This window comes from Rhododendron vialii, chromosome 4a, assembly GCF_030253575.1.
Source record: "Rhododendron vialii isolate Sample 1 chromosome 4a, ASM3025357v1".
Lineage (NCBI taxonomy): Eukaryota > Viridiplantae > Streptophyta > Magnoliopsida > Ericales > Ericaceae > Rhododendron > Rhododendron vialii.
This window is the reverse complement of record NC_080560.1, coordinates 7,627,968-7,700,056: the sequence shown is the minus strand read 5'-3', so window position 1 is coordinate 7,700,056 and position 72,089 is coordinate 7,627,968. Positions and strand designations below refer to the sequence as shown.

Sequence of the window (72,089 nt, the reverse complement as noted above, 5' to 3'; positions counted from 1 at the left end):
ACTCGGAGTCTGTAAAAGCATGCACTGTGGGAATCTAAGAATCTTACGAGTTAAGAGAGAAAACGGATTGCAAAACTACTCATCAAATCCCTAGACATGTTCACTCTAGTCCATTGAATGCCACTCTAAGTGAGGAACGAGTAATACTCACCAAAACACTTGGAATGATGCGTAAACAAACTCATAAGAGTCAAAGAAAAGCTTCGACATACGAGTTGAAGGATATAGGGAAGCAGCTGAAAGATACTGCAGCAGCTCAAATAAGCAGGTGAAAGCAGGTGAAACTTCTAGTCTCCTACCGGTAGGCAAGCAAGTCCTACCGGTAGAACTTGAAAACAGAAAGGCTAACATTCCGGTAAAACCTAGACCTACCGGTAGGTGAACAAGTCCTACCGGTAGAAACTCCAATTCACGTAACCTACCGGTAGGCAAGCAAGTCCTACCGGTAGAACTTGGGAACAGAAAGGCCAACGTTCAAATTTGTGCTTGACCTACCGGTAGGTAAGGAATCCCTACCGGTAGAAGTTCGATACGTTGAGCAGCTTTTGAGCTGCTGCTGTACGTTTGAGCTGGTTACGAAGGAATTTCTCAATCGTTCTACCGGTAGGTGAAGAGTTCCTACCGGTAGGGAATCGATTTTCTGGTAAAGTAACAACGTTCTACCGGTAGAAGGGACGGGCCTACCGGTAGGAAACCAGGAAAAACAGACAATTCTGACAGCAACTACGAATTTTCAATCCAAACTCAAACACAACATTACAAGCACGATTTATGCACTAAATCACTCATAAAACATATAAAGAGAGGTAGAATTCCCTACCTCAAGTGATTCGATCGAAACCCAAGCGATTGATCAAGCCCTAGACTCCGAAAACTTCAAAATCAACCGAATCTCCTCCTCCGAGCGAAACCCACGAAATTTCAAGCTCAACAACGTGAATGGATGAAGGTTTGGAGGTTATTTACCATGGGTTTTGAGTCCGGGTTGGAGAGGGAAAAAGAGAGTGTGTGTGTCGAGAGAGAGGGAGAGCCGAGAGAGAGACAGCCGAGAGAAAGAAGAAGAAAAAAAAAAAAATGAAAAGGGGAAAGATGTTCCCTGGGAATAATAGAGGTGAGGGAAATAATCCCATGCCCTCACACCACACACTCACACATGCAACTCTCATCTATTTACCTTTATATCCTTCCACAAATACGCCATTCCATATATCCACACCGTTTATCTCGACAAGCCGTACAATTATATAAAAAAAAAAAATATAGGCCTAAAATACGGGTCTTTACACCCTACCCTCCTTAAAGAAATTTCGTCCTCGAAATTAGATAAGGCAAGCCTAATCATGCCAAGCATCACATCAACATACTCCAACTGTAACACTATCCATTATACAACAATTCAATAACCATCGAAGTCTACGTCTAGATTCATATCAAGCAGACCACAACAAACACACGTATATCTTTCGAACTTCGTACCCCCATTTCCACGTAACCATGCACTAACAACATCAGCTTACCTTTCAACAATGGACTACGCGAGTCTAAGGTACGCATCGGTTTCTCATCATAGGACACTTGAACTTCTAATTCAATTTCGGACCTTTCTAACACATGCAATGGATTTATTTCATACCTCCTCAATCTCCGTATACAGAATGCGTCATATATTTTGAAAAAGTTAGGCGGCAACGTCAAACGGTTCACAGTTTCTAAACTTTTCTTTATTATACAAATCCTATACACAATTATCTATCTCACTATAGAGATCTTACCTCCTAAGTATAACCGGATAATCCAATTGACTTCCCGAGACTTCCATCTAGAATGGGCGGTGATCAAGCGCCTCTTCCAAGTGGATTTCACCGGTTGTCGCCTGGGTATCCCAAAACATGCACATAGTGTCCGACACTTAAACTATCTTTCTTACGGTGAACGCTTCCTTTCTGCCCAAAACGAGACAAACCCCAACGCAACTATGCTTTACGAAGTTCATGATTTCCCTTCTTCAAATAACATTGGGTGACGTTGACAGTCAACACAATCCTTTGGTCGGCCCTCCGCAGTTAGCAATCTTTGACGATCTTTACCTTTCTCTTTTCGGTCATTCTCCCTCGAGCTTCCAAATATCGTTGGCGAATCGAATTAATTGTTTTAGCGGGTCCATAACACAAGCCAGTTCTTCTAAAAGTCGCACAAAATTTTCATTCTAGGTTGGGTGATTCTATATCATGAGAAGGATTCGATTTGTCATCTCAAACGAAACGAATAAGCTACAAAACTCAAGTAGTGTCAATCAAGAATTGGAAGAATGGTAACGAGGCATCCGAAATTCAAAGAACACGTGGAATCTTCAGGACGGTTTGGCAACAATTCAAAATACCTTTTTATGACAACCCAAGAAATTTGAAATGACTGATCATAACTTTCTTATTGCTTTTCGAGTCAACAGAGTCAGTGAATAACCTTTAGCAACTGAACGATGTCGATATTAAGGATAAATACAAGAAGTGAAACAAATCTCTAGTAAGTTAACTGATACAAGATCAAAAATTTGTCCAATACCGGGAAGGGTAAGACCTTCCAACAAGTTAAGGCTGAGTGTTACAGAATGAGTCATGTGCCTCCAAAGTCAAGGAACCACGACAGAGTAAAATAACACTTAAAGTAATTTCCACAATTGAATTTGTATTGAACGGTGTCAATGAATAGACATCAATAGGTATGTCACCACAAGATTGACTCCAACCATGGAAATTCGAACCAACCGAATAGGCAAGGGCAAACAAATAGATACAAAGCGGATGTGAGTTCAAATCATATGACTTCTTAGTCATGGGACCAAAATGGATGATGGCCTAAGCAGGCAATAATGGGAACAAGGTCTAAATTTTGATAATGCTAACAAATTTGTATTTCATACGGTACATAGCCAAAGGTTGGGTTCAATAGATTGATGTTGCAAATTAAATACTTATATGGAATAACGGTTACAAGCAAACGACGAAAATGGTAATTGCATCAAGGAAATCCAAACTGACCAATGAAAATTTATCTCAAGCAGGGTAATGTCAAAATAAGACCTTGAATAGGGAACGAGGAACATTTGTCAAATTTGATAGCAACAGTGTCATAAGATACTTCGCTACAAGAATTTAAATATGCCCAAGAAAAGCTAGGAAGGGATCGCATGATAATTGACTCAAATACTAAGAATTATAACAGGTCATCTACACGCTGGACTACACGGAAGAATAAATTACGATACAATTCTAACAATATTCAGCTTGGCCAATGAAAGATGGTAATAAAAGAAACAACTCTTCTAAAATCACATTTGAGATGTCACCACTCATTATGGATACGAACAATCCCTGTCCAAATCAAACCAAATCTCGATATAAGCAATTTAAAGAGGTCAAGGACAACACTTCAATATGGAATGATTAACCTCTAATCTCGGCAAATATGATCTATCGAGATTTCTCAACACGCGTGGACCAAGATTTCTTATTTCTATCCCAAACATGGATAAGAATAGGATTCTCAATGAGTGAAATGCTTCCAAATCAAAAGTATTGTAGAGAACGAGTAGAACAACTAGGAATAAATGATACCTCAAACAAGTGACGCTTCTAAGAGTTAGAGAATAGGGGGGGGGGGGGGTGGTAGTTTAGCGGCGGAACTGCATCTGTTGTTGTTTCGACGTATGTGTTTCCTGCTGCATTGAGCTCGACTCACCATGTACTCCCAATCCCCGAGGACAATTCCTTGCCATGTGGCCACGTTCATCGCAAGTATAACAAGATCCCCCACGCCGTGGACATTGAGAACGAATATGGCCAAACTGACGACATCGATAACACATAGTCTGACACTTGAGAAGAGCTCTTGGAGTCCCGATATAAAGAGGTGGCTTAAAGCCCTGCTGGTCCTGAGTAAAGTGATTTGATACTCTAGGTTTCTTCCTTTTTGAACCCTCAACACTCTCTGAAGATGATCTGGTGCTAACGACTCGATGCCTAGTTTCTCCCACATTCACACCACCTTGCGCACCTTCCAGAATGTCAACACTCTTCGCACACTCAACGATCTCAGGAAACATCGCTTCATCCCTGGTACATTGGCTCGCTTCATTCTCCCCGTTGCACTACAGCCCTGGTGCTCACGATCCCCGGTCTCACCACACCTATCTCCACGTCTCGAAGACATCCTACTATGGAAGCATAACAAATGAAATCATCAACATTAGCCACCTAATTATGTGCTACAACTCTCCAACCTTTCCAACCGAAGTCAACAACTTTGCGCCACTCTATTGTGATATATATATATATGCAATGTCACATCGACATACCGACTCTTCATGCAAGCACACATGTGATTTTGTAAAAAGATGCAGCAATGTTTGAACCCATGAGACTAAAAGTCTCCCCACGGTCTCGAGGTATTCTAAACTTATGCTCTGATACCAAGTTGTCACGCCCTCGATTTTCAACATAATAAAGTAATACATTTCAATAAAAGAGAAACCTCGCATATCATATACGTTACCCAAATGAGTTTCCCACCTGTTTAATTTACAAACAAGTCCTTAAGTTTAGATAATTACAACTTTAGTCAAAAGAAAATTCAGTAATAATTAGTTACAAAACCACCTTTAACAAAATGAGATCTTCACAAAGATGACGAAATAACCAGTGAAGTCAGCTTCCAAAAGTCTTTTACTGTCAAGCACACAATGCATGCAATAATTTGCCCGGCATCAGAACCTGAAAAGAAAGATTTGGTTGAGCTACACTAGCCCAGTAGAAAATTCTAAACTCAAGCTATATGTAATTTGAATGAACCATGCACCGAGAATGGATGAGTACTGACAGATACTCCTATACCACAAATGACTACCAACAAGCTGCGTATTATCGCCTAAGAGTCCTAGACTTCAGATCAATGTCACTATCCGTTTACTTCTTTAACTAGTTACGTTATTAAACTCACGTCATCCCACATTTGTCTATAATCAAATCAAAATATCTTATTATTCTTCGTATGGTAGTACAATCTTTCTCGTGTCCACATTGATCTTCATTAAATCCCTTAATTGCAACACCTTTCTTTTCCTTTAATCCGGTATTTCCCATCAAATAATCACTAGGGTCACCTCGGGTCTAGTTCCCTCGAGCGCAGGGTCACCCCGAGTCTTTTCCCTCAATAACAATAATCAGGTGGGGTCACCTTGGGTCTAGTTCCCTCGAGCGCAGGGTCACCCCAAGTCTTTTCCTCCAATAATATGAATCAGTTGGGTCACCTCGGGTCTAGTTCCCTCGAGCGCAGGGTCACCCCGAGTCTTTTCCCTCAATAACGACCACTTGGGTCACCTTTCACACTTTTCACAATCGACATCATTTCATAATCAATTTCATCATCCCTTTAACGGTTATACCACTGAATTTTAATTAGTCATTATGTGACTCCACAAATATACATGTTCATGCCTCCTCTTTTGTTTACATACCCGCATCTTACATGACGTACTAAGCCCATACATAAATTCCTACAATACTCTGTCCATTAGTTATTCACTTTCATTCCGCTTCCCATTTCACAAACATCCATTCATTCAATTAAATCCAAAGACCATTTAATCAATCGCATGGTATTATAAGACCAACAATCTACCATATCGCATATACTCAAATACACACGTCCTCACCGTACCCCTAAGTACACCCCCGTACCTTCGCATACCACATATCAACCCACGACTAGACTCTACGATGCCCGATTATCTAGTTTCTATACTCGGAGTCTGTAAAAGCATGCACTGTGGGAATCTAAGAATCTTACGAGTTAAGAGAGAAAACGGATTGCAAAACTACTCATCAAATCCCTAGACATGTTCACTCTAGTCCATTGAATGCCACTCTAAGTGAGGAACGAGTAATACTCACCAAAACACTTGGAATGATGCGTAAACAAACTCATAAGAGTCAAAGAAAAGCTTCGACATACGAGTTGAAGGATATAGGGAAGCAGCTGAAAGATACTGCAGCAGCTCAAATAAGCAGGTGAAAGCAGGTGAAACTTCTAGTCTCCTACCGGTAGGCAAGCAAGTCCTACCGGTAGAACTTGAAAACAGAAAGGCTAACATTCCGGTAAAACCTAGACCTACCGGTAGGTGAACAAGTCCTACCGGTAGAAACTCCAATTCACGTAACCTACCGGTAGGCAAGCAAGTCCTACCGGTAGAACTTGGGAACAGAAAGGCCAACGTTCAAATTTGTGCTTGACCTACCGGTAGGTAAGGAATCCCTACCGGTAGAAGTTCGATACGTTGAGCAGCTTTTGAGCTGCTGCTGTACGTTTGAGCTGGTTACGAAGGAATTTCTCAATCGTTCTACCGGTAGGTGAAGAGTTCCTACCGGTAGGGAATCGATTTTCTGGTAAAGTAACAACGTTCTACCGGTAGAAGGGACGGGCCTACCGGTAGGAAACCAGGAAAAACAGACAATTCTGACAGCAACTACGAATTTTCAATCCAAACTCAAACACAACATTACAAGCACGATTTATGCACTAAATCACTCATAAAACATATAAAGAGAGGTAGAATTCCCTACCTCAAGTGATTCGATCGAAACCCAAGCGATTGATCAAGCCCTAGACTCCGAAAACTTCAAAATCAACCGAATCTCCTCCTCCGAGCGAAACCCACGAAATTTCAAGCTCAACAACGTGAATGGATGAAGGTTTGGAGGTTATTTACCATGGGTTTTGAGTCCGGGTTGGAGAGGGAAAAAGAGAGTGTGTGTGTCGAGAGAGAGGGAGAGCCGAGAGAGAGACAGCCGAGAGAAAGAAGAAGAAAAAAAAAAAAATGAAAAGGGGAAAGATGTTCCCTGGGAATAATAGAGGTGAGGGAAATAATCCCATGCCCTCACACCACACACTCACACATGCAACTCTCATCTATTTACCTTTATATCCTTCCACAAATACGCCATTCCATATATCCACACCGTTTATCTCGACAAGCCGTACAATTATATAAAAAAAAAAAATATAGGCCTAAAATACGGGTCTTTACAATTGGTGACATCTCAAATGTGATTTTAGAAGAGTTGTTTCTTTTATTACCATCTTTCATTGGCCAAGCTGAATATTGTCAGAATTGTATCATAATTTATTCTTCCGTGAAATCCAGTGGGTGGATGACCTGGTATAATTCTCAATATTTGAGTCAATTGTTATGCGATCCCTTCCTAGCTTTTCTTGGGCATATTTAAATTCTTGTAGCGAAGTATCTTATGACACTGTTGCTATCAAAGTTGACAAGTGTTTCTCGTTCCCTATTCAAGGTCTTATTTGACATCATCCTGCTTGAGATAAATTTTCATTGGTCAGTTTAGATTTCCTTGATGCGATTATCATTTTCGTCATTTGTTTGTAACCGTTTTTCCATATGAGTATTTAATTTGCAACATCAATCTATTGAACCCAACCTTGGGCTATGTACCGTATGAAATACAAATTCGTTAGCACTATCAAAATTTAGACCTTGTTCCCATTATTGTTTGCTTGGGCCATCATCCATTTTGATCCCATGACTAAGAAGTCATATGATTTGAACTCATATCCGCTTTGTATCAATTTGTTTGCCCTTGCCTATTCGGTTGGTTCGAATTTCCATTGTTGGAGTCAATCTTGTGGTGACATATCTATTGATGTCTATTCATTGACACCGTTCAATACAAATTCAATTATGGAAATTACTTTCAGTGGTATTTTACTCTGTCGTGGTACCTCGATTCGGGAGGCACATGATTCATCTTGTAATCCTTAGTCTCAAATTGTTGAAAGTTCTACTCATTTCTAGTATGGGAAATTTCCTATTTTGGATCAATTGGTTTGCGAGAGATCAGTCTCATTACCTGGTACTTATTCTTAATATCGAAATCTTTCGTTTGAAAAACATTATCCGTTGACTCCTCTGACTTGTAGAGCAATAAGAGAGTTATGATCTGTCATTTCAAATTTCTTGGGTTATCATAAAAAGGTATTTTGAATTGTTGCCAAACCGCCCTGAAGATTCCACGTGTTCTTTGAATTTCGGATGCCTCGTTACCATTCTTCCAATTCTTGGTTAACACTGCTTGAGTTTTGTAGCTTATTCGTTTCATTTCAGATGACAAATCGAATCCTTCTCGTAATATAGAATGACCCAACCTAGAGTGAAAATTTGGTGTGGCTTTTAGAAGAATTGGCTTGTGTTATGGACCCGCTAAAATAATTAATTTGGTTCGCCAACGATATTTGGAAGCTCGAGGGAGAATGACCGAAAAGAGAAAGGTAAAGATCGTCAAAGATTGCTAACTGCGGAGGGCCGACCAAAGGATTGTGTTGACCGTCGACGTCACCCAATGTTATTTGAAGAAGGAAAATCATGAATTTCGTAAAACATAGCTGCGTTGGAGTTTGTCTCGTCTTGGGTGGAGAATGAGGCTCTTACCGATAGAAAGATAGGTTAAGTGTTGGATACGATGGGTGTTTTGGATAGCCAGGAGACTACCGATGAAATCCACCTGGAAGAAGTGCTTGATCACCGCCTATTCTAGATGGAAGTCTCAGGAAGTCAATTGGGTTGTTGGGTATTAGTGATGCGTTCTAAGTATAGATTATAGACGTTGATGACGAATGAACCGAATCCATCATACGTGTTAGGAAGTTCCGGACTTGAGTTAGAAGCCAGCGTGTCCCAGGGTGAGAATCTGATACGTACCCTAGACTTGCGTAGTCCGTTGTTGAAAGGTAAGCCGATGTTGTTAGTGCATGGTTACGTGGAAATGGGGGTACGAAGTTTGAAAGATATATGCATGTTTGTTGTGGTTTGCTTGATATGAATCTAGATGTAGACTTTAATGATTATTGAATTGTTGTGTGATGGATAGTGCTACGGTTCGAGTATGTTGATATGTTATTTGGCATGGCTAGATTAGTTTTAGTAAATTTCAAGGACGAAATTTCTTTAAGGAGGGTAGGGTGTAGAGACCTGTATTTTAGGCCTATTTTTTATTTTTTTATATAATTGTACGGCTTGTTGAGATAAACGGTGTGGATATATGGAATGACGTATTTGTGGAAGGATATGAAAGTAAATAGATGAGAGGTGCATGTGTGAGTGTGTGGTGTGAAGGCATGAGATCATTTCCCCCACCTTTATTATTTCCAGGGAACACTTTCCCCTTCTCATTTTTCTCTCGGCTGTCTCTCTCTCTAATTCTCTCATCTCTCTCCGGCTCTCATCTCTCTCTCCCGACCTCTCCACCAAAGCCCACCAAATTGGTGCAAAACCTATACAAACCCACCTTTATTTTGGCTTCTATACGCGACTCCAACCTTGAATCTCGTGGGTCTTGCTCGGAAGAGGAGTATTCAGTTTATTTCGAAGTTTGGAGAGCTAGGGCTTATTTAGCTTGCATGGGTTTCGCTTCTCGATTTGAGGTAGGGAATTCTACTTCTCTTGATATGTTATTTGAATGTTTCTAGGTCTTGTTCGAGTTTGTATTGGTTGTATTTGAGATTGGATTGAAACCTGAAATTTTCTATCGAAATCTTCTGTAAGTTGCTCTCCCTACCGGTAGGAACTTTTCACCTACCGGTAGGACGATTGAGAAATTCCTTCGTAACCAGTTCAAACGTACAGCAGTAGCTCAAAAGCTGTTCAATGTATTCAAGTTCTACCAGTAGGAAAGTTCCACCTACCAGTAGGTCAAGTGCAAAAATTATTTCGTTCAACTGTTGGCCTTTATGTTCCCAATTTCTACCGGTAGGAACTTCTCACCTACCGGTAGGTCAAGTGCTTCTACCGGTAGGAACTTTTCACCTACCGGTAGGTCAAGTGGTTTTGTTCAGATGTTGGCCTGTCTGTTTCTAGTTTCTACCGGTAGGACTCGTTCACCTACCGGTAGGAGATTGTGCTGCATCCTTTTCAGCTGCTTCTTTGAGCAGTATCTTTCAGCTGCTGCAGTATCTTTCAGCTGCTTCTTTATATTTTTCAACTCACATGTCGAAGCTTTTCATTGACTCTAATGAGTTTGTTTACACATCTTTCCAAGTGTTTTGGTGAGTATTACTCGTTTCTCACTTAGAGTGGCATCCAATGGACTAGAGTGAACATGTCTAGGGATTCGACGAGTAGTATTGGAATCTGTTCTCTCTCTCGACTCGTAAAATTGTTAGATTCCTTTAGTACATGCTTTTACGGACTCTGAGTATAGAAACTAGATAATCGGGCATCGTTGAGTCTGTTCGTGGGTGGCTTGTGAATGTATGGGAAATGTACTTAGAGGTACGGTGAGGACGTGTGGGATTATGGTGTACTTAAAGGAAAAGGCGTGTATTAATTAATTAGTTAGAGTCTTGACATGGATGACAGTTAGGAACGGTTTGAAATATAATCAACGTGGTGGATTGGTAGATTGTTTAGAATGCTTGAAGCGAAAATCGATGTGAGAAAGAATTGTTTGAGATGATAAAATAACTTGTGTCCTCATGACTCGTCAAGTCTTTTAATCCTTTTGACACTCTCTCTATGAGGTTTAAATGTAGAAACTAACGAATAAAGTATGGCAGGATTATATGTACGGGCTTGATATGCTATGTTAGATGCGAATGGGTAAACTAATGAAAAGGCATGAACATGTACATTTGTGGAGTCACGTAATGATTAATTAAAATTCAGTGGTATAACCGTCGAAGGGACGATGAAATTGATTATGAAATGATGTCGATTGAGAAAAGTGTGAAAGGTGACCCAACTGGTCGTTATTGAGGGAAAAGACTCGGGGTGACCCTGCGCTCGAGGGAACTAGACCCGAGGTGACCCAACTGATTCATATTATTGGAGGAAAAGACTCGGGGTGACCCTGCGCTTGAGGGAACTAGACCCGAGGTGACCCCAACTGATTATTATTATCAAGGGAAAAGACTCGGGGTGACCCTGCGCTCAAGGGAACTAGACCCGAGGTGACCCTCGTGATTATTGATGGGAAATACCGTATTAAAGGAAAAGAAAGGTTTTGTAATAAAGGGATTTAATGAAGATCAATGTGGACACGAGAAAGATTGTACTACCGTACGAAGAGTAATAAGATGTTTTGATTTGATTATAGACAAATGTGGAATGACGTGAGTTTAATAATATAACTAGTTAAAGAAGTAAATGACTAGTGACATTGATGTGAAGTCTAGGACTCTTAGGCGATAATTCGCAACTTGTTGGTAGTCATTTGTAGTATAGGCATATCTGTCAGTACTCATTCATTCTCGGTATATGATTCATTCAAATTACATATAGCTTGAGCTTAGAATTCTCTACTGGGCTAGTGTAGCTTAACCAAATCTTTCTCTTCAGGTTCAGACACTGGGCAAAAGATTGCATGCATTGTGTGCTTGACAGTAAAAGACTTTTGGAAGCTGACATCACTGGTTATTTCGTCATCTTTGTGAAGATCTCAATTCGTTAAAGATGGTTTTGTAAATAATTACTATTGAATTTTCTTTTGACTAAAGTTGGAATTATCTAAACTTAAGGACTTGTTTGTAAATTAAACAGGTGGGAAACTCCTTTAGGTAACGTATATGATATGCGAGGTTTCTCTTTTATTGAAATGTATTACTTAATTATGTTGAAAATCTAGGGCGTGACAGTGTAGCTGCAGAGCAACAGTCGAATGGTAAATGACTTATCATCGTCGAAGGTTGTCGGGCATTCGGGGTCCCGGGGCTCCGGTAAACCGTGCCGACTTGCCAAAATGATCCAACGCGGCTATCCAACATCGATGCACATGAGAATGCAAAAAAGTTGATTAATGAACAGAATCGCAAATTCGCAAATACCTTTTCAAATTTGACTCTCTTTATCTAATCAATACTTAGAAGAAATTACACAAGAGAACAATCGGAAAAACCCCGGTCAGGATGGCCGGACACGAGGTCCTATTAAATCACCAATCCTTTCTTTAGCAGCGCAAAGCTCACTATTTTGACAGACTTTTGTGGGATTGTTCTCAAGCGTATTAAATTCTAAGTATAGACTAATATTGATTCGATATCCCCAGCAGAGTCGCCACTGTGGGTAGCGTGCCCTTTTCAGGAAAGGATTCCATTCTTTCCTAAAAAGTCGGTTCAAGGGAGCGTTAAGCTGGACGACAAGCGCTCGCAAAATACAGAGTCGCCACTCGGGTTTGAAGGTCTGACACCCAAAGGAACCCTATTTCGAAGAACTTGTCGTGCTATTTGATTTGAAAAAGTGAAGGCACCGGTCCGTTATAACCATATCTGGATTCGGAAGCCAGATTACGAGAGGGGAAGGGTTTTATGGCACCCCTCTCGCCCAATCCAGAGATGGGTCTCTACTTAGGCATTTGCGAAAAATGTTTGTTTGTGATTCTATTTGATTAATCAATTCTTTAGCCAATTAGGGCGGGGAACAGTTAATCGGGGATTAAAACTGTAACATATTTGCAAGATGTGAATGATAGCATGGATGAACCGTTAGTATAGGATGAGAACAGACTGGTGTGGGAGTTCAAACAAACTAGGAGGCCCCTGTTTTGGAGTGACGTGCGCAGGAAGAAACCAGCATGCACTGAACAAGTCACTGCATGCTGTTCACTCCTGCGTGCACAACTCCAAGACACGCGCACGCCGGTGAGTTCAAACCCACAACTCTTATTCTCAAACCCTCTGGGCTCTGGAAGGACCAGTGCACATCCAGGACAAACCAAGCAATTATAAGCAGCATAATATACAACTTAAAGGCTGTAAATCCCTACAAATTAATAAAACACCCCATAAACAGTGTGGGGACAAAATAATGGCCTAAGGCCGAGCTACCCGTGCAAGGCCACTCACTAGTAAGAGGCAGACTGTTGTGCGAGGGTACGCCCTGGCGCGTGATGCTCCCGCCCTAGCGCGCGATGCTTTGAGCCATTTGACCAGTGTCTGGTTTACATATTTCTAGGTTCTGGGTCAGGTCCAGAATGATCTTAAGGGTATTCCTTAACAGCAGAAATGCAAATTAACTACAAGCTAGCAGTTTCTAACAAAGGAAAGCAGTAAACTGGTTTTTAATATGCTTAACAGTGATCTATATGTAAATAAATACACAAAAATAGCAAGACACCAATCCCCACGAGGACCATCGCGCGATGACTGGGACAATCGCGAGCGTAACTGGGTCCATCGCTCGCTGGTTCTTGCCTCGACGGTTTTTGAAACCTTGCCAGCTTTAGGACCAGAACTGGTATTGATTACCAGCCATGGCCCTGCCAACTCTCCTCAGGGATCATAACAGAAAACAATAGGTATGCTATACCTTTGATTTTGGGTTTGAAAGGTGAATTTGAGCTTTGATGTTTGATTGAGGTGTTTGAATGGTGGAATAACAAGCTATGTTCTTGGGAGATTAGGGTTTGTATCATTTGGAATTTGATACTTAGTAACCCTTTGAAAAACTTGAACCTTTTTTATGAATGAACCATGGGGGTATAAATAGGGAGAAAGGGAGGTAGGTATGGGTTGTGAACAGAGGACTTCAGCCAGTCAACGAGGCCTGACTGAGGTTGCATTGATGGCCAACTGTCCTCTTAAGAAAGGTTGGTGGCAGTTTGGTCCGTCGCGCTACGGAGTCAATTTGTCGCGCGAGGGTCAACGGTCAAACTTTGACTGTTGACCATCACCTGGTAGGTTGACCATCGCACGACGGAGTCAGTCAATCGCGCGAGGATGAGCGATGGTTGCGCCCTGGCGCGCGTGGGTCAACGGTTAAACTTTGACTGTTGACCACCACCTAACAGTTTGACCATCGCGCGAGGGTCTGGGAGCAGCGCGTGACAGTAGGATTTTTGGCCTTTAGAAGTGGCTTAGGATTGGGTTAGGTTCAAAGGTTTTTCAAACACTCAAAGCTCAAACACTTGTCATTCCTAGGGTGTTCTTGATCCGTTTCATTATCGGGGAATCAGAAACTGTAAGTAAACTAATCTGGAAGCCCAGATTGGGGTGTCTACAGAGAGGACTATGGAAAGATGAAAAAGAAAGAACTGAACAAACCCAAATAAACAGTATATATATATTATATTTGCCTTCTAGTCCAAATTGAAAAGGTAGAGTAAATGCGCAGATAGAATTCGAAAAAAAAAGCAAATATAAACGAGGCGAACCGAACAAGATAATAGAAGTCGAAGACATACATTGAAATTTACGAAATATTGGTCCTAACATATAATTCTACAACTTTAAGATGAAAGCATTATTGGTCACACCATTAATCAAATTGAGGCTTGTTTAGTATACCCATTCTGTGGGGTCATGGTGAACATTGCCAAGGTAATTGGATTCTTGCTTGCTTCCAACATTGTCTGATGGAAGTGGGATTGGTCCCTTGATATTAATCAAGGTGTGCGTATGTTGACTTAGACACCTCGAGTTATCAACATTGTCTAGCTATCCATGTCAGTCTAGCAAGGTAAAACCATAGAGGATTAAAGCCAATGGCAGAGAAAAAGTGAAGATTTAAGAGAAGGATGAATTTAAAAAATATTGAGTAAGATTTTCAATTGCTTACCTTCAAAATATTGTTCTTGACCAGATGAAGCTCACGGAGTACAACATCGATGCTCATTCGGTCTTTTGGGAATTCGGTGGAGCATGCCAGTCCTATTTCTATAACCGAGATAAGATACTCCATCATTTTGCTGCCATTTCTCTCCTCGGTTAAGAGCATAGGATCTACAATCTCCATTACACGTTGAGGCAAGGCAATCCTTGTAAAGTTGTGAAGGTTAAGGTCTCCTTCAAACATTATGTCAGTAGGTCTCTTCCTTGATATCATCTCTAACAACAAGATCCCGTAACTATAAATATCTCCACTAATCGACATCTCGCTTCCCAGTCCATACTCTGTACGTAACTCGTAAAGTTCAAACATCAACACAAAAGGATCACTATTCGGATAACAGAAGTGATACGAAAAGAAAGAGAAAACTTGCTTTCAGTACGTACACAATGATGGGTTTTCCAAGATAAAACTACTCTCTCCATCCCATAAAGTTTGGCACTTTCATTATTCTAGCTTTATGAAAAAATTAACTATATCTTTTAATTCATAATATTTTTTATAAATAATATGGATCTTGTTTGATAGAATTTAATTTGTTCTATTAAACAAAGTTTAAAAAATCACCTAAAACATTATGGATTGAAAGATATATGCAATTTAAAAATGTCACGCATTCCTGAAAATGCCAAATATTATGGGACGGAGGGAGTAGTACATTTACACTAACATGCAATGGGTGGTCCCCTCTTTTTTTCTCTTTTATTGGTCGAAAGTCCCCTCTCTTTTAATTTCATGTCTACGTAACACTGGCTCTTTTCTATGTCAAAGTTATACTTCAACCTCTTATTTTACCATTGTCATTCGAATATGAAAATTTTGAATGTGATTTGTTTCAAAATAACAATGAAAAATTAATTCCACATCTCAAATGGCATGGACAGATCAAAACCCAATGTCAATTCAATCCTTTCGTCGTGTCTAAAATGTCTAGTCTAGATATTAGAAGAGGAAGATTTAAAGTACCTGGAGCTGCATATCCAATGGTTCCCCTTATTGCAGTTGAACTACTTGTACTTGGAGTGGTGAACTCTGCACGAAATCTAGCTAGACCGAAATCTCCAACATGAGCAACCATGTCACCGTCAAGAAGGATATTACCCGGCTTTAAATCGCAGTGAATAATTGGCCTTCCGCAGTGATGGTGAAGATAATCAAGAGCACAAGCTACATCAATCGCAATGTCTATTCTTTGCAGAAGATTGAGACCCACAAACTCACGTCCCGCATGACAATTTGAACTCGGAATTGGATGCAACCAATTATCTAGACTTCCATTCGGCATGAACTCGTAAACTAGAGCTTTAAACTCGTTCCCTTGAAAATCCGTGCTAGAACAAGAGGTTATGATCGAAACGAGGTTTCGGTGTCGAATATTCCTTAAGGCTTCACACTCTGCCATGAAACTCTTGGTAGCACCACGAGTTTGAAGGTCAAGTACTTTGACCGCAACAACTAACTCCCTGTTTTGTTCAATAATACCTTTATACACATGACCGAAACTACCAAAACCAAGCAGATTTGCCGAAGAGAAACCTTCAGTTGCTTTGAGAAGTTCTCCATAAGAGACTTTCAAAAATGGATCTTTCAACAATGAAACTGTAGGTTTGGTCTTTCTTTTCTTCTTGAATGAACGTATGACGAAAGATGAAACTACGGTTACACCAACGAGTATCGTTGCTACCGCGATCCCTAACGTCCATGAAAGAAACTTCGTGTTTCTTGATTTTTTCGTGATGCACTGAGGGAGTCGTAGTGCAGAAATGCCACCACAAAGCCTATAGTTTCCGGCAACTGATATTGCACTTGCATTTGTAAAAACACCCTTCATTGGTAACTCTCCTTCGAAATTATTGAAAGACAAATTGAGACTCTTCAGGGTAAATGTCCCTAAAAATATCGGAATTTGACCAGACAAGTTGTTGCCGGAAAGGTCCAAATTTTGAATACCTCTCAAGGATTCCATTGAGGAAGGAATAGATCCTTGAAAGAAATTGTGTTGCATATATAGGTTTTCAAGGCTACTACAACTACCAAGACTCTGAGGAATTTCACCAGACAAACCATTCTCGGAGATATCGATTAATACTAAATTTTTGAGATTTCCAACCTCGAGTGGCAAGGATCCAGACAAACGGTTGCGATTTAGGTACAATCCAATTGAGAGGGAAGAGACCATCAAAAGTTGTCTTGGTATAGTACCACTAAGGTTGTTATCAGTTAGTGCCACCGTCAATAAATTCCGACAGTTGCCAAGACTCGCAGGTATGGCTCCCTCTAGTCTGTTTTCCCACAAGTAAAGTTGATTCAGGAATGACAAATTTCCAATAGAGTCTGGAATTTTACCGGATATAGTGTTGGTACTAAATATCAACCTTCGCAACTTGTGGAGATAACCTACGCTATCGGGAATTGGACCGGTGAATAGGTTTTCATTTAGACCTAAGTGTTCCAGATTCACAAGGTTTCCTATCGTTGATGGAATAGATCCATGCAATTTATTTCCACCTAGTAGTAACCAAAAGAGAGAGAGTGATAGATTACCCACAGAGTCCGGTAATACCCCTCCAAATTGACATTTCCCCATACTTACCACTCTCAAATTGCTACAGTTGGTTAAAGAACTAAGAAAGGCTAGTCCATTAGATCCCTTAGCTTCAAAATTGTTCATATCTAGAGTTATCTCGCGGAGGTTTGTTAGGCTTCCGAAATCATTTGTTACTTTTCCGTTGAAATTATTAAAACCCAACATGAGTTGTAACAACTTGGAGGAGTTGGATATTGAAAGTGGAAGTGGACCATTAAATTGGTTGCGATTTAGCTGAAGGATCTGCATATGAGGGAACATGAAACCGAATGTCTGTGGAAGACTACCCTGAAGTCGATTATACGACACAGATAATGACTCCAGCAACGATAGGTTGTATAAGGAAGGAGGGATAGTACCTGAAATTTCAGTGTGACCCAACCACAAGTGCCTTAAATTTTTCAATCGACCCAAATCATTTGGAATACTTCCTCCCAACGGATTGAAAGAGGCACTCAAGTTTAGCAGAGAAGTAAGATTCCCAAATGACGGAGGAATCCCTCCAGTCAAATTATTTTTACTAAAATAGAGTGTAACGAGTCTCGGCATTGAAGAACCAAGTTCTTTTGGGAACTCTCCAACTAGCTTATTTTCAGTTAAAGAAAGGTACTTGAGATTGGAGCAACGTGATAGGCTTGTTGGAATTTTGCCTTCGAAACCGTTAAAGGTCAGACTCAGTTTCTCTAGTCTGAAAAGACTACCGAGTTCAGTTGGAATTGCACCTGTAAAAGTGTTGTTTCCGATATAAGGAGACAAGAGCCCACTAGTCCTCTGGACGTTAGGTCTATAGCGGTGACTCGTTCGTGTCGACGACTACATTGGACACCATCCCAGTGACAGAAATGGAGAGACTCATTCCACGAGCTCAAGGCCTGTTGATAATCTCGGAAAATATTCAACCTGAAGGCCAATAATGCATGCAAATCGGTCTCATTGCTAGCAACATTAATGGAGTTAACAAGACTACGGGATGGGGTTGTGTCAAGGGCAAGGGCTTTGATGTGAAGCAATGGGATGAGAGAGAGAAATAAGGGTAGGAGAGAAATAGAGAGAGATTTGGTTAGGAGACTCATGTTGGTGTGTGGTTTGAGTTCTCAATCGGAGTATGTTCGAACATATATAAGGAAAACATAATTCTAGTCGTCTCATTAATTTGGTGCAACTTGTATGCAAGTCTTTGTTTGGACGTGTAGAATTTGAATACTAGTACATGCGGTTTTAATTGGGTATGTGGAATCCAAGGAAAATTAGGTTGAATTTCCAGAAATAAGTCGGGCTAAATTTTATTGACATTAACCACTTTGTTTCTAAAAAAAAGCCCATTTAGCCCCAAAAGTTGATGTATATGAGGAGAATTCGATTAAATTGATTTTCACACCTAAATTTTCTTTTCATAGGCATCTACGAGAAATTTTTCAGTGCCAAGCGGGTACCACGTGGTGCGCACTCGGTGCATCCGGGCCGTCCATTTCGATTTTGGACGGCTCGGATTTAGAGAGAGAAAAAGGAGAGAGAGTGTTTCAATTTGGACTGTCTGGCTAATACACTTTTTGATGGCTCGAATGTGCACGCTCGGGCACCACGCGCGTCAGCCGGGTGACTTGGTACCCACCCGGCAATGAAAAATTTCTCCACGTCTACATAATAAACCGTCGCAAATGGAAATTCCAGTAGTCAAACACGCTTTCGGATTAGCAAGAGTTTCCACAAATCTTGAGCAAAGGAAGTCCTTATAGCCGAGACCCCAGATTTGGGACAAAAGGAAGTCTTTATTGCCGTGACCCCATATTTGTAAAGCTTGAATTTTATGCATAAGAAATCACACACACACACACCCCCCTCCTTGATTAACACTGTGTTGATGTTAAATTACCAACGTCCTCTTCTCTAAATAAATCCAGTTTTTAAGATAAATATGATTTTGTTTTGCTAAGCAAAAAGATACAAAGATTAAACAAAACAAGGGCACACCGGCATAAAGCACCCAAGACCACCGAAAAAGGATTGTGAAATGATAAATATGATTGTGAAATAATAGTGAATAATATTGTATGACTAAAATTGAGGGCATGATTGATGTTATTCACGAGCTTTAAATAATGAACAAGTTTGATCATTGAATTGAACTAAAAATGGCTCAAAAAAGACCTCAATAGGATCGTTTGAGAATGCGGTCTCTTATGGTTAGGACTTTGGAGGTGCCAAGCTTATAACTTCCTACCCACCCATCTCCAGATGCCAAATTTCTGTTCTCTCCTAATTAAGCATAATTAAGCAACCATTCTAATTGCCTTACAAAATCGAAATACAAGTTAATTTACAGTTGGATACTTGACACACAAAAACAAAGTAACAATATGGCGAGAAAGAGACCTAAAAACAAAAAGAAAGAAAGGGAAAACACCTAAAAACAAAAAGAAGAAATTTCCACATTTGTGGTCGCCGGTGGGGCCGTTCTATTAATGGCCTTAGAATTTTCAACCGCTTTGCAAATCTTTCCAGCAATTTTTCTAAGAGAAGAATTACCACATGCAAAGTTCTCGTAGCCATGGCCCCATATATATTTTTTCAATCGATAGGATTCATCGATAACAAAGGACTAACAATGAAATGGTAGCCATCCAAAAAGAAGAAATATAACAACCACAATGGAGGCCTAAACACTACGTAGAATATTCAGGACCTCACACAACCTAATGCGCAAAACACATGGAGAACATCTCCGATCAGCGCAACACTAGTGAAGCAACCAACAATAAACCCACATAGGGATTAGGAAAGCTCCCTCAATGGGAGAGAAAATAGAAAGAACCGAAAAGACATCAACAAAACAGAAAACCTGCAGATCATCACATCTAAATCCAGTCGCCCATAAACACCGACAAAACGGAACCACAATTACCACAGTAGCCACACCCCATCGTACAGCACCACCAACTGCTATCTCCGTCCCAAGAAACTATGCCCCTGTAAGGGCTCGAACCAATGCGATGCCCATAACGACAAGAACGGGCCAGTCTGATAACTTCAATGGAAGCGTAGAACGATTGAAAAGAAAAGCACATGGTGAGAAAGATAGGACGAAAGAGGACATAGACGAACTGCTCTGGTGACACAATTCGATCTGTCAACATCGGAACTCTCAGAAATCAAGGGGATAGATTTCAAGTAGAGAGAGAGAGAGGGGAAGAGGAAGTCCCTTTCCCCGGTCACCCTATTTAGGGAGAGGGAGGGGAGGAGAGTAGTGAAGCGGCAGCTAGGGTTTAGAAAGTTAGAGGAAGAGGCTCTCCTTTAGGAAGTTGAGGAATCCAATTCACTAATTGAATGAGTTATTTTGTTCACACCATGGCCCCAGATTTGGAAAGCTTGAATGCATATTTTCTCTACATCATATATTTCAAATCAATACCAGGTTTGATATTTATCTAGTTAATTTTTACAATTTTTGTCAGCTTTTTCAGGCACAAATCTACCATCTACCGATGGATCTATCTAGTAGAACGACTTTGTGTCCAAATCAAGTACTAGAAGGACCATGTTCGATATATACAAGATGTAGGGGTTTGATTTGTAGGGATCTGTGATGTAGGTGGGCTCTGGTTCCTTCCTTGGTTGCTCCGCTCCCTTCCGCCATACTTGCAATAAGTTACTAGGGCTAGTGTAGCCCAGTAACCCTCCAATAGTCAAGTCAGTACATAGGAGAAGGAGGGTAGGTTAAGGTCGAGAAGGACGGTGTACCTCTCTAGGTTGATATCTCTTCCCTTTTGTAGACTACACCTTACTTGGTCCCCAAGTAAGCGAGTGTAAGATACGCTTGGGTAATCACCTTGGGTGACGAGCACATGGCCAGGTCAGCCCTCAATGGTGTAGAGGTGGCTCCATGTGTGTCCTTTCATAGTCAACTAACCACCCAAAAAAAAAAATTTTCTTAGAATACATGTAAAATTTTTGGACTAGTCTTACTTTGAACACCCAATCCAATTGTCAATGAACACTCAATCCAATTGTTCACCCAATCCAAATGTTAATGAACACGTACCCACCACAAAAATAGCCCACAAATTAATCCACTTAAAATTAAAAGCAATCTGCGCAATTGAATGGGAGATCAATGGATGAATGATTACTTAATTACTTAAATAGAGAGTGATATATTTTATATTGTTGATAACGAGGATATCATGCAACGGTTTCAAACTATGAAAACTCGCCAAACACAATTGTAATAACTTATATACTTTGCTATTTTTGGGTCGCATTTTAGATATTATGTATAGCTTCACCTAAGGGTGTCCGCACTCAGCAAAGTGCAGACATCCCCTTTTTCCGATCAGATTTCGATGATCTGAGCCGTTCAATGTGATCAGAACGTGATTTTAAGGGATCTCGCGAAAAATCAACAAAAAAAAAAGACCGAGAAGAGCTTCATCCAAAAGTTTTTATTGAACGGTTAATAAAAAACTGCTCGAATGGAGCCCTTTCCGGTCATTTTTTTTGCTGATTTTTCGCGAGTACCTTTAAAATCACGTTCTGAACTCATTGAGCAGCTCGAATTATCGAAATTCAATCGGAAAATATGAAGTCCTTAGTTAAGCTAAGTAAGGACTCCCTTATAAGAAGAGGATTGATTATGTATAAACTTTTTGTTTATACATAGTTGTGGTTTCTCAAGATAGTATAGTGCAATTTCTAAACATCCTTAGAAAAATTTCTGGAGCCGCCACTGCAATGATGATTCATGAAGAGACTAGTTGCATGCTAATCTAAACGAGATAGAACTCGAATCCATGACCAAATCTTGATGTAAAAGATGAATTACAAGGAGGGTTCCACCCTTATTTATACTAGTAGTAGTCTTAACAATAAGGTAATTACTTAGAATGGAGACCAAGCAAAACAATACTTGGAGACCAAGACTAACAAAATTAAAAGACTGATATGAATATACCTGAACAAGTGGCATTAAAAGAGGAATTCGTAAAATGAATAATTCCTAAAATAAAGTTTTCATATATTTAAAATCTCCTAAATTCTTGTCCTACATCATCCTCCTTGGCTTAACTGTCTGGATACGCCATGATGACGTATTGGGGGTGAACACTCGGGTGGAGGATGAATCCCGCCCTTTGAGTCATTCGGGCGCACTGGCTCGCGCGGTTGTACCGAGTGATATTCCGGCGGGAAGCCCGAAGGCTTAGACGCCATGAGGGACCGGGCTCCGATAGGTTCTGGGAGCTGGTCCGGACTTGCCCAGTGGCTCGTGCTTCAGGAGCGGTCCGAGGCCCAATCTGCCGGGTCCACTACACAACACATATTTGTCGAAATGATCAAGATCGATTTCATCCCATGATATTCCTAAGACTTTAATTGGAACCTGAAAATAAAAATAAAAAGAAAGAAAAATACTTATTTTCGTTTTTGTTCTTGTTTGAAACTCAGAGAAAAAGAAGGGAGTGTTTTGTGTTGTTTTGATATATATATATATATATATTATATAAGCAAGAGAGAAAGTTACGCTTTCTGTCCCTAATTATATGTGTTCAGGCGCAGAAATTTAGGTCTTCAAAAAGATGCATTTGTTTCGTTAAATTTTTTTGAATAAATAGCAATTAATGAGTTCTATTAAATAGTGAAAAAAAAATTTAATGAAAAATATGTATCTTTTGTAAGATCTAAATTTGCGAGCCGTACTCTTACTTAGACACGGAGGGTATAAAGTAAAAATTACACCTACACTCTTTTTTACTCCTACACTCTGCATTTTCCCACGTACATAAGAGTGTAAGTTGCTAAACCTCCTAGCTGTCACTATCCTGTAATTTTTCCTTCCCCCTGCGCCAACTTTCTCCCTCTCTTCCTCCATCGTTTTCGTTCTGCTTACCTCCTACCGGCCACTACAATTTGCATCAATTGCTTCGGTCCCTCCACGGTCAATATCAGAGCTTATACACCACCAGTAAATCCTCAAAGTCAAGTCAAGTTATACACCACCAGTAAGTCCTCAAAGTCAAGTCAAGTGATAGTAGAAATAACTGAACTTAGACGCCAGAGTTTCTAGTCTCCTGGGGTTGTCATTATTGATACTCAAATTGTTTGACCAAGGGTACGTATCTACAACCTTGAGAGCCCAAATTAACAAAGCACCAGAGATACAGCGGAAAACCAAACAAACCAAAAACACAACGTAAGGTGTAATGTAGATTGCAGGAGCTTTATCTAATAATGAACATGATACGTATATCTGTGCCGATGAGAAAATGCGGAAAGAAGTAGAGATTACAGATACAGTAATTGGGTTTTTGCCATTATTAATTAAGAAGAATTTCCAGCATTATTAAGAATTTCCACAAGTCTCTGTCAAAAACGCTCAAGGCAATATCAAGAATTTCCACAAATCTGGTCACTGGTGGGCCCATCATTTAATGGCCAAAGAATTTTCAACCTCTTTGCAAATCTCTCCAATGATTTTTCGAGGCAAATGATACCCACAGGCTAAAAGTCCTTTCCAGGCTCTCTGAATTTAGGGATTTGATGGAACAGAAACAAAAAGATTAGAATTTCTTGCAAATTCAATTGTTAAGATCAAGTATTCTGAGGAGAAATTGAGAGAAAAAAACAAAGATGATATTGTTTTGATTGGCTCCTCCTCTCTCACCAAAAGTGAGAATCTAATTCGTTTCTTATCACGATGTTCCTCACAGTACGAAGGAGGCTGTCACAGCCATGCCTCCACATTTTTAAAGCTTAAATTGCATGTTTTCTGTCTCCTTCTTTTGGCATGACAATTGGCACCCAATTTGTTATGGACAGCAAAAGTTTTTCCCTTTCTCTCGCCGGTGCTACGTACCTTTCTACCTAATCCCAATGCAACGGACTCAGTAATATGGAATGGATCCCCTTCCTCTAAATATCAAACTTCTCATACTTGGACTGCTCCAATGATTCACCATCCTTCTTTTTTACCGGGCATAACATTGTTTGATTCTCTCGATATATCCCCTAGACACGGTTTTATTCTTTCGATCGAGCTAGAGATAGACTTCATAGCTGGGGTACTGTCATAGAACTCCAATTTGCTCTCTCTGTAACCTGCATGTGGTATCTTTGGGTCATCTTCTTTTTGAGTGGTAAGCAATTCTAGAACATTGTTGCTAATCTGAGTTGTATCACTGCTGGTCTTACACTACTACTCTTTAAAATTGTTTTTTCAAAAAGTTGAGGAAAACTTATGGGGTGGAGATTCGAACTCAGTTCCTGTTCGATCCTAAAGCATCCAAAGAACCTAAATTGCCATACCACCAAGAAAATGTTACTTGAAGGCAATTGGAACTCCTTATTATTTTCAAACGATAAACTGTATGTTTTGGAGCCTTCTTTTGACCAAAAAATTAGGAGCTAGAAGCGACGGCTTCTTCAGCTTCCCTTCTAAGCCGGCTCTGCTCTTTAGTTCCAGAAAGCTGCCTGGTTCTGTTCCAATTTCATAAAGAGAGGTTTACCCAATACTCTTAGAAGGCTTGCTCTAGCTGCTATGGTTTATTTTAATCTAGCAAGAGAAGAACAGAATTTTCAAGGGCATTCTGAGATGAAACTCTGCCATGGGCCAGATCGAATCTGAAGTGAGAGTTAAAGCTACCCAAAGCACATATGTCTAGTTGATTAATCTGTCTTCCTGATGTAGAATGAGAATTGAAAATAATTTAATAAATAGCATTATTTAGTTTTTCGTATGTTATGTTTTACAGTAATTTTGTTAGGGAGTTTTAATTTTAGGAATAAGTGTTATAGAATATTCAAATTTTCAATTATAGTTTATTTAGTTTCCTATTTTATGTTTTGTACAAGAATTAGGGCTCAATTAGGGTTGGGCTCAATTAGGATTTGGGTTTTCTACCTATTTAATAAGTTGTACACCTTCGGGCCAAGGGAGTTGTTGATTATTAGTATTAAAATTAAAAGAGTCTAGAGAGCGTTTCTCTAACTTCTATCGTTTTGTGGTTTTCTTGTTGCACGATTATCGATCTGTGTAGTCATACTGCGCCCTGCATCACTTCCTTACTTTGTGAGAAGTGGCATATGTCAAATTGATTTTTACTCAATAGGTTGACTTCTTCGTAGTTACATATAGGGTTCTTGCCATTGTTTTCTAATAAAATTCTTAGTTACCAAAAAAAATCAAAATGTGGCATAACTAGACCACTATCTGACTTTGCTTTTGAATTTTGAGAGCGAGTGTACGAGCTGTTTCGAATGTTATACGGAAGTCCTTTAAAGCCTCAGTGTTTAAGCTTGCTTAGTTTCTCGATCTGCCTTAGTGTATTATCTCTAGCGAGACAAATCTCCCAATTGTCAGCACAAGCACCTAGTTATGAAAAAAGATAGAGGAGGATGCGAGAGCTCGTTTGGCATCGTGGAGACAGATTGATCGATCCTTCTGCGGGAAACAAGAACCTAGGTGATATACGGGATATGTCTAATAGATGTTTTAGGGAGCCTTAATTTAATTTTGTCATCGCTATTGATTCTATGGTTGCCCAGTAGCCTTGTCCTGTTTATGCTCTAGTTGCTAGCAAGGGTATGGCTGCAGCTGATGTGACGTCTATAACCGTGACTCGTTTGTGTCGACAGCTACATTTGAGACCTTCCCAGTGACAGAAATGGAGAGATTCATTCCATGAACTCAAGGCATCTTGACATTCGGGGGAAATGTTTGACTTGAAGGCCAATAATGCATGAAAATCAGTCTCGTTGCTAGCAACGTTAATGGTTTTAATAAGACTAAGGGATACTATTGTGTCACGGGCAAGGGCTTTGATTTGAAGCAATGGTATGAGGGAGAGGAATAGGAGATGAATTGAGAGAGATTTGGTTAATAGAGTACTCACCTTCAAGAATGTGGTTTTAGGCCCCTCAATTATGTTTGAACTATATATACTACTACAATTTGTTCAGGGGTTTGTGATGAGGTTTATTGGAAGAGGGCAGGAAAAGCACAGTCCGTTAATATCTGGGGAATGAGATTGGCTTAACAATAAAATAACAGGAGTTTTGGAGCTGATTGTGGAGGGGTGTTAGTCTTTGCTTTCATTAATAAAGTTGGCTTTGCTTTTCCTTTCTTAATTCGACAATGGAGCATGACGGCATTTCTTTATTTTCTTTTTGGTAGATTTTCAATTAGGTATGTGTTACCAATTAAAGTTATATCACTGTGTTGATTATCGACAGGGATGATTAGTTTTAGTACCACAAAGAAAGAAAGAAAGAAAAAGGGCAATGCGATTTGTTTCTCAAGGTTTTGTTGTAATTCAAGACTTCAATGGATATGAAGACTGATGACGATAATAATAATAGTAGGAAACTAACGAAAGATGCTTCTATTAATCTTTGAAGATCGTTAAGAAAAGAAGATTGCTGGCGCAAGGCAACACACCAATCTTCTAGAACGAAATTGATACATACGTTTTCTGAGCTAATCTTCTCATATATACTCCTAGTTATAGCCCAAATAGCTGGGTTGATTCTACACTACTTCTAAGTACACAACATAGATCGATGTCTTGTTTGTTTAATTGATGATCTTATACGATGAAGCCTAAAGAGGCTATCTATCTATCTTAGAGCATGCGCACAAGCGTCGCTATTACCTCGTTCATAGGTAAAAAAAAAAAATTCAAATAAGACGACACTAAACACAAAAAATACACTGTTGTTTCAAACTTTTTCCGTCTTTGGTAAACTTTTGGTGGTGGATTTTTACCTTTTAGATTACTTTCATCTAGACGAATAATTAATAAAAAAACATTTGTCGGAAACCTATATAAAAAAAATTCAGAAAAAGACGAAGGAAAAATACCAAAACATTAACTTGGGAAGTGTCTTATGGACTGCTAATTTGCGAACTTCCGTCTTATTGGTGCGACTTGCAAGTCTTTATTAATTTTTTTTTTTTGCTAAATAAGTCTTTATGGAGTAATATATCACTAATACGCGTTGAAGTTGAGTGAAATATCACTACCGTTAGACTTATCCCACATCGCTCATCTAAACCACCCAAGCTTGGTTAATAAATTCTAAAGGCTACTCCACCTATTGTCAATTGGTTTAGGTTGGAACCCTCCAAGAATTCTAACATGTATCAGAGCTTGGTCTTGGGTGGTCTCACCTCTCGTGGAAAAGTCTCTGTCATCTCTGTCACCCGAGTCAGTCAGTCAGCTCCTGATCTGTCACCTCCACGTGCATACGTGAGGGGGAGTGTTAGACTTATCTCACATTACTCATCTAAACCACCCAAGCTTGGTTAATAAATTCTAGAGGCTACTCCACCTATTACCAATTGGTTTTAGGTTGGAACCCTCCAAGAAATCTAACAACTACAAAGAAAAATAAGCCACAGTCAGTGGCAAAATGAGGATTTGATCGCACTAGGGTCAAGCTGTCAAGCATATAAAATGCTTTACTTTCCTTTGGACCTCGCCCCTGTTCTTGTTCCATAACCATAAACAGTGAGTTCCAAAAAAACAACCACAAACACTGATTTTCATCTCCATATCCATTATCCATGTAGAGAGAAAAAGTACTTAGAGAGATTGAATATTTGTAGTTCAAATCCACTTTGTACAAAAGAAAATTAGAATCTAAGACTAAGCTACTTGCCTGTAAACGGGTCGGATGACTCTAGAAAAAAGCTCCAACTCATTGGCGGTGGTGTTCAAGACGAGGGTTTCAAAAAAAAATTCCTTCAAGGTGTGAGTTCTCCATTCTGCAACATTTTGCGGGGGGGGGGGGGGGGGGGGGGGGGGGGGAAGTGTCTGGAAAGGGGAAAGTGGAAAAGGGCAACACTTGTAATTTAGTTGGGGTATAAGGGCAAAATGTTTGGAAGACATATCCTATGGGGCAAATTTACAGAAATACCCCCAAAACTACATTACTACCCACAGAAATTTTCCATTGAGTGGGTCAGTAGAACCCCCTTGCCCAAGTGTAAGTCTGCCCCTTGCAACAGTGACAAAAAAGTTGTCACTGAGCCGTCACTAAAAGTGTGTTACTAAAAATATTTAGTGACAACTTTTCACCTATAGTGACAGATAACTGTCATTATAGGTGAAAAACTGTCGCTAAATATTTTTAGCAACACACTTTTTTTTTTCATGGGCAACAAAATTATTATTACTCGACAAATGATACATCGAGGAGGCCAAACTCCAATTACAAGAAGGACTTGGATCAAAGATATAGCCACAAGAAAGGAAAAAGGAAAAGAAAAGAAAAGAGATCAATGAGAAATTGAAAGAAACCACTACAGGAGTGGAGTGTACACATCCCAGCACAGCTAACACCTTAATCATTATCAACTCCTAACAACATTAAAACTCTCAGGGATGAAACCTGCTTTGGAGTAAACTTCAATCAAACAACACTTTAGCAGGAATCCTTCAGCAACACATCTGGAGCATCTATAGTACTAGCATGTGAACACGTACGCCTGCAGAACGACACCTGGAGTAGCTATATGACTAGCAATTAAGTGTTAACCTTCAGAACTCTTAGCCCTCCCGAATTGGGAGCAACACACTTTCAGTGACAGCTCAGTGACAATTACTTTGTCAGTATCGCTTTTTTTTTTTTAGGGTATATAGTGGCAGACATGTATATTACTCGTAAATCAGTAAATGGGGTAGGTGCTCACTTCTGAATCCTATTTCAATACTTGGTCCCCAGGGGAAATTTCAAAATGACACATGAATTTTTACTTCAATGTCACAGAAACATCTAGACTTTACTTTATTCCAATTAAACACTTGGACTTACAAAATCTCCAAAATGCGGCACTTGTCGTTAGCCTCCATCCATTCCGTCCACAAAATTGCTAATGTGGCACACTTCACCCGTTAACCGGTCCCACTTCACATGTTAGGAAGTAAAAGACATGCACACAATCAAAACCCCGTCATTCACTTCACCAGATACATCGCTATTTCCACTTCTTGAACCCTTTTAATTTCCTCAGCTTTCCCATCATCCGAATCCACAATATCTTCCAAATTTAGTTCGATTTCTTAATCAATCCTTGAAATCTCTGCAATTGGGCTCGAACTCGGATGTGGGTCCCTCCTCCGTTTCTCGCTTCTCCCCTACCTTCTCAGCTCCATTGCCATCCTCTATTTCTCGCTCCTCTCTAACCTTCTTAGCTATGGTCATCCTCTATTTTTCGCTCCTCTTCATCTGTAACTTCAACTTTTCCGCACCACCAGAACCGGAAAAGACCTAACCCATTTGCTGAAACCGGAGCAAAACGATTTGGGTTTAATTTGTTTAAGAAAATGGGGGCAAAACAGACTATTTTTGACCCATTGGCAGGGGCAGGGGCAGCGGAGCGGTTCGGTAGGCTCCGACCTAGCCCATGCCAGTGACTTTAAGGGAGGACAATTCGTGGGTCTCGACTGCATGCGGTGTTCTTCTTACGGATGAACATTGGGCTGGAACGCGATTTGTCTCTGCTTAGGCCATCGACACTGCTCCTGAGAAACCTCATCAGTGGTGGTGGGAACTTCTCTGACGGATCTGGTGAAGGGGACTAGATTGGAGGTTTGTGGGGTTCTTATTTTGTTTTTTATCCGCAGAGTTTTGATTGTGTGCACAATGAAAAGGCGAAGAAAAGTGAAGTAGGGGAGTGTTGGGTTGAGATTGAGTGCATTGCATTCAATAAAAAATCGGTTTGATTTGATAAAAAAATAATTATTTTATATTCTCATTTCTCAATTACTTTCATACTAAATCAAACCAAAATGAATCGAGGCTTATGTACCAATCAATTGGCGTTGGCTACATAATTTTTTTTTCTCCATTGAGCTTTGTTAAGGGACACTTGTTCACTCAAACCCAGAAGACTCGGGATAGTTGAACTAGCCTAAAGAAAAAAAAAACTAAAATGATTAATATACTTTAACTGTAGTAGGCTAGAATTATTTTAATATACAAATATAATGTATTAGAAAAAAAAAACTTTATAATATAGTAATAAGTATGCGTTCCAATGAAGATATATGTCTACTAAGCCGGCCCCCAGGATGAAAATCCTGGCTCCGCCACTGGCAGCCCCTCTAAACTTATTTTTGTTCGTACCAACAGAGTTTCAATGTTACTAATCCGCAACGTTCATTTTGCAGACGATGCAAAAGAAAATGTCATTGCCAAAAGTTTTATGGTGCGGATCTCACCTTCCGGATCGAATTTCGATGATTCAAGCCGCTCAAAGTGATCAGAACATGATTTTAAGGTTACCTACGAGACATCAGTAAAACAAATGACCGAGAAGAGCTTGATCGGAGCAGTTTTCATTGAACAGTTCAATAAAAAACTGCTAATATCAAGCCCTTCTTGGTCATTTTGTTTGCTGATTTATAGCAAGTACCTTTAAAATCACGTTCTGCACACTTTGAGCGGCTCGGATCATCAAAATTTGCTCGAAAAAGGGGAGGTCCGCACAGTAGACTGGTAAGGGATCCCTCACGAGATAATTTGTGTTGCCAAAGATTAGTATGATTGGACTTGATAGGCATGGGAACGAATTGTGTTTTATTTTGTCAAATATACCGGTTATGTCGAAAATCACATTTGCCTCAAAACAACATGAGCAGTTTGCTTTCGTATCGATGTACTATCAAGCTACGAGTACTTTTTATTGAGATGCCCTTTTTTATTTTCCTTGCGGTGTCATGCATGAAATAAACAGTTCAAATCATTTTTAAACTCCTATCAGACCCACGAAATTGAGTTTTGAAAGGGCGGGCGGGATGGAGGTGATCTCATAATTTCCAGAAATGTGCCATGGAGGCTGGCATCGTTGGGTTCCAGAGTAATAATTTCCACAAGTTCCGTAAAAAACGTTTTGGAGATTCCAAAGGTTATAAATTTCCACAAGTCAGTCAAAAAGGCTTTTGAGCTCCGCTATCTCGAGGGGTCTAGTGTCTGGGTACTATAACTCCATGTAAGCCGATCATTGTTGATAATGGTATGAATGAGCGATGACTCTTGCTTAGGCATTAGACATTAGCTTCGTTTCTTTGCTTTTTCTGTACATCTTTAGCTTTAGGGCTTGGCTGTGTCTCAGTATCTCTGTATTTGGGTGGGAATCCGTAAATGCCGTATTGCCTGACCTGTATTCCGGTAATAATCTGTAAATGCCGTAAGACTTTTTTAAATGGGTATAATTTGACAAAAAAAAAAAGAAGTCATAAAGGGTTTGGATTTTCCACACATAACAATTTCCACAAGCCCGTCGTAAACGCTTTGGTTAATATCAAGAATTTCCACAAATCTTATCACTAGTGGAACTATTATATTAGGCTCGGTTTTGATGACAGGAATAGAAAATCAAGAATGGCTGCCAAAGTTCACTTTATTATACCTCCTATGGTTTGAGCTATGCGCGCATACAGCCCTTTAGATTCAATTTTGTGCATACGCACACCTTTGCGGTTTGTGAAAACGTGCAGATACATCCAATTGTGCCCATTTCACACCTCTTCAATCTAGCCAAAATTTAATCCTAGTCATTGATCAATATGTATTAATGAAAGAATAAAAAGCACGTGTGTAAAAATATTATGTCGATCAGACATCAATAACTTGGTGATCTTATATACTTGTTAGATTAAAATGTAATTTTAAATTCAAAAATTTACTTCATCATAAGTTCTATTCGCCCGAAGAAACGATGCTGCCCTCCCCATTTTACGTGGCCCGCTTGTGCTAGTCATCGGTAGAATTGGTCTTTCAATCGAGATGAGAGTAAGTTGGCCTGAACATCCTGAGTTGTCAAAAACAAAATGTCAGAGTAACACATGAATACTTGCGCTCACGTGATATAATCGAAATCTCAAAGCAAACGTATTTCAAACTACAATCTCGTGGCTGAAGATGCATGTGTCATGTGACAGGGTTTCGATGTACCTATTAACGCTATAAAGACCTAACAATTCATCTTGTATTTGTTTATGTTGTGAGAGTGTGACCCAAATGAACACAATACGAACAAGTCTGAGTCAGAATTTACAAACCCATCAAGCACAACCGGTTCTGTAGCTAGCCACTTAATTAAGACACATTCAACACAAAAAGGAGATGTCGAAGATATACATGCATGGAACATTTTCAAGATGGGGTTTCCCTTGTAGGATTTTTCGATTTTAGAGAAACTTTATTCTTGAATAAGTGAATTCGTGTAAACGTACTTTGGTTGAAGAGCTGGCAACAGTAGACGATAAAATGATTCTTACTTTAACTAGTTCTACATTGCCACTCTCCAATGGTTTTGAGGGATAATAGTATTCAAATTACTACTTTCTACTATTGTCACGTACGTATAGTCTACCACTTACAAATTTCTCCAGCAAAGTCGTGTGTAATCATTGTAGAACAAGCAAAGCCTTTGTCTTAATACGCTATAAACTGAAGTTACTGCTCTGTCTATCGAACTTCGCAATTTTGAAACCAGTTGCCATTGAAACAATCACCAATTGCACACTACGCAGCAGAAAATGAACGCTTCGGATTAAAAACGAAACGAGTCGCCATTGAAACGATCACTATAAACGAGGATTCACTAAATGGTTTAGTCTCTCTACTTAATCGAAGTGTGCGTCACAACCCAATCCAAAAACACATGGGTCATGACCAGCCAATGAGGTTAACTCACTGAGGCTTGCTAATTAAATACATGGGAATTTCTGCATGCACATTAATCTATAAAATAAATAAAAATATTCGAGTATAACAAAAAATGCGGAAGCATGATAAATTAACCAAAACTAAGTGTAAGATATATCTATACTACTTCTTTTAAAAGTACGAAGGTGTTTTCTACTTTTTTTATTTCCAATAATACCCTTGTTCATCTACTCCCATTTTAAAAGTGCAGAACACTTTAAAATTGTCGGAAGCAACCCATGCGTTTCCCACACTTTTGTTTCCAAAAATGCCCCTGCTATGTCTAACAAATCACAAATGTATCTAAAGCCACGCATCTCTCAATTTCCCACACAAGCGAAGGGACACCAAAGGACCGCCTCTTTCCGGAACAGATGCATCTCCTTGTCCCAAGAAGAGCACGTGTCTTTTGCCAAAGTAAAACCTTAACTATTCGGCAACCGCCGCAACCCCAAAAAAACAGACAAACAAAAAAAACTAATAGCAACTGCAGTTTTAGTTGCAACTGCCACATTCCGTTGCCCTTCTGGAACGCATCTTTTTCGATAGCAAAACCTCTTCTCCCGTGAGCATCGTGTTCCTCTCGATGGGACTCAGAGTTGAATTGAATAATCCGTTTAGACCAAGGGCATTCCACTTAGCAACTATTCCATCTCCCACCCCTCCTCTGCATTTTCCGGCAACAAGTCACCTCATTGTCAAGTGCGTGGCACGACCGGCTGGTTGACCAACAAATTCCAACTTCTCGTAACACAGCACACAGATTGTCGGTATTGTTGTCTCTTAATTTACCTGTGGTTTAATTTTGAGTAGATTCGCAACAATATATCTTATTCATGTTATTTGCTCTCCCTCTTATTTAAAGTTTACCATTGGTTTATTGCTGAGTTAATCGGTGAATTTTCGCTGTCCATAGTTTGTTCACCAGATGTTCACGAAATGTCTAAGCAATAAATTACCAAGCGCACTGTTTTTTAACATAGTTCTTGGAATATATGTCTACCCTAATGATGTATGAGCGTTAACAATACATCAACAAAAAAGGTTTGTTGTTCTGTTTGTGGTTCTCGCATGCATTCTGCAATGAGATGTTAACAAAATGTATGATTCTAGAAATGAGATTTGAACAATATTGACTCTAATTGTTGTCATCTATACTATACTACTACTTTTAAAAGCACGAAGGTGTTTTCTACTTTTTGCCTTTCAAAAATGCCCCTTCAAAAAACTTGAAATAACTGACCACCCCAAATGAAAATTAACGCCACTTGAAAGCTCTCTGCACCATTTTTACTTTGTGTTGTTTCCTAATGACGCACTTTTCCAAAAACAAACCAACGGCAACTCTCATCTGCCAGACCTTTAAATTAAATTGAAGCGGTGCCCACGTCTCTCACGGCAACGCCTCTAGACTCAATTCAATTGAAGATCCCTCCGACAACCAGAATCTCAATGTCCGTCGTTGCCCACCACCCAGAATCTCTTCATGCTGCAGCTTCAGCTTCCACGCGATACACATTATTTCTTCTTCTACTTCTATTCTCCTGGTAACTTCACTCCCTCTCTCTAACTGCCCAGAACATGAGACCATGGAACGTTGTCGTCAAATTTTCCTTCACAAAACATCCGCCGAAGATGTACCGTAACACCAGCCTTCGACAATCAATCTTATTCCGGTGAGGGTGTGGAAGTGTGCCCCTGACTGACATCTCTCTTGGCATCACCAATAACCAACACTCATTGGCTCTCTTTTGCGTTTTCCCATTTGTGTATTCTCGGCAATTTTGACCCCAAAATATCAGGTAGGATACGAACTATATCAGATGATAGTAAAGTATCAATTTATCGAAATGATCGAGGAATCTTCTTCTACAGAGGCACTTCTATGATTCATGGACGTACTACTGCAAGTTAGATGTTCGATGTATTGCCTATATGAGGATTAGACCACAAGTTACCGTAAAGTATGGATATCTTTGTGGTAAGGCCATAAGTTGAAACTGTTGAGTAGGATGTTAATGGATTCTGCTCCTATTTCTTCCTAATCAATGGATGGGGAACCAAAAACTTTTGTCAAGTTTACCAATATCCAATGTGTGGTATCTCTTAGTGTATTGATGCTTGATTTCTATTTTACACAGGCATGGTAATGTAATGGCCTTCTGGTCTACGGCATTAGGGACCATTACCAATTTCAAACTATTATGGAAGTTATCAATCTAGGCCAATTTCTTTGGAGAAATACCTGCAATGTTCAAAATTGAAGAATGTTGCAGCCGCACAAGTTTCGCCATGTATTTGTTTTAATTGTCGGGTAAGATTCTGTAGGATCGATCAATGTGTGGTGCAGAATTGTTTGTCGCTTCGAAGAAATCAGACTCGAGAAATATTGTTATATGATCTAAACAAGCACATTTACGTATTTGTTCTACTTCAGATTTCTATTTCTATCCATACTTAATTCTGATGCAGTCATAGTTTAATTTTTTGAAGCTTCATTGGGTTTACTGGAAAAGCATCATTAGACTTTTCTTGGTCAGAGGAGGCACATGTTTTGTTCCGATAGGATTATGCATAATTCAATTATCTGGTCAACAGCTTATTTTGTGGCTCACGGTATGAGGGTGCATCAATATGTACTTGAAACTACTATGTAAGTTATCAATCTAGGCTATTTCCTTGGATCAAACCAATGAAATTTCAAAATCAAAGAATATTTTATCGTTGCAAGTTTCGTATTTTATTTTCTTGATTCTCGGGTAGGATTTTTGGAAGTATCTCTAATTATGTGGTTCAGAACTTTTGGTCACTGTAGAGGAATCAAATTGGTGAAAGATAGTTAGCTGATATAAACAAGTACAGTGGCTTATTGGTTCTACTTTGAGTATCTTCTTATAGTTAGTTCTGATTGGGTCCTAATTTATTTCTTTGAAGCTATATTGGTTTACTGGCAAAGCCTCATTGATCGGGCTTTTGTTTGTTGGAAGAGGTACGTATATATTATTCAAATAGGGCTATGCATGATTCAGTTTTCTTTGCAATGGCTTATTAGTACTTCTCTTTTCCCGTAAGATTTTGAGCTAACTATTACTTGAGTTGAAAACTCTAAATATGGTTGTTCATTTCATGCCTTTTTCTTTCTCCTGTACTCTTTTATACTACTTTGCATATTCATTTGTGTTGCTTAATAAAAGGAAAATGCAATGTAATACACAACAGTGTGCATGTGAGGAACTGCAGCAGTAATGATATTTTTCGCAATTAATAGCAGTCAATAGCAGTGTTCATTTTTTTGGTTCCTCACCTCCATCCATTGATGAATAATTCTCATCGGTTTAACATGTTTCTCTTACATGATTATTCATTTTGATTTTTTGCTTTGGTATCGGTGCAAGATCCAATTACTTAAAAGTATTATTAGCAGCACAATGAACCTAGACATTGAGATATGTAGGGTAATGGAATGACACTCAATTCTCTGGATATGTTATGTTTCATTTTTTCCCTTTGTTTTGCATGATGAACAATTGCTTCAATTTGCTTTGCACTATGTTTTGAAGACTATTCAAATGCAATGTGGAGTAAAACAATGCAATGTGGTTAGAATTGAAGGCATACCAGTTTGACCCCACAGATTCGAGATAAGAAAATGGAGGTTCCTTTGTTCCTTTACTCTTTTTGCAGGAAAAAAATGCTTTGAGTAACCTAAATCAGGGTGCATGTAAAAATGGGAGGTCAATGTTGTGTACTCATTTGGTTCTGTGGTTCTTGATATATTTTTTGTAGGAGAGAAGCTTTGGCATTCATGGCGCTCACCATGAAGTTCTTGTTGACATCTTTAGGTGCCTATAAATCTAAGCAATTAAAGGAAGAAAGGCTTTTTTTTTCATTGGATTTTGAAGTTGCTTTATGCCTGGATGATTACTTCTGTTAACTTGCTGATTGCAATTGGGACATTCATGGGTTTTGTTGCATTCAACATGAACTTGAATACTCTTGTATCAAAATGTTCTTCCGCTACTAATATGGTTTTGATGTGCTGGTTTGGGAATCATTCAAGTAGACAATGTACCTTTCGTCAACGCTCTTCTTGTCTATAACATTGGATGAAACCACAATCACCACTTGCTTCTGTTGATCTAATTCAAAAACCCTGTAGGCACTAAATTAGGGTTTTTCCAAAGTAGAAAACCGTTTAATGGGAAGAACGCCACGTGCAACGCACGTGCTATTTACTAGTATTAGACAAAAGGGAATAAAGCCTTATTTAACCATACAAAGCAAAGGAATAAATTAGGAACTAAAATAAAAAGAGAACGGAACTTCTGTACTGGTCCTCCACACTGACGGACGCGCCGTTCGCCGGAAGACTCCATTGCCGAGCTTCCTTTTCCTCTCTTCTGGTAATTTCACCTTCCCACTCTATGAATTTATATTAAAATAGGTATTTCACGTTTCTATATTGGAAAGTAGAGTGAAAAAAATACAAGACACCCAAATCACACATAATACACGCACGCCACCACAAATTGGCAGCCCCCGCTGCCGGCCACGCTGTGCTACTTCCTCTCACATCTCCACTGTATCTTTTTCTCTTCACGCGTTCACCGCACCCGAACCTCTAATATTTTCACACAAGCAAAACTCCTTTTGGCAAAGAGTTCGAATTCGGGACTCGTTGTCGTAATGAAATCAGCCCTAAAAATAGGATCTTAAAAGCCTAATTTGAAATTCTTGATTGTTATTGACTGATTTTAGACTAAAGTTCAGGGAATATTGGAAAAATTGAGGTATCCATCTGGATTTCTAAAATTTACGTGAAAGAAATAGAATACCTAAAATTAGTAGAGAAATTAGACTCTGATTGACCCTAAATTGTCTAAAGGAGTATTCTGACTTTTTAAATAAATATGACACTACCCCAGTTATGGACATTACCACCCAAAGTAACTAGTTAAATTTCGGATATAGGAATCTTAGCTAACATTAGAACATTACGTGTTTAGGTGCAAGAACTGTGAAGTGAGGTGACGTGTGTAAAGTGACCGCTACTTCTTTTTGGTGAGTTGTGCATACCTCAGTTACATGTATTTTCTAAAATTTTGGAATGAGATGCCATTGCTTGATTTTGCTGGAAAATATGGGATTTGAACTTCCTACTTGGTTTAATTGATGTTAGTGCATGCGATGGCTGGTTTATAAATCTTTTGAGTTCAGTTAAAGTAGACCATGGCAATATGTTTTGGAAATTTGAATGTTACTGGTTGCTAGTACATGCTCGTGATAATATGATTCATTCGAACGGTGTTCCGAGCGCTAGGGGACGGGCAAAGATACTAGTGGCGTGAAGTAATAAGGTAGGAGATGCGGCCAGGCATCACCGGGTAATGATATCTTATCACTCTTCAATGGGGTCGCTCCCCAACAGACTGGCAAAAATACCGTTGAATGCTATTATCGCTCAAAAGTGCAAAAGTTGAAAAATAAATGGAATGAAAAGGGTCCATCTCCTGGACCGAAGAAATGAGCTTTCGGACAAAAATGCTTGAACTGGATGGTCAACGAAATATTTGAATTGTTGCTTTGAACTGTTTTATAATGTGGGTTATTTCCATGGTCAAACTTGTAACTTTCGTATACGTTTCTCACCCGAGCTTCGGCTTATGAAAACCTTTTCCAATTTTTCAGGTTAAGATAGACATCAAGTTGTGGACTGAATGGGGTGCTAGAATAACCGTGCAGAATCGTGTGTAGCCTAATGGTTTGTAATTATTATACTTGTACACCTAGAAGCTCTGGGATTATGTTATTTATTCTACGCTTCCGCATACTTGAACTCTATTGCTTAAAATGGCGCCGATGTTAGAAATCCCTAAACTAGAATATGAGCAGGCCTTCGGCGGCTTAACACCCGCTTGGCCGGTCACGACTTCCAGGGTCGGTTTTAGGTCGTGACAGAAGTGGTATCAGAGCGTTAGTTTACGGATTTCTTAAAACCCAGAGCTTTAGGAGTCACGTACACAATAATTGCACCCACTTATGTGCCTTAGTGTTCTATTTGTTCTACCTCTAAGTTGATCTTGTATTTGGCGATAATGTCTTGAGTCAGAGAAGAATTGATTTTAAACTACCTTGTGGATTGAGAATTAACGAGAATGGTACTGAGGAAATCCTTTTGGATACTGAATGGCATCGTGCCTTTGTTTAATAATGATCTCAGACCCAACACTCTATATGGAAGGAGGCTCTGGTGATTATGGGTAATGTGAAACGTTAAAACGTGGTCAAAAATATATCAAAAAAAAAAAAACAAGGAATAAATTGTGTGAAATCATGAGATGTGGCACTACAAGAAAAAGTATGTTTAGTGACGAAAAAGTGGCGACAAAATTTAATTTCGTCGCTAAATGAATATATTTGGCGACAAAAAAATAAATTCGTCACTGTTTTGATAACTTCCTTGACAAAATTATTTTGTCACCAATTATAACTATTTGGCGATGAAAAAGATATTTTTGTCACCAAAGGCTCCTATTTGGTGACGAAATAAAATTTTCGTCACCAAAAGAGTAAAAAAGGAGACGAAATTATTTTTTATCGCCAAAGATAACTATTCGGTGACGGAAAAAATATTTTGTCGCCAAATGAACCAATTTGGCGACGAAAAATATTTTCGTCTTCTTTTTACGTTTTCAGTGACGAAAAATTTATCCTTTGGTGACGAAATTTATGAATTACGCTTTGTCACCAAGTATTTTTCGGGCATAACTCTTTGCTCAGAACTCCGATTGAGATAATTTAAATTGGGTTTGAACAATAACATAAAGAGCTACGACTCCAAGGGGTTCTCCTTTCGTCTCCTAAAGCAGCTGCACGGTAATTTTATATGTAATTGTTGTGTTGGTCCAAATAACAACCCAAGAGGGGGGTGAATTGGGTATCTCAAATATAACGCGGAATTTTAAAAAACAAATTGCAATCTATTCAACTACAATTATAATTTCAATGATATTCTATTCTACTCATGCAATATAGATATGCAAAACTGAAAGTAAAGAGAGTAGGGAAGAGAGAATCGAACGCAAGGATTTATAGTGGTTCGGTCCGCAACTTCACGGCCTAGTCCACTCCCCAAGTGTCCAACTCGGGATTTGCTGCACTATCTCCAATAGTTACAATCTTCTAGCTTTGCGGGTGCTAGACAACCTTTACAACGAGCAATCTATCCCCAATCGCTCCGACTAATTTTGACTCCGGTGCTAGTCACACCTAACCCAACTAGTTTTGACTCCGGTGCTAGTAACACCTAATCACCAAGTGATTTTCTCTTCAAAACCACTCACAAAAAGATCTCTCACACAAGTATGAACAAGGGTGTACAATTCCCTCTTACAATGAAGATCAAAATAAGAACTCTCACACGAGTGTATATCAAGATGAAGATTATAGTTGTATGACTGATAGATTTTCAAGTAATGGCTCACAGCAATTTTCTTCAAGAGTTCTATCTATTGCTTTCTCTGTCAGACTTCTCCTTATAACCAAGAAGAATAATTTGAACGTTAGAGGCACGCCCTCATATTTGGAAAATTATCCCATGCAAGTAGTTTCCTTTTCTTTTGCACTAGCCGTTAGAACCAAAATCAAGTCAACACAAATTCATCCATTGCACTAGCCGTTAGAATCAATTTAGGTACCAATCAACCATTGTAGTTTCCATTTCTTTGCCACTGAGACATTTGTAACTTGGGAAGTTCCATTAGCGGATGGAAATATAAAATCATGAACCCAATAATTCATCCATTTGAATCAATCTCTAGCCAATGAAGTTAGGAGAAGATTTGTCCTTAATCTTCCTCCTTTCAATTTATCTTAGCTATTAAAGATAGTGATTCGGTGTAGCAATGTTTCTAGTGTACTTCAACCAAATCCTACAAAATAAACATGAGTTCAAATGAGTACCAAATGTCACAATATTAATTATATTTCAATTCCAATATGTTTTGTTATCATCAAAATCAATAAGGTATTCTATAGAAACCTTTGGGCTAACAATCTCCCCCTTTTTGATGATGACAAACCATTAATGATTTTATTCAAATAAATTCAGAATTATAATTATGACAAAAGAATTAAGATACTCCCCCTGAATTTATGCATCCTTGCTTGAGCTTTTTCTCCCCCTTTGTCTTTCACTATATTTCTCCCCCTTTGTCATCAACAAAAAGTAGGGGAACCTTTGTTCATGATACTCCGCAAAATTTCTGGTTATCCCCGTAGAGTTTGAAACTCCCTTCGAATTTGCATGTCCGGAATCGCATGTATTGCGTATTGAACAGATAAGGTGCACATGTCATTATTGGTATAGGGATTAAAACTCCCTTGAGCTTGCATTCTTGGATCATATCGCAGATCAAACCAATATGATGCACTTGTCAATCCACACTTATTAATCCTTCTTTGTGAATAACTCATAAGCTGTCTCTACTTGAAAAACTTTATGACCATATTAACAATATTCCAATAAACATTAATTAGGAGGACTAATAAAGACAGAATACAGTAAAGTAGTTATCCATTTGAAAACAATTGGAAAGGATATTTTCATAAAGGCTTTTAAGCATGCTTTAAAAAACTTTTCAAGTTTGCACGAGTAAAGTCATCAAAATCAGTACGTACCTTTAAATTGATTAGAACTTTGAGCAACTAAAATTGCTAATTTCTAACCATACCATACGAATCTGAGTTGACTCTACCAATCTGTTGAGCTGACTCCATCACAAACAGTCGCTTTCCTTGTTGTCTAAAAACCATCTTTAAACATATGCCTTTGAGCGCACGACAATCTACAAAAATAAATCATATGTAGTTCTTTGGTACCCACATTTTCTTGGGTCCGGGAGGGTTAGTAACAAGATGCTTAGGAACCCATGTCTTTTTCATTCCAACACAAATATTTTTACGAATAGGACAGGAATATGATAAATGACCATTCATTCCACAATAGTTGCAAGAAGTGTAAGAATGACTAGAAGAAGTTGATTTCACAAACAAATTTTGATAAAACTTTTGCTTTTTGGTTGGATTAAAACCGATGCCTGCTTTGTCAAAAACACCTCTTTGTTTTCCAAGAAGCATATCCAAATTTTCTTTTCCTTGAACAAACTTAGAAAGAGATGTTTTCAAATCCTCAACCTCATTTTTTAAAACATCATTTTCAAGTCTCAAATTATTTTGAAATACCAAATCATTTGCAATCTCTTTTGGAGAACAAACTTCTTCAATTTTCCCTTTCAAGGCATCTTTCTCATTTTTCAAACATTCATTTTCAGCTAAGAGGGAAAAATTTGTCTTTTTGAGAGACTTATATTTGGAACTCAAATTCTTAAACTTGGAATGCAATTCTTCAAAAGCATCTAACAGTTCATCATAAGTAAATTGCTCATCAAAATCATCACTAGAGTTTACCTCTTCCTCACCATGTGCCATCAAGCATAGGTTAGCAACTTCTTGGTCACTATTTTCTTCGGAACTACTCAGATCAATTTCTCTCAATGCTGCAAGCATTGCTCTTCGTTTTGCCTTTTTCGTTGACTTCTTGATTTCAGGACATTGTGATTTCAAATGGCCCGGCCTCTTACACTCGTAGCATATGATGTCTCTTTTCTTGCTATTTTCTTCTTTGGAACCATCTTTTTCTAAAATTCTTTTTACCCTTCGCATTTTTCTTGTCATGGACTTTTTGAGCTTTCTTGTGATTACCGCTAGATCTTCATCACCGCTTGATTCGGAGTCATCTTCACTTTCACTTTTAAAAGCAAGGTCCTTTTTCTTACGGCTTCCATTATCCTCCAAGTTCATCGTGATTTCATGAGTCATAAGAGAACCCAAAAGCTCATCCAAGCTGTAATTTGTGAGGTCTTGTTTGGCCTCAATTATTGCCGTCACTTTTGGCTCCCATTGCTTTGGTAATGACCTAAGAATCTTTCTCACAAGATCAACATTAGAGTAAGACTTTCCAAGAGATTTCAAGCCATTAATAATATCAGTAAAGCGAGTAAACATGTCAGAGATGGATTCATTAGGCTGCATTTTAAACAATTCATACTTATGAACAAGCATGTCAATTTTTGATTCTTTTACCTGACTAGTACCCTCATGCGTAACTTCTAACTTATCCCAAATTTCCTTAGCCGATTCACATGCAGAGACTCTATTAAACTCATTAGGATCTAATGCACAATATAATAGATTCATAGCCTTAGCATTCAATTCAATTCCTTTAACATCACTCGCATCCCATTCTTTTTCCTCTTTAGAAACTACTACTCCATTAACGGTTTTGGTAGGACGGTGCGGCCCATCAATAATAACTCTCCATAACTTGTAGTCAGTTTGAATATAAATACGCATTCTAGCCTTCCAATAATTGTAGTTAGACCCGCTAAATAAAGGAGGTCTATTGCTCGATTGGCCCTCGGGAAGGAAGGTGCCATAAGGGGTTGCCATAGATCTTACCCTAAGACGATTAAGTCACAAAATAATTAGAGCCCCGCTCTGATACCAATTGTTGGTCCAAATAACAACCCAAGAGGGGGGTGAATTGGGTATCTCAAATATAACGCGTGTAGAGACCCATAATTATTTTCTTAAATTTTAAATGTTTAATATGTATTTGGATTATCAAAGTATGTATAACAATGTGGATATGAGTTGGGTCAATGTGAGATGACTTGGAAGTTGTGGGAGTTGGCGTGATACAATAGGAGTGAAAGGGTGAAAGTGTTATTTGTGCTATATAAGTCAAAAAAAAAAGGGGAGCAGGAGATTATTTTTTCTCTTTTCCTTTCCTTTCTTTTCTTCTTCTCCGGCGTCTCTCTCGGCTCTCACCTCTCTCACCTTCTCTCTTCGATTTCATCGATCATGAGTGAGACTTTTGAAAAATCCCAAGTACTAAAGTTGTTCTACGCGACGAGAGCTTCCTATCCATCGAAGAAAATTCACGATCGGAGCACTTCGAAGTTTCCTCCATGTTCGGGCTTGCTTCTAACCCTCGAGGTAGGGATCTCCTACCTTTCTTTACATGTTTAAGTGTTAGTTGGATGTACAAGAATCAAGTTTGATTATCTATTTTGAGTCTTGAATAAATCTTGAGCATGCTGAAAATTTCGTGGGTTTTGGTAATCTGTCTTTTGGGAGCCCTTCTGCTAGGAATCAATTTTTGGTATCTTCATAACAGTTAAAGTACGTTTCAATACGAAGATTTCGGTACCAAGATCATGCAAAACCGATAATCACACAATTAGTTATGAATTTTTGAATGCTGACTGTTTGCTGGATGTACGAATCTGTGCGAGGCTGTCTTCTTTTAAATTTCTGGGCATGATGAACACTTTGGGTGGCTTTGGGTCTTTTACAGGAGTTGCATATTTAAGTTAAGAAGAGATTGGTGTTGGAATCAAGTAATTTGGTCAAGTATACAATTTTTGGTGAATTTCTAAAGTAGGGTTGGTCGACTAGGGCGAAAATGGTTGCGAATCTGTATTTCTTTTGATTGTTGGGTTAATCTCCTCTTGTTTCTGAACCTGGGATTTTTACTGAGTGTAGGGCTTGTAGTGGTGCGACTTTTGGCGTTGGTTTCAATATTTTTGGGTTTAAGTTGGAAGAGTTATGATTTTTCAATCAATTTTACTTATTTCCGCGTAGAATCTGACAGCACAGGTAGACTTTGGTAAAATGGCCATAACTCCTAGCTCGGGACTTGAAATGACGCACCGTCTGTTTTGTTAGAAACTAGACACATAGGGTTTTCCAACGATACATCCCATGCATCATGGGTATGTCCGAGCGATAACAGATTTGCACCCAAAGTTGACCTAAATTCTGCCTTGCACCAGTTTTTACTGCTATGTTGAAGCTATAATCGCAAGGCCGTAGTTAGGTTACCCGAACTCTGTTTTTGATGTATGACCTATGGATTCAAAGAAGAAGAAGTCTACTTTTCAATTGTTTAAGTGTTGCCCTGGAATTCATGTTGTTTAATTGGGATATGAGAACTAGTGAGCATAAGGGTTAAAATACTTGTAAACGATTGGAATAGAAAATGGATTAGATGGATGATACGATCGATGATAAATTCAGTTGTAGAATGTTTGACGCGATGTGTAAATTATTCGATGTCTTTCCATGAGATTGAGTCTCTGGGCTTGCAGGATACTTGCAGTGAGTTAAACAGGATTTGGTGAATCACTTGGCATGAGTGCATGGTTGTTAAGCATTGATGGGTACTACAAAGATGAGGATCGTTATAAGTATTTGCGAATTAGACTCTTAATGGAGATGTCACAAAGGGGGTCTATTAGGTGGTAATATGAGATGTGAAATAAATGGTTGATTTACAATGTGAAGGATGTGGGTTTTTGTGCTTTCTTTATTGAAATGATGAAGACAAGATTATTTACGTGTAACTGAATCTAAGTATTGGTGTGAGAGATGTGTTTTGCTATGTGTGGGGATTAGAGAAACGGTGGATAAAGAGATTGCTTGTTAGTGAGAATATGTGACACTAATTGAACGATAATGAAAGCCACGGATCCACCGTAAGGTGTGATGCCGAACATGGGACGTACGGGGGTCCTAAAAGCCCGGAATTGATTCAAAGGATCTTAGTGGACGCACGGGGGTCCTAAAAGCCCGGAATTGATTCAAAAGATTTTAGTGGACGCACGGGGGTCCTAAAAGCCCGGAATTGATTCAAAAGATTTTAGTGGACGCACGGGGGTCCTAAAAGCCCGGAATTGAATCAAAAGGATTTTAGTGGACGCACGGGGGTCCCAAAAGCCCGGAATTGAACGAAAGGATTTTAGTGGACGCACGGGGGTCCCTAGTGCCCGGAAGTGCACAAGAAAGCCACGGATCTACCGAAAGGTGTGATGCCGAAATGAACATAGGACGTATGGGGTCCTTAATGCCCGGAAATAAAATCGAAACACGTGACATGGTGAAACGGAGAATCTTGTTATTATTTATTATCAAACTAAGGTTGAAAATGTCAGTTTGAGTTGGTAACTTGGAATGTCTAATGTGTCAATACATGTTTTCTTTTATTTTTCCCTTTAGACTGCCAAATCCTTGTGGCTTGTTCTCCTGATGTGTGATGGGCAGTTCTGTGTGAATGTATAAGTGGTGCCTCGTGGTGTGATGCATTGTGAGAGTTTCATGTATGGTATTTGCTTGTCAGACTTATAAGGGAAATCTTAATGTGGAGGAGTTTTGCTAGATGTTGAGATTTGAAGTTTGATTTGGGATTGACGGATGAGTTTCCTTGTTGTTGAGGTGCGGTATTGTTCGACTTGTCATTGCTTACCTTATGTTCTAGCTCTACATGCCTAGTGTGTATATTTTTGGTGAGAGGTTGGTTGGTTGTATGAGAAAAGGAAGTGAAAACATTTTGTTAAAGAACTCAGACTAATCTTTAGATCATTGAAATGGAAAATGAAAAAGCAGGGATTGGGTTGGGTAATGCCGTAGCGGTAAGCTGAGATTTTTAAGAATATTGGTGTGTGTGTGGGTGAGAGTGTTGGTGTTTGAGAAATAGAGTTAAATATTTTCCAGCGTGAGCATGACATTTTGAGCTTCACTTTTGACAAAACACGTATGCTTTTGGAAAATGTTTTCCCTTGTGATCTGTCTTCACTTCTGCATGCAATTTAGGTATGGATATCTCTACGAGCTAGTGTAGCTCACCCTATCCTTTCAGGTACTCGCCATGGCACCTAGCTTGGATTGCATGGAGTGCACATTGAGACGTCTCTTGGGAGCTTCATTGGAATTATTAAGGAGTTGCTTATCATCTAGTCTAATTCATGCTGTGTACTTCACCTGCAATTGAATGTAGTAACTTTTGGTTTGAACGTATGTAAAGCTATGTGTAAATTCCTCTCCTTGATCATTATGGAACTCATTTAATTGTAAACGTTTGGGAGACTTTATGTAAAAAAAAAAAAATTTAGAGAAGAAGGAGAGACTTTGATTCTTTAGTTGGTTTGGCATGACAGTTAAGGGTAAATATAGTTTGAGAGGAAGACTTTTGTTATGAAAAATATACTATTATTTTAGCTGAAAATCGAGGGCGTGACAACGCGGAATTTTAAAAAACAAATTGCAATCTATTCAACTACAATTATAATTTCAATGATATTCTATTCTACTCATGCAATATAGATATGCAAAACTGAAAGTAAAGAGAGTAGGGAAGAGAGAATCGAACGCAAGGATTTATAGTGGTTCGGTCCGCAACTTCACGGCCTAGTCCACTCCCCAAGTGTCCAACTCGGGATTTGCTGCACTATCTCCAATAGTTACAATCTTCTAGCTTTGCGGGTGCTAGACAACCTTTACAACGAGCAATCTATCCCCAATCGCTCCGACTAATTTTGACTCCGGTGCTAGTCACATTTAACCCAACTAGTTTTGACTCCGGTGCTAGTAACACCTAATCACCAAGTGATTTTCTCTTCAAAACCACTCACAAAAAGATCTCTCACACAAGTATGAACAAGGGTGTACAATTCCCTCTTACAATGAAGATCAAAATAAGAACTCTCACACGAGTGTATATCAAGATGAAGATTATAGTTGTATGACTGATAGATTTTCAAGTAATGGCTCACAGCAATTTTCTTCAAGAGTTCTATCTATTGCTTCCTCTGTCAGACTTCTCTTTATAACCAAGAAGAATAATTTGAACGTTAGAGGCACGCCCTCATATTTGGAAAATTATCCCATGCAAGTAGTTTCCTTTTCTTTTGCACTAGCCGTTAGAACCAAAATCAAGTCAACACAAATTCATCCCTTGCACTAGCCGTTAGAATCAATTTAGGTACCAATCAACCATTGTAGTTTCCATTTCTTTGCCACTGAGACATTTGTAACTTGGGAAGTTCCATTAGCGGATGGAAATATAAAATCATGAACCCAATAATTCATCCATTTGAATCAATCTCTAGCCAATGAAGTTAGGAGAAGATTTGTCCTTAATCTTCCTCCTTTCAATTTATCTTAGCTATTAAAGATAGTGATTCGGTGTAGCAATGTTTCTAGTGTACTTCAACCAAATCCTACAAAATAAACATGAGTTCAAATGAGTACCAAATGTCACAATATTAATTATATTTCAATTCCAATATGTTTTGTTATCATCAAAATCAATAAGGTATTCTATAGAAACCTTTGGGCTAACATGTTGGATTTGAAAAGGAGTGATATGGATCACATATGAATAAATACCACCAAAGCATTGTGTAGGAAATTGGGGAAACACTTTTTGCAGCTAAATACAGTCAACAGGGATTGGTTAGTCCTCCACACTTTCACTATGTAGCGCCGTCTTTTTGGGCATGGAAAGGGGGTGAAGCAATGCTCAAAGGGCTATCTGAGTTCGTGGATCATGTCTTGTGCATACTACCTTTCGAGGCAGAAGTTTGCAGATTGAATGGACTAGCTGTGACCTTTGTGGGCCACCCCATACTTGAAGATGTTTTGGAGTTGAATTTGGTACTTCTGCAATGTTCTGACATCACAATTATTGATGTTCATTAATTCGGTTCCTATATTACGAGATCAGGATTGTGCAGTCATTTAACTTGCTTTTTAATGTTAATTAATATCTGTCCTGTTGACATTGTCCAAATGTCCTGTGTAGTAGTCCAAATACTTATTTGTGGATGGATTTCATCTTTAGGGGAAGAATAATGTAGAAAAAGGATGGAAGGTGCAAGGAAGTTCTGACAAATTTCGAAGTAAACATGAAATATCTTCAGGTTAGGAAATTCTAAGCCCTTTTTGGAAGGGAGCCAACTCTCAGATTTCTCTCTAAAAGGTGGGCTACTTCACCGACGTAGTCTTCAGTGTTTCTCGTAATTTATATTTCCCTGTACCAAGGCTTCCACAGAAGAGCGTATTGGTATGAAGCCCGGATTTTTGGTAATCCTCAATATTTCCCTGTGGATTTTATGCAAAATAATTTAGCCACCATCACTAGTTTTATTTTCTCTTTTCCTTTTTTCCCCACGCTATTTGGTGTGTGTTTATGTACTTTCTCCATTTTCAACTCTTATAAGTGTTGTTTAGGAAATGTCTCCCATTGGAAAAAAAATTACTGTAGTAGCTTATCCAGTTAATACTTGAACCTCATTATGTCTTTCTGATTTTCTTTTTCTATCTTTTGAAGGAGCCACAATTATTTCCTGGAAGCAGATTACAAGAGGTAATTAAACCGCATGCTTCCAATCTTCTTCAGCGCTATGAAGCTATTAAAAGACTGTTTCTTAGAGTTGATTATGGTGATCCATGGGGCACCTAATAAGCACATGGAAGACTATATCAACAGAGTTGTTCATAAGTGCCCTATACCTGTGATTCTGATTCCAGGAGGATCACCTCACATGAAGTATGATGCGCTAAGTGTAAGATCACTGTCTTCTTTTGCCAATGCACTCTTGATAGTTCATACTTCATATTAAATAGATTCTGTAACAATGCACAGTATGATACTCTGGAGAGTATTTATAAAACAGATTCCATAATAATGCAGAGTAAGAATGAAGGGAAATAACTTGTTGAGGTAACCATGTTTGTTTCGGTTCATTTTTCGAGCACTTGAAACTGCTTCGATCACATCTAGACTAACAGAAGCAGGGGAACAACTAATTGCATGAAATGCATGTCCTTGTGGAATATTATGGGTAAAAGCAAAGGAAGCATGCCAAAAATAAACCAATCTCCAAAGGTGTAAGCCAATTGATATGAAAGCTTCTAGTTGAGCTGGAGGGACCCGTATTCCCACCAATCTTAGAGAGTTACTTAGCTTAACTGCAACTCAATTAGGTACTATATGACCAAGCCAGACAAAACCCTTTCATGTTAGTCTGTTTGCAGATAAAGAGAAATTGACTTACAGACACATTGTTAACAATAAAAGAGTTCCCCATTTTGTTCTGTACGTATTTTGAGTGGATACTCTTTTATGACAATTGATCTTCTGAATTTTCCATGTAATCGGTCACATCCCAGTGAGCATGACTGGGTCCCAAAAAGACTTGTTTACGAGGAGGGTATGTGGATACCATCTTATTTCACTCTTTTGTACTTATTAGTGCATATCACCTTTGTTTAGATGTTTAGGTTATTGTCGCCTTTTTGGTACCACTATCTGATGTTTCTCATGTGACAAGGCCTTCTGTGTACAATCCATCATTAGGTGCCTACTCTTTTTCATGTGCATAGACTATAAATATAAGAAGTTAAGCCCCTGCTAGGATCCTCTGTTAGGCTTGTGTTTAAGGATGTATTACAGTGCATTTAACGTATATTAACCGTAGAATTGTTCTAGGTGAAAACTCATGATTCTTAGATAGCTTAATTAAATGGCATGCAGGCGAGCAAGGTTGCTTTATGTACGTCTGGGACAGTGGCTGTGGAGATGCAACTCGCACAGTTGCCATGTGTTGTTGCTTATCGAGCCCATGTTCTGACTGAATGGTTGATACGTTATAAAGCAAAAGTACCATACATCTCCCTTCCCAATATTCTTCTGGATTCATCTGTAATTCCTGAAGCTCTCTTTCAAGCATGTACCCCTACAAAACTGGCATCATTGCTCATGTAAGAGTTTTTGTTTCCTTGGCCATACTTGCCCATAGACTTTCATCCGTTTTCACATTGAAGAAGTTAATTAGCTACCAAACTACAAAGGTTTTAGAAATCTTTGCATGAGATGATATAGTATGATTACTTGTTTTATTTTGCATCGAGGGGTCATTGTTTCAAACTTCAAAGGGGCTAATACTCATGAGCTAAAATTGTTCCTTGGTAATGATGCTGCAGGGATCTAATAGAGAATGAAGCTCTTCGAGAAGAACAAATTGTGGCTGCTGAAAAGGTTATTGAACTGCTACGCCCATCAGAAAGAACCATTTGCAATCCATCACTAGAGGAACTCGAACCCATGTTACCTGATCACACCCCAAGTATGATTGCCGCATTTACCTGATCACACCGCAATTACTAGATTTTCATAAATCGTGATATCTATCTAAACCATCTCCGGGCTATTTTGTAGTCATTTTTGTTACAAATGGAACTTTTTTTATTGAGCTTGAGGGTTGTGAAAATATTGGTGGATAATGTCACATTTTGTTGTTCAAAGAAAAATGTCTCGTTTTGGTCCTCTAGGTTCTCTTTGTGGAACTTTTTATAAATCAACTCCGGGAACACTACGCCACAATTTGGCTTTAGCGGCATTAAAAACCTGCGGGAAAAAGTTCCAAAACCGCCGATAATAGTACTCCCGGTGATAATGACGACAAAACTCTCCTGCTGTCGAAAAAACTGTCAGGGAAACAAAAATGGCAGTAACTGCCGTAGAATAAACTGTCGGGAAACAAAAATGGCAGTAGTTAACTGCCAGTAAAACTCAAAATACACCAATTCAGTCCATTTGTTGGTGTGTACTAAAACAAAACATATTTATATAAATCCATTCACGTATCCATGCATATCGATCCCACAACAAAATACATCCCGAAGCTGTCAAATATCAAGTCTAAAGTATTCCGTAATATAAGCATTGAGCTACAAAAACGAGTGGACGTTGCATTGTTTAATTAATTAGGTTCTCAAAAACTAATACCCAATCGCATTAATCAAGCTCAAACATTCGCAACTAAAGTCGTCAAAACACACACGAGCCGCAGTTGTGCATCACCATAACAAACTACACAAAAAATGCTCTCAGAAAGCTCCATGTGGCTCATCTACAACTAAAGTTGCCAAAACATACACGCCCAGGTGCATCGCCAATGACTCATAATGATCTCTACTGTGAAACTCCAACATTTTCCATGTAGCTTAACTACATCCGATCAATCTGCAAATACAGAAATCACCATGAAAAAAACATGAAGTCAGGGACGTAGACAACACATGTTAATCATCATATGTGAAAGTTCCAAATTTCTTGTTTGAGCTTTTGATGATCACAAAATATTCAGCAGTACTTGAACGCCGACATTGGCCCTGATCTAGGAACTAAGAGCATCTCCAGCCTTGACCCATTTTAAGACTCAAATTTAAAAATGGGGCAAAAATCGCAAAAATCTCTCTCCAATTTTTTATCCAAACTCTTCCCCATTTTGGGTTTTACCCATTTCTTTGTCCATATTTGGGACAACTTTTGCCTTGACCCATTTCTCCAATGGCTAGTTAGAGAGAGAAAGAGGGAGGAGGGAGAGAGAGAACCTCGTCGGTAGTGGCGGCAGGCCGAGGGCCGGCGGTCTGAGAGGTGATGTAGAAAGTGGCAGTGGCTTTGTGCCGTCTTGGGTCCCCGCGAGTTGTCGTTATCTTCTGGTCTCCAATGATGATAATGAACGAGTTTCAGAGTTGTCTCTTGTCGTTGTCTCCGGTTCTGGATTTTGTGTGAAAAAAAAATTGTGTTTGATTCTCGGGGAGAGAGAGACGGAGATGGGGAGAGAAAAATACCAAGTCTCTTCATTTTGGATTTGATTGTTTTACCTTATTTACCATTATGCCATTAAGAATAAAATGTATATATATTTTGATAAAATTTGGGTTTGAAAGCTGGAGATTTGTCTATCTAAAATGGGTTTTTACCCAAAATTTGACTCAAATTTACAAAAAAATATAGGTGAAGGCTGGAGATGCTCTAAGATAGGCTGATATATACGGCTATGCATATATTGATATTGAACAGTACATAAATGTAAATACACACATACACACATACAGAGAGAGAGAGAGAGAGAGAGAGAGAGAAAGAGTCGTAATGAAAAACACGGAGTACTAGACTTTTTACAACTAACGTCAAATTATGGATCAAATCAAATTGCAACAGTTAATAATCCAGGATAACTAATTCCGGGACTCTTAATCCTATCTTTTTTAATCCCTGAATCAAACGAGGCCTTAATGTATAGCTTATCAACAAGTTATTGCTTTCAAGTGCAATTATAACCCTCACCTCATCAGCTGTCCAACTCCTCAGGTATCCAATCATATCGTCGCCATTTTTGTTGTTGAGGACTGTTGGCATAAAGAACATGTTCGACATTGCATGATTGTCCAGAACCATTGTGATGGAACATAACCGCACGCAACAGAATCATAAAGAAGGATGTTAACAAGATTCTCTCCTTCTCTCTCTCTCTCTCTAGGGGATTTTCGTTTGGGTACTGCCGCTAGGGTTTCTGCTGCTTGGGAGGGAGGCGCCTCCTCCTCCTCCCCCCAGGCTTCGCTCTCCCTCGCTTCTCTTTCTAACTCTCCCCCTTTCCCCAGATCGCAACATCTCTTCGTCTTCTCTTCTCGCTCTTGCCGCGGTTCCATCCATTTCGATCTTCTTGGTCCTGCCGTTTTCATTGCCTGGGTTCTTCTCTTGGGTTGACCTTCTTCATGCCTAACGGCGGCGCAGTGTTGTTGGCCACTATGTTTGATTTATTTGTTTGCGGCTTTGGTCTCCCGCTGGCTCCTCCGTTGGGGGTTCCGGTTTTATGCCTAATGGTCAACGGGTGAAGGGATATGACCACACGACTTTTGTTTTGCTTCTCCCTCCTCGGTTGTGGTGGCCGGAGTTTGGGTTGGGTGGAGGTTAGTTGTTTGCGAGGCGGCAGTGTCCATGGCGGTTGGGGTGGTGGTATTGTTGTCTGGGCTTTGGCTTTTGTTTTTGCAAGTTTTCTTTGGTGGCTGATGGTGGATTTGTGGCAGCGGTGCTGGTTTTTTAGGTGCAGTATTGGTGGGGGATCCGGATCCGGATCTGTGGTGGTTTTGGGGAGGCGGCAAGAGTTTCGGAGGCTTGGTATTCGGCGGTAGCAGTAGTTTTTGCCTTTTTGGTGGCACAGTGTTGGGGGTTGGGATCTGCATCTTTGTTTGCAGGTGGCGGATTTCGGAGGGGTTTGTGGTGGTTGTTCTGTGGTGGCGGCAGCTTGGGGCAGCGGTGGCATCGGTTGTTCTGGGGCAGCAATAGGGGCTAGTTCCCCGGATTCCGGCAACGATGATGGCGTGGTCTGCTATGGCTGGCTGCTAGGCGGTGGCAGGTGATGGATCTGATCGTTTTTGGGATCGGTGGCTTACGGCTGGTTCGCGGTGATTTGGTGCTTCGCGGCGGCTGCTTTGGTGTTGGGTCTACAATTTTCGTCTAAGGGTTCCTTTGGGCTTATTTGTTGGACTTTGCCCCTTGTATTTAGGCTTTTAGGCCTTATTGGAGTTGGACTGCACCCCTTTTGTGTCTTATTTGTTTATCTAGGCATTATGGCCTCTTAGGTGTTGGTTTTGTCCCGTTGGGTGTTTCTTTGGTTGGCGCCTTGCCAATCAACGGTTTGGGTCTCGGATGGGCACTTGTTTGTCCTTCTCCTTGTTCCTTTTGGTTAGACACACAAGGCAAACGACAATGCAACAAGCCATGAGATCCTTCTTTCAATTTTTGTTTCCTGACTATTGTCTCTCTTCCTTCAATTTTCCCTCAACATGTTTTCCCTCCATGAGATCCTTCTTTTTCCATCTGAACTGAACACAACGACAAGCCATGGTTTCGAAAAGTAGTTTACAAACAGAACACAAATCCTTGTAAGGAATCTAAATGTGACAGAGTAAAATTGGAACATGGAAAGACTCATATTCACTTACTCTGGTATATATAGGAGTATTATTTTTGGACATCAATTCATTAAATGATAAGCAACAGAACTACAAACTGAGAGAACTTAAAAGAGAGAAATGTGGAATGTAGGCCCTTTCCTTATCCTGTCTAAGCAACCTAGACAACTCAGGAGAAGAAGAGGCCACCGAACTTGTCAACCTAGCATTAAAAGCCATAGCCACAATGTTGTAACTCTGCATACACTCATTTCCGCCCATGAAATTTGTCGTTCTCTCCAACGGCAAACACCCCATTGGTGGAAGCCCGCCAAGGGATATTATTCTAGCCCCCAACCCATAGAGGTTCTCGATAAATTTCTTGGCGATTCCGATGAGGAAAACTTGGTACTGATCAATGTTATATTGCGACCACCTGTCGGGGAGTGTGTAGTAGTTTTCCAAGAAGTCATTTGTCCCTAAGCTCATCACATATGGTGCTTGAGCTAGGGTTTGCTTGGCCTTGCCTTCACCAAGATAGGCTTTCAATTTCTTTTGGTAGTCCTTGTAGTACTCTAGTTCCTTCCATAGGGGTATAACTGACTGCAATGAAAGCATATAGATGGTACAAATGGATTAGGTACATTGTGTTTAAAGATGTGTTTGTAATAAGCAATAATGGGCTTGAAAACAAAGGGCACGAGGTTATAAAAGAATTATAATTTAGTACTTCCTCCGTCCCAAAAAATTTGCCCACTCTGGAAAGACGTGTAATTTTTAAATAAAAAAATAAACTACTTGTGTGGGTACTTTGTTTTTGCTAGAAGGCAATTATACTAAAGTTTAAAAGTGGAAGTCCCAGCACCATGGTTTTTATTGGCACATCTATTGCTTAGTTAAACATGGGAATCTGAACATAATAAGCTACAAATAACACTATGATTCAAATAACTAGCAACTCACTAGCACATCAGAAGTTGCATTGTCATAGCCAATTCTAGCTGACGCAAACGTGACTCCAACAGCGAAATCCTTTATGCTGTATACCGGATCCAGATAGGCTGGCACAATTGTTCTAAGACCAAGTGCCTCGGAGATAAAATCAGTCGGAATCAGGCCTTTGGAGAAATGGCCCGTTGGCCAGCCACCGTCGAAGTCACGGCCGTTAGGCTCAAAATTGCTCCTAGCAATGGTTGGAATCTGGTTGTTGTTTCCTGCATCAACTGATGAGTCTCCAAACACTATAATTGCTGGAACCTTATTTTTTCCTTCAACAAAAACTAGCAATAGAAATTGGGTTAAAATAACCCACAATGTTGCATTAGTGTGGGCCATCTCCTCTGTTTTCTCTCCCCCCCCAACCTTCTGATATGTACATATATACTGTTGAAAGTTTGTACTTGGAGGAGTGGTGTTCTTCAGTGTGGGGATTAGAGTCAAGAAGTTTGCTGGGATTTTCAATTAATACGCACATGAGTATGTTCCATTGTGTGGGCACTAATTTTTCAAGAAAAGGACATGTAACTTTTAAGGGCATTTTTCTTGCTTTAGTTTGTTTTTTTTGTTGTTGTCAAAATGGAGAAAGTTTATAATCTGACGAGCAGAAAACGTCAAAAAAATAGATAGCACTGAGCCCCATGGGAATAGAGTAGTTGTCCAAAAGTCGGATGAACCACCAAAAAAGACTTTTCTTCCTTTAGTTTGCGAAAATCATTTTATGGTTTGTTACGATGTTAAAAAGTCAAAAAAAACAAAGAAGGTAATGTAGTGTTGCACCAGTTTGGTGCCATTTTGGCTCAATCTCACATTAAAACCATTGGATTAAAGGCATCTTATTTTCTGATGCACATCTATTGGCCAGAGTGATGTGCCTGCCAAATTTAGTTAATATTTAAAGCTCTGGGGCTAGGTTTGGGGTTTCTCTGTAATATGACCGATCAAAACATCGTGTGTTATCAGACGGTAAATAAGCATCCATAACCCTGAGGATTAGTTCGGGTGGTTGGTGAGTGTTTCTCCCCCAACAATTGTCCATGGTTCAACTCTTAGGCCATAAGAAGTAATTTTTTGGATGATGACCATACCGGAAACATATTTAATCACAGTGCACGTAAGCTAGTCCGGATACTCCTGATAGTCATACCAACAACAATAAGGAGGGGTAATATCACTCTTTATACAGCCAATTAAAAGGGAATGAATTCCTACTTCGAGAGAGACATAGGAGATAAGATTTTGATTTTGAATACATCAACTATTAAAGCCAACCAAATAGTTTAGTTACTGACAAATCATAGTATCATAGTATGATATCAAGTACTCAAGATTTGGGGATCAAATCATTGTCAATCAATCACTTTCTATCTCCACCTACCCACCGAAAAAAATGTTGGTGCAAAACTGGAACCTTCAAAATCTGGAGCCTTCTGAAACTTTGAACAATCTGATGGAAACCGCTTCGAGTCATGTTACGACGTCGCTTTCCGAAAATACCATTCGCTCCCACCAATTGGTGTGCACCGGGTTATAGTGAATCTGTTCAGAGGATAAAACGAAGTCCGATCAATGATCTTCTGCCTGCATCTGCATAAACGAAGGACAAACAGAATACCGAGCCTAAGAGAATCAACTGAACCAAGGACTGTTAATTTCGTTTCTGCAAAATAACGGAATAACAACATAGAAAACAACGAGTTAGAGAGAGGGAGAGTTTCTGGATTTTTTTTAGTGTATCGAATGACTTAACCAATGGCCTATTTATAGACTTATAGCTAGGCACCCTTACGTGAAAAGTTGTGTCTTTAATAAACACACATTAGAGAGGGTATGTTGTTTGAAGACAATTAATCAATAGAAAGGATCATGCCTTTTAGTAGGCACCCTTTCAAGAAAATAATTAATTAGGAAGGGTCCTGCCTCTTGGAGGCACCCCCATGTATCACATCCCTTCCTAACAATCACACCTCATCCTAATAATCACACGCCATTCTAATAATCACAGCCTAAGTTAATAGGTGTTATAACTATTCACACAAAGTCATACCCCATGTGAAAAGGTGTCGCACTTTTTCACAAATAACCTCCCGCAACCTTTTTTATTTTGAAAAATCTCCAACAAAAAACACCCAAAATAAATTCGGATTTGGGAGGAGAGACATTTTCATGGGGTTGCTCTGACTTTAGCAAAATGGTAGTAACAGTTTGGACAATGCATTGAAGGCTCTCCAGCAGGAATGGAGGCGTGGGGATGTTGCCGCTTCCGAATCTGATCTTTCTTCTCTGACTCTTAATCCAATGTAAGTTTCTTAATTATTGAGCTATATATCATATATATCATGCAGTTTGATGCCAAGCAATAGAATCATGCCATTTAGTCCTCCATTACCCATTGCCTTCCCGGCTCTAAATGGCCTGCGCTAGTGACTACGATATTGGTCTTTTAGAGATTAATCGAGGTGTGCGTAAGCTGACCCCAATGCCTGTTGTCAAAAAAATGTTGTCACCTACCTGACTCATAATGCACGAATACTTGCGCTGACGCCATATAATCCAAATCTGAAAAATGTATGAATTTCTAAGTTTGATCGATCTCATGGCTGAAAATTTGTTGAGGTATGTGACAGAGTTTTGGAAACGGGGGATATCTAGTTAAGACAGATAAGAGGATTTCTTTTCTTTTTGCCCAATCAGTTTGAGAATTATTGTTGATATATATTTAAGTACATCAAAATTGCTCAGGTAGTTTTAATTTTTGGGCAATCAGTAGTGGGCTTGAGTCATACTTTTCGGACACCGATATCAAGAGGAGAATAGGAAATAGTTGGTAACTCCATTGAGTTCGCCGCCATAATACTCAAGTGATCTGATGGTGCCAAGTGGAAGGGTCGTCGCTACAAGGCAGGCGAATCCGCTCTTGCTAAGGTTGATTCGATCTATTATTTCCCAAGTCTCTCTGAGGTGGCCAAGGAGACGAAATGCAATAACCCAGGAGAAAATAAGCCTAATCCCTGCTAGCTTCATGTCTAACTCTAAATTTGTGGAAGACAGAGCGGCGTGGACTTTGCGTGCTTCTGGGGAATTCAGTGTAAGAACTGCTTGGGAAACTATTAGGAAGGTGTCGGCTCCAGTGACTCGGTGCAGCCTAGTCTGGTTCTCCCCCAATGTGCCTAGGTCGTCTTTCATTCTCTTAGTGTTATGTGAGGCTGGAAAAAGATTGGCTTATTGGGTGATTCTTCAACCATGGCAGCGAATTGAAGAACCCAAATGAAGCTCGGTTGGCGTGAGATGATTCTTCATTTCGAAGATATGAAGGTATGGTTGGAGAAGCTCTAATAAAGTTGCATGGATGGATGTTGGCAGTCCTAAAAGTGAAGGTGGCCGGTCTTGGTCTCATGACAAGCCTAAAACACCATTTTGGACTATCTCTTCTTTCTTTCTTCTTTTGTTCTCAGCTCATCTTTCATTTTCTTCTTTTGTTTATATTTTTTACATTTTTGGCGAATGTCTATACTTTTCCAGTTCATCTCGAGGAATGGATTCAAAAAAGAAGAAAAAAGAAAGATAACTGAACAAACCAAAATAGCAATATACTATACTTGCCTTTTTGGTTCAAATTGAAAAGCTGGTACAGTAAATGCGCCAATAGGATTCGAAAAAGTAAGCAAATATAAACGAGACGTACCCAACCGGTTAAGAGAAGTCGAAGACATACTTGGAAATATACGAAATATTGGTTATGTGGTCCTAACATATAATTCGTCAAGTTTACAATGAAAGCATTATTGGTCACAACAAAAACCAAATTGATTCATGGCGGACATTGCCAAGGTGATTAGATTCTTGCTTGCTTCCAACATTGTCTAATGGAAGTGGGATTGGTCCCCTCATATTATTCAAGGTGTGCGTATGCTTGCTCGAACACCTTGAGTTATCAACATTGTCGAGATTTCCATGTTGGCCTGGCAAGGTAATCCATGAAGGATTATGGACAATGTCAGAAAAGAAGTGATGGTTTAAAACCATGGAAAGACGAATTTACAAAAGTATTGACTAAGATTTTCAATTCCTTACCTTCAAAATATTGTTCTTGACCAAATGAAGCTCACGGAGTACGATATCGATGCTCATTCGGTCTTTTGGGGATTCTGTGGAGCATGCTAGTCCTATTTCTAAAATGGAAATCAGATACTCCATCATTTTGCTGCCATTTCTCTCCTCAGTTAAGAGCATAGGGTCTACAATCTGCATTACACGTTGAGGCAAGGCAATCCTTGTAAATTTACAAAGATTAAGGTCTCCCTCAAACATTATGTCAGTAGGTCTCTTCCTTGTTATCATCTCCAACAACAAGATCCCGTAACTATAAACATCTCCGCTAGTTGACATCTCGCTTCCCAATCCATACTCTGTAACTCGTGAAGTTCAAACATCAACGCAAAAGGATCACTATTCGGATAGCAGAAGTGATACGGAAATTAAGAAAGAGAAAACTTGCTTTCAGTACACAATGCTGGGTTTTCTAAGATAAAACTAGTACATTTACAGTGTAAATTTTACACTAACATGCAAAGTTATACTTCAGCTACTTATTTTACCATCGTCATTCCAATATGAAACAATTGAGTGTGATTTGTTTCAAGATAATTAACAATAACAAATTCGACATCTTGAATGGCATGGACAGATCAAAACCCAATGTTAATTCAATCGTTTCGCAGTGTCTAACCTCCCTTTGTGCCGGAATTTCGAGTGTAAATAGTGGAAGAGAAAGATTTAAAGTACCTGGAGCTGCATATCCAATGGTTCCCCTTACTGCAGTTGAACTACTGGTACTTGGAGTGGAGAACTCTTCACGAAATCTAGCTAGACCGAAATCTCCAACATGAGCAACCATGTCACCGTCAAGAAGGATATTACTCGGCTTTAAATCGCAGTGAATAATTGGCCTTCCGCATTGATGGTGAAGATAATCGAGAGCACAAGCTACATCAATCGCAATGTCTATTCTTTGCAGAAGATTGAGACCCACAAACTCACATCCCGCATGACAATTTGAACTTGGAATTGGATGCAACCAATTATCTAGACTTCCATTTGGCATGAACTCGTAAACTAGAGCTTTAAACTCGTTCCCTTGAAAATCTGTGCTAGAACAAGAGGTTATGATCGAAACGAGGTTTCGGTGTCGAATATTCCTTAAGGCTTCGCACTCTGCCATGAAACTCTTGGTAGCGCCACGAGTTTGAAGGTCAAGTACTTTGACTGCAACAACTAACTCCTTGTTTTGTTCAATAACACCTTTATACACACAACCGAAACTACCAAAACCAAGCAGATTCGTCGAAGAGAAACCTTCAGTTGCTTTGAGAAGTTCTCCATAAGAGACTTTCAAGAATGGATCTTTCAACAATGAAATTGTAGGTTTGGTCATTCTTTTTTTCTTGAACAAACATATGATGAAAGACGACACTACGATTACACCAACAAGTATCGAAGCTACCGTGATTCCTAATGTCCGTGAAAGAAACTTCCTATTTCTTGATCTTTTCGTGGTGCACTGAGGTAGTCGTAGTTCGGAAATGCCACCACAAAGCCTATAGTTTCCGGCAACTGATATTGCACTTGCATTTGTAAAAATGCCCTTCATTGGTAACTCTCCTTCGAAATTATTGAAAGACAAATTGAGACTCTTCAGGGCTAATGTCTCTAAAAATCTCGGAATTTGACCGAATAAATTGTTGTGAGAAAGGTCCAAATTCTGAATACCTCTCAAGGTTTCCATTGAGGAAGGAATAGATCCTTGAAAGGAATTTTGCTGCAAATACAAGTTTTCAAGGCTACTACAGCCACCAAGAGTCCCAGGAATTGCACCATACAAACTATTCTCAGAAATATCGATTTCTGCTAAACTTTTGAGGTTTTCAACTTCAAGTGGCAAGGTTCCAGATAAACGGTTGCGAGCTAGATCCAATCTAATTGACAAAGAAGTGACCGTCAAAAGTTGCCTTGGTAGGCTCCCATTAAGGTTATTATCAGAAAGTGTCAACTCTAACAAATTCTGACATTTGCCGAGATTCAAGGTTATGGTCCCGTCTAGTCTGTTTTTCTCCAAGTAAAGATTAAGCGGCAATGACAAATTCCCGATAGAGTTCGGAATTTTACCCGAGATACTGTTGCTTGAAAAGTCCAATATTTTCAACTTATGCAGATAACCTGTGCTACCGGGAATCGGGCCTGTGAATAGGTTATGATCTAGAGCTAAGGTTTCAAGATTCACGAGGTTTCCTATTGTTGAAGGAATAGATCCATACAATTGATTTAGACCTAGTACCAAGTAAAAGACAGAGGTCGATAGATTGCCCACAGAATCCGGTAGTACCCCTCCGAATTGGCCATTCTCCAACTGTACCACCATCAAGTTGCTACAATTGGTCAAAGAACTAAGAAAGGCAAGTCCATCAGATCCCTTAGTTTCAAAATTGTTATGACCAATATTTATATTAAAGAGATTTTGCAAGTTTCCAAAATCGTTTCTTACTTTTCCAGCGAAATTGTTATATTCCAATTCTAGTTGTTCCAACTGCGAAGAGTTGGATATTGAAAGCGGAATTGGGCCGTTAAATTGGTTGCCCCATAGCTGAAGGGTCTCAAGGTGAGGGAACATGACACCGAATGTCGGCGGTAGACTACCCCAAAGTCGATTATCAAGCACTGATAACCAAACTAGCGACGATAAGTTGTATAAGGAAGGAGGGATGGTACCTGAAATTTGAGTGGCACCCAACCATAATACTCTTAAATTTTTCAATTGACCCAAATCATTTGGAATACTTCCTCCAAAAGGATTGAAAGAGGCCATAAATTTTACCAGAGAAGTAAGATTCCCAATTGACGGAGGAATCCCTCCGGTCAAATTGTTCTTACTAATGTAGAGTGATCGGAGTCTCGACATTGAATAAGCCAGTTCTTTTGGGAATTCTCCAACTAGCTTATTCTGGGTTATAGTAAGGTACCTGAGATTGGAGCAACGTGATAGGCTTGTTGGAATTTTGCTTTCGAAACCGTTAATGCTCAAATTCAGTTTCTCGAGCCTGAAAAGACTACCGAGTTCAGTTGGAATTGCACCTGTAAAAGTGTTGTTTCCGAGGCTAAGCTCTCGTAGAAAGCTGAGGTTTCCGATATAAGGAGACAGAGAACCCACTAGACCTCTAGACGTTAGGTCTATAGCGGTGACTCGTTCATGTTGACGACTGCATTGGACACCATCCCAGTGACAGAAATGGAGAGACCCATTCCATGATCTCAAGGCTTGTTGATATTCTAGGAGAATATTTGACTTCAAGGCCAATAATGCATGGAAATCAGTCTCGTTGCAAGCAACATTAATGTTGTTAACAAGACTAAGGGATGATGTTTTGTCAAGGGCAAGGGCTTTGAATTGAAGCAATGGGATGAGAGAGAGAAATAAGGGTAGGAGAGAAATAGAGAGACATTTGGTTAAGAGACTCATGTTGGTGTGTGGTTTGAGTTCTCAATTGGAGTATGTTCGAACTTATATAAGCAGGAACGTAATTCTAGTCTTTGTTTGGAACGTTTAGAATTTGAGGGAAATATCTAGAGGTAGACTTGTATACTAGTGCATGCGGTCATGGCCGGGTATGTGGAATTATCCAAGGAAAAAATTAGGGTGAGTAGAATGATCCTTTAGCTCCAAAAATTGATGTATGTGGGGAGAATGATCTGTGTCGAAATCTTTATTTTTTAGGGCTAAAGCCCCTTTAGCTCGTTTGGGAAACTTACTCTTAAATTCTGTGGGCTCGAAGATGAAGACATTGATTTTGGCATTTCCTTCCTTACCTTATCTCTCAAAGTTCCTCCAAACTCAATTTTGTGAGTTCTAAAGCATTGTTTCGAGCATTTTATTTTATATTCGTTGTAGGAATTTTAAAAAAAAAAAGTAATTAGCTTTGATTGGACTTGGATAGACATGCAGATCGATGAATCGTGTTCTATTTCGTTGAATGTACGATTCAATTGTAAAATCAAATTTGTTGTCCAAAAATATATGAAAAGTTCACTGTTCTATCGATTAATGTTCGATTAAATTGATTTCACACCGAAGTTCATTTCACAGGTGTCTACACAATAAACGGTCGGAATTAATTTGGAAGTGTTAATTATGAAACCCACAGAGTCAAGTTTGAAAGGGTCCGATGGAGTAGTCTGTCAGTCAAACACGCTTTCGGATTAGCAAGAATTTCCAAAAATCTTGACCAAAGGAAGTCCCTATAGCAGTGACCCCACCAGATTTGGGACCAAAGGAAGTCCTTATAGCCATGACCCCAGATTTGTAAAGATTGAAATGCCTTTCTCTATAACAGAGAAATTTATTTACGGAGTTGCTGAAAGCGGCTCTTTACGGAGTTGAGCAATCTCAACTGGCTGTTTCAACTAATAGGAAGAAGAATAATGTTCACCCTCTTAAATGAAGAGTGAACAAAACTCAACTCTATTCTATCTAAATCGAATGTAATAAACATAAATTGGCAAATTGCATTCATCTCTTTATTTCTCGGTCAATTAATAGGTACTGTTTGTTAGCCACTATTTTCTCTCTTAATAGTTCTTTCTTTACTATATATTCCTTACATAAAAACAGAATTGGTTTTAATACAAATAATGATTGATTTAATGTCTCTCAGTACTCAATTTAAATACTTTATGAAGATAGATATCTCAATTTCATGCAAACCGCGGTCAAAACCAGAACAGAACCTGAATTTTATGGTTTGGATTGATTTGGTTCTATGCATTCTATGGATTGGTTTTGTTCTCTAAATTGACAATCTGTAGGTATTGATTTGGTTATTAGTTTACAATAAATTCGAACCAATTCGAACCATACTCACCCCTAATGAGAAGTTTGATTTCTATCAATGATATCAATGAAACTATTTTGGGACTCCATCAAAAAACGCTTTGGGAATATCAAGAATTTCCACAAATCTGGTGGGCTCTGGGGAGTAGGGGTGAGCATGGTTCGGATTGGTTTAGTTTTATAGTAAACCAAGAACCAAATCAATACATACGAATTGTGAATTTAGAGAACCAAACCAATCTATAGAATGCAGTGAACCAAATCAATCCAAACCATAAAAATACGGTTCGGTTCCGGTTTTGATCACTGTTCACATGAAACTGAAATATCTATCTTCATAAACTATTTAAATTGTGTACTGAAAGATATTAAATCAATCATTATTTGTACTAAAACCAATACTTTTCTTATGTAAGGAATATAGTAGAGAAAGAACTATTAAGAGAGAAAATAGTGGCTAACAAAAAGTGCCTATTATTGATCGGACAATAAAGAGATGAATGCAATTTGCCAATTTATGTTTATTACGTTGGATTTAGATAGAATAGGAATATAGTTTTATCATACAAATTTAGAGTATTAGATTAGAAAATTAATTGACTATGGCTTAGGCTAGTTTTATTTGGTGTATCTAAATCGTGTATATATCAATACATATACACACACATATGCACACATACATATGGTTCGGATTGGATTGAATCGAAATCGTTAACATAAATCCATAAACCAAACCATTGAACACGGTTCATAATTTTTTGAAACTGGAGCCAAACCACACTACTAAAAAACCGAACCAAACTATGCGGTTTGGATTGATTTGGACCGAATTTGCGGATCGGCGGTTTTTTTCTCACCCCTACTAGGGAGGCCCCTCCCGAAAATTTCTCCGCAAGTACCAACTAATTTTTCTTTTCGATATGATGGTCCCCGATCTCTAGTTTTGATCTGCAATGGTTCCCGATGTGTAAAGGTCCATCCTAGTGAGTTTAAATACTTTTGTTCGCAACCTTAAATTGGTTGGATGACCCATTTTGCTCTTATTAATAAATTTTCTCTCTTTCTCTCTCAAAAATTTATCTCTCATTTAATAAATTGCAGCAATCACTTCATTTTATACCTTTTATTTGCAACGCCTCATTTATTACCTTACCAACTAATTTTTCGAATATGATATCAATTCTAAAATAATCCATGTTTTTCATGGATTATTAATTAGACAAAATTACCACCCTGGCAACAGTAGAAGTTAAATTGACTCGTACTTGGAATAATTCTAAATCGCCAGTACCCAATTTCATTTGTCACATAATTAAAGGCCCTCGACACTAATTATTCCTTGGTTGTGTTTCCTGTAAGTGTTCATAGCATGACACATTTCTATAAAGAAGCTTCAAGCTTAATCACTACAACAAAATTGTGCTATTGTGAGGAACTTATTTTGTCGCGTGCTAAAGCAGGGCAAGGGCTTTGAATTGAAGCAATGGGATGGGAGAGAGAAATAAGGGTAGGAAAGAAATAGAGAGAGATTTGGTTAGGAGACTCTTGTTGGGCTGCGTGGTTTGAGTTCTCAATTGGAGTACAACCACATAATTAATTCTAGTCGCGTCATTGGTGCAAGTCTTTGTTTGGACGTGTAGAATTTGAGGGAAATATCTAGTGGCACACTCTTGTATACTAGTACATGCGGTCTTGGGCACAAGTTAGTGTGCACAATTGTCCAAAGAAGATAAATTAAATTCTGCGGATTTGAAGAAGAGGACATTGATTTTTGCTTTTACTTCCTTACCCTTTCTCTCAAAATCCCTCCACCATCAATTTTGTATGTCCTAACAGAGTTCTAAAGCATTGGCCTGCCCGAGTAGTTCAATTCGTAGAAATCGTATGCAAAAAAATATTTTAAGAATTTGCTTGCTTGGACTTGGATACACATGTAAATATATGAATCGTGTTCTATTTTGTCAAATGTATTGTTCAAGTGTAAAATTGTATTTGCTGTGCAAAAATATATGAGAAACTCATTTTTCTATCAATGTTTGACCAAATTGATTTCACACTAAATATTCTTTTCATAGGTGTCTCCAGATTGAGCGGTTGAAATTAAGAATTGGGAGATGCTGTGGTTCAGCCTCCGGCCGTCCATTTGGAGTCTTATGAAAGGGTGGGACGAAGGTCATGATGTTGCAATTTTCTAGAAATGTGCCAAAAGAGGCTGTCATATTTAAGAATTTTCAGAAATAAAAATTTCCACAAGTGAGTCAAAAACGCTTTGGGATTATCTAGAATTTCCACAAATCCCATCACTTGTGGGCCATTCTATTGGTCGCCGTACGTCGAATTGTCAGCCCCTTCGCATTCCTTCTATTTTTTGAAATCACACAAACCTTCCTTGATTAACACCTTGGCATGCTAAAGTTACCAACGTCCCCTCCTCCTCGCAATATCTCCATTTTGTAAGATAAATGCATTTTGAAATGATAGTGAATGATATTCTATTAATGTTATTGAGGGCATGGTTAATGTTCTACAGCAGCTTTGAACAAGTTTTGAGTGTGAATACTATGTTGTCGTCAACTTCCGCATTTGGATGTTGAAAAGCTTTCCAACAATATTTCTGAGAGAAGAACCACATGTAATGACCTTGTAGCTTGTCACGCCCTCGATTTTCAACTAAAATAATAATATATTTTCTACAACAAAAGTCTTTTTCTCAACTATATTTACCATTAAATGTCAAGCCAATCCAAACAAAGAATCGAAGTCTCTTCTTCTTCTTCTCTCTAAATTTTTTTTTTTAAAACATAAAGTCTCCCAAACGTATTCCATTAAAAGGGCTTCACAATTATTAAAGAGAGGAGTTTATACATAGCATTACATATGTTCAAACAAAAGGTACAACATTCAATTGCGGGTAAAGTACACAGCGTGAATTAGACTAGATGAAAAACAACTCCTTAATGATCCCAATGAAGCTCTCAAGAGACGTCTCAATGTGCACTCCATGCAATCCAAGCTAAGTGTCATGGCGAGTACCTGAAAGGATAGGGTGAGCTACACTAGCTCGTAGAGATATCCATACCTAAATTATATGCAGAAGTGAAGACAGACCTCAAGGAAAAACATTTTCCAAAAGCATATTTGTTTTGTCTAAAAAGTGGAACACAAAGAAAACCATACTCATATAGAAAAGAATATTTAACTTCAATTCTCAAATACTGACACTCTCAACTACACATGCACCCACTTCTATCTTAAATAAACTCAGGTTCATTCCCCAAACTCAAAACATACTCCTACGTTTCATTCCAGTGACGGAGAGACACTCCGGATTCTTTAACCAACCAATTTGTCTTTCTTATCCCACTTCACTGGTCACACTTGCATCTAAGTTGACACACTACACACAAAGAAGTGAAATACAATGTGCACAAAGACATTAACCTCAATGTGTCATCAAAGAACTCACACATCCACCTAATTTAATCTTTTCAAACTTAAGTTTTATAGTGTCCTCCCTCGTGTCACTTTTTATTCTGTCTTTTCGTTTTCCTCTCGTCATCAACAAGAGTAAATTATCCACCTATACGCACATACATACCGTTCAGTCAAATCTCGAGTTTACCATTATAAGTTTAAACTACAATACCAATGTAACTCTTTCACAATAGATACTATCACATCTACGGCATCAAACTTAACACGTTTCCATACCAATTAAATTACCACACAAATCCCAATTTATCAAGCCAATCAAATTTAGGAAGTCTACAAGAAGGAAGAAAGCAAGCATCGACACTTCAAACCATCTAGGACACCAACTCAGGTTAAAAGTTCATAGTTTCTCACATGAATACTTCGTTTCGCCAAAATTTCACATTCTAAGTCAACATACCAATACTCACAACCTTCTGTATTTCCACCCCTTGCGTTACAGTAAACATCACCCAATGGTTAAGTTTCGGCATTTCCACCCCTTGCGTTGCCATCTGCATTACCACCCCTTGCGTAGCAGTAAATACAACCCAATAGTTGGATTTCTGCGTTACCACCCCTTGCGTTGCAGTACTTCCCCAGTACAACCCTTGGACTACAATCAATTTATCTCATCAATCAGATAACATCAACATCAAGCGCTTTTTCCCAGTCTCGATGTACTACAAAACACATCGATCAAACCAACTCAAAGAATAACTATGCATAAATAATACCATCTTCACGATTATAACAATAAGAACACCCCAAGTCCAACTCTTTCATGTAGTAAATCCACCACATATCTTCATCAATTAAATAACATTAACACCAAGGCATTCGCTTGCATATCCACACATCAATACACATGACACTTTAATCACGCCGGACATCAAGAAGCTCACTCACACACATACTCTCACACACCTTTTACTTAGATTCTGGGCTTACCATTACCAATATCATTTTCTGTTATCACGTTTTTATTTTTAAAGACTTAGATATACCTTAGGTTCTCGAACGACCAATTTCTCTTTACCGATTCATTTACTAAAACATGCCATTTTTAACTAAATCAACTTTTCAAATCTCTTAAATTGAACCCACATACCAAAACACGCACACTAAACCAACCCCATGGATACAGCACATAAAGAAGAAAAACTGTTTATTTTTCTCTAAGTATCGAACAACATCAATGTCAATACACCAACAATGCATATCTCTTATACACCACAAGTTCTCTTTAATCCAACACCTAATCATCTAAATCAATCCATTGTATCCCCACATGTCAAATTGGCAAAGTTAATCCTTTACATTAGACTATATCCAATTAAACAACGCTAATTCAAGGACGACACTTGAACCATTGAAAAGTATACTTCTTTTTCTTCGATCCATAGGTCAATACATCAAAAACGAAGTTCGGATAACCTTACTATGGCCTTGCGATTATAGCTCAGCGTAGCAGTGAAACTGGTGCAAAGCAGAATTTGGGTCAGTTTTGGATGCAAATCTGTTATCACTCGGACATACCCATGATGCATGGGATGTATCATTGGAAAGCTTTATATGTCTAGTTTCTAACAAAACAAACGGTGCATCATTTCGAGTCCCGAGCTAGAAGTTATGGCCATTTTACCAAGTCCGCCGGTGCTGTCAGATTCTACGCGGAAATAAGTAAAATTGATTGAAAAATCATAACTCTCTCATCTTAAACCCAAAAATAGTGAAACTAAAGCTAAAAGTTGCACCACGACAAGCCCTACACTCAGTAAAAATACCAGGTTCAGAAACGAGAGGAGATTAACCCAACAATCAAAAGAAAAATAGTTTCGCAACCATTTTCGCACCTATCAACCAACCCAGCTTTAGAAATTCACCAAAAATTGTACACTTAACCAAATTAATTGATTCCAACGCCAATCTCTTCTTAACTTAAATATGCACCTCCTGTAAAAGACCCAAAGCCACCCAAAATGTTCGTCATGCCCAGAAAGTTAAAAGAAGACAGCCACGCACAGATTCGCACATCCAGCAAACAGCCCGTATTCAAAAATTCATAACTAATTGTGTGATTATCGGTTTTGCATGATCTTGGTACCGAAATCTTCGTATTGAAACGTACTTTAACAGTTATGAAGACACTAAAAATTGATTCCTAACAGAAGGGCCCCCAAAAGGCAGATTACCAGAACCCACGAAATTTTCAGCATACAATGGGTTTATTCAAGACTCAAATAGATGATCAAACTTGATTCTTGTACATCTAACCAACACTTAAACATGTAAAGAAGGTAGGAGATCCCTATCTCGAAGGTTAGAAGCAAGCCCGAACATGGAGGAAACTTCGAAGTGCTCCGATCACGAATTTTCTTGGATGGATAGGAAGCTCTCGTCGCGTAGAACAACTTTAATACTTGGGATTTTTTCAAAATCTCTTTCTATGGAGATGAAATCAAAGAGAGAAGTTTGGAGGAGAGGTGAGAGAGAGCCGGCCGGGAGAGTGGAGAGAGAGAGAAAAAGAAAAAGAAAAAAAAGGATTTTTCTTCTCTACACACACACCCCCACCTATTTATACTAGCACCAACACCAATCACACTCACACCCCTCCACTAACAACCTTACCACATTGACCCCAAATCTCATATTCACATCATATTTCACATTTCATAGTATAATTTCGCATTAAAATTATTAAAATAAATACGGGTCTCTACATAGCTAGCCATGGCCCCAGATTTGGAAAGCTTGAAAATACATCTTTTCTCTACATTATTATGATAAATATTTTCTGAAATTGGAAGTCAATGATATTCGATCAATCTGATTGTGGGCATGATCAATGATCTTGAAAAGTTTTTTAGAAATGAATGCTTTTGATCATCGGAACTAAAGAAAAGACCAATTCAAAAAAAAAACTCGAGGACCGTTTAACCTTGGAGAGGATCCTTTTGCGTTTTACATTCCCGTTTTCAATTGGAATTAATGAGTAAAATATAAATTGCAAATCAATACCAGCTTTGAATTTCTCTAGTTAGATTTTTGAATTTTTGTAAGCTTATTTTCAGCGCAAATCTACTATCTCCCGATGGATCTATCTAGTGGAACGACTTTGTGTCCGAATCAAGTAGAAGGACCATGTGGGATACAAGACATATTTGTCGGAATAATCAAGATCGATTTCATCCAACGATCGTCCTAAGGCTTTATTTGGAACCTGAAAATAAAAAGTAGAAGAAAGAAAAATATTTGCCTCAATTGCTTCCTCCATCGTTGTCGTTCCCCCTGCGCCAACTCTCTCTCCCTCCCTTCCTTTCCCTTCCTCCATCGTTGTTGCTCTGCTTACCTCTGACGGCCTGCTACAATTTGCATCAATTTCTTGCTTGAGCCCTTCCACGGTCGATTCGGAGATTATACACAAGTAAGTCCTCAAAGTTAAGTGATTTTTGAAATAACTGAATTTAGACGCCAGAGTTTCTAGCCTCCAGGGGTCGTTATTGATACTCTAAAATGGTTAACTTACCCAAATAAAAAATAGGGGCTTCTGGAATCCATTAAAGACTAATTAACAAAACCAAGAACAATGACCAAGCGGGTATCTATAACCTTGAGAGTCCAAATTAACAAAGCACTAGAGATACAGGGAAAACCAAACAAACCAGAAGACAACGTAAGGTGTTCGGCAAGGTGCACAGAAACTTTGAATGTAGATTGCAGGAGCTTTATCTAATAATAATGAACATGATATATATATATATATATATATATATATATATATATATATATATCTGTGTCGATGAAAAAACGCGGAAAGAAGTAGAGACTACAGGAATTTGGTTTTTGATCCTGTTGAATTTTGTAACAACCATGGGGTACTGTTTGAGGGATGCCTACGAGGTGTTTGGTAATATGTATATGTTAATGTAATTTTTCTTTAAGCTCCACTACCGAAAGTGAGAAAATGATTCGTTTCTTATCCATAATGTTTCTTACAGAACAAAGGAGGCTGTTACAGGCCATGGCTCCACATTTGTAAAGCTTAAATTGCATGTTTTCTCTCCCTCTTTTGGCATGACAATTGGCAACCTACTAGCCAAAGATTCTGAACACAAACGATTCCTTGGTTC

General features: G+C 39.0%; 3 protein-coding genes and 1 long non-coding RNA gene across 7 annotated transcripts; 2 read left to right on the top strand and 2 right to left on the bottom strand.

The window, feature by feature from the left end:
• Positions 1-14,271: 14,271 nt before the first annotated feature.
• On the bottom strand, positions 14,272-63,185 carry LOC131322986 (probable LRR receptor-like serine/threonine-protein kinase At3g47570). 3 transcript variants are annotated; one of them, XM_058354599.1, is made up of 4 exons: positions 62,733-63,185; positions 15,638-17,980; positions 14,621-14,955; positions 14,272-14,513 (listed from the first exon to the last, which is right to left on the bottom strand). In XM_058354599.1, exons 1-4 carry the CDS (start codon positions 63,115-63,117, stop codon positions 14,496-14,498), a joined length of 3,081 nt encoding a protein of 1,026 aa, XP_058210582.1. In that variant the 5' UTR covers positions 63,118-63,185; the 3' UTR covers positions 14,272-14,495. The 3 variants fall into 3 exon arrangements, with proteins under 3 accessions (XP_058210582.1, XP_058210583.1, XP_058210581.1); XM_058354600.1 differs by lacking the exons at positions 14,621-14,955; positions 15,638-17,980 and adding an exon at positions 59,679-60,013 and having other exon boundaries at positions 60,390-63,167; XM_058354598.1 differs by lacking the exons at positions 14,272-14,513; positions 14,621-14,955; positions 15,638-17,980 and adding exons at positions 59,193-59,566; positions 59,679-60,013 and having other exon boundaries at positions 60,390-63,165.
• Positions 39,805-49,360, top strand: LOC131322994 (probable lipid-A-disaccharide synthase, mitochondrial). Its single transcript, XM_058354605.1, has 4 exons — positions 39,805-39,839; positions 48,270-48,518; positions 48,706-48,784; positions 49,195-49,360. The coding sequence occupies exons 2-4, from the start codon at positions 48,381-48,383 to the stop codon at positions 49,236-49,238; spliced, it is 261 nt and encodes an 86-aa protein (XP_058210588.1). The 5' UTR covers positions 39,805-39,839; positions 48,270-48,380; the 3' UTR covers positions 49,239-49,360.
• Positions 54,562-56,001, bottom strand: LOC131322991 (GDSL esterase/lipase At2g04570-like). The gene is made up of 3 exons (XM_058354603.1): positions 55,572-56,001; positions 54,728-55,211; positions 54,562-54,596 (listed from the first exon to the last, which is right to left on the bottom strand). Exons 1-3 carry the CDS (start codon positions 55,941-55,943, stop codon positions 54,577-54,579), a joined length of 876 nt encoding a protein of 291 aa, XP_058210586.1. The 5' UTR covers positions 55,944-56,001; the 3' UTR covers positions 54,562-54,576.
• A 5,204-nt stretch (positions 63,186-68,389) lies between the features above and the next one.
• LOC131322997 (uncharacterized) lies at positions 68,390-70,474 on the top strand. 2 transcript variants are annotated; one of them, XR_009199051.1, is made up of 3 exons: positions 68,390-68,463; positions 68,515-68,558; positions 70,264-70,474. It is a non-coding gene; the product is annotated as an uncharacterized LOC131322997 (long non-coding RNA). The 2 variants fall into 2 exon arrangements; XR_009199050.1 differs by having other exon boundaries at positions 68,443-68,558.
• Positions 70,475-72,089: the final 1,615 nt, after the last annotated feature.

Excerpts from the sequence above, each read along its gene's own strand:
- LOC131322994 (XM_058354605.1), top strand. The coding sequence starts at position 48,381 with ATGCTCAAAGGGCTATCTGAGTTCGTGGATCATGTCTTGTGCATACTA. Across the intron at positions 48,519-48,705 it reads ATGTTTTGGAGTTGAATTTG|GGGAAGAATAATGTAGAAAA; the intron begins GTACTTCTGCAA and ends TTTCATCTTTAG. Across the intron at positions 48,785-49,194 it reads TAAACATGAAATATCTTCAG|GAGCCACAATTATTTCCTGG; the intron begins GTTAGGAAATTC and ends TATCTTTTGAAG.
- LOC131322991 (XM_058354603.1), bottom strand. The coding sequence starts at position 55,943 with ATGGCCCACACTAATGCAACATTGTGGGTTATTTTAACCCAATTTCTA. Across the intron at positions 55,212-55,571 it reads ATGCAACTTCTGATGTGCTA|TCAGTTATACCCCTATGGAA; the intron begins GTGAGTTGCTAG and ends CTTTCATTGCAG. Across the intron at positions 54,597-54,727 it reads CTCTCTTTTAAGTTCTCTCA|GATTTGTGTTCTGTTTGTAA; the intron begins GTTTGTAGTTCT and ends ATTCCTTACAAG.
- LOC131322986 (XM_058354598.1), bottom strand. The coding sequence starts at position 63,117 with ATGAGTCTCTTAACCAAATGTCTCTCTATTTCTCTCCTACCCTTATTT. Across the intron at positions 60,014-60,389 it reads CATTGGATATGCAGCTCCAG|AGTATGGATTGGGAAGCGAG; the intron begins GTACTTTAAATC and ends CACGAGTTACAG. Across the intron at positions 59,567-59,678 it reads TCAAGAACAATATTTTGAAG|GCCAACATGGAAATCTCGAC; the intron begins GTAAGGAATTGA and ends TTACCTTGCCAG.